A 71,684-nucleotide genomic window follows, 5' to 3' on the forward strand; every position below is an offset into this window, starting at 1 on the left:
ATATGGGAGTCCTTGGTAAGGCTTTTCTTTTTAATGGGTATATTTAAAAGACCTTTATGTTTTTCTCTTCATAAATCTTGTTTTTCTGGAAGAGTTTTTTTTCTGTCAACTGAATTACTTCTTTCACTGTTGCTTGCCACTCTTGGTGCATGCATGAAAGACCCTAGAATGACTTCTGGCGGCCTAGGACTCCTCGGGAAAACAGAAAAGTCACCACAAATCCCATTTTGGAAAAAATCTGGTTTCTTCATGAAACCCCTGGAATTAGAGGTGAATAAGTGCCTCTCAAAATCTGTCTTTGTCTTCCGGCTATGCTTGTCTGCTAGGCCCTGGAAATTGTATTCCTAGCCCTTTTCTTAAAGGGTCTCATCAGGAGGCCAATAATCTAACTGAGAAACTAGCAAACAAAAAATCTTATAAGAACTGGATCTTCTTCTGTTGGTCTGTGTGGTTATATATGTGTTACATGTGTAATGTCTATTTAAAAAGAGCTCTAATTAATTGGGCTAAGAACAATAAGTGCTTAAATCAAATATTTTTCAGGGAAAAGTAAAAGCTCTGGTAGCTTTCAGTTCACGTAACTTTAATCTTTAAAAATAAAAATAGTTTTAGAAATTATTGGTAAAATACAAAGGTCTTCAAGGTGTAAAAATGTGGTCTAAATTAGGCAGGTCAAACACTACAGGTTTGCTAAATGTTTTGAGGTTGTAAACTGCTTCCTTAGCCTTTAAAAACTGTCAACTTGCCTGCTTCACAATTGGTAAGGCCTGGGAACATATGGAAGCAAGCATGCCCCTAACTAGGTCATACTTTATCTACATCTAAAATAAGTCAAACTTTTTCTACATCTAGCACATAATTAAAACAACCTACCAGGTTTTACATTAAAGTTGAAAATTGCTAAGTTACCATTATGACATGTAATCGAAACTACCGAATATAAATCTACATGCAAGGTGTATAAAAACCAGTAAAAGGTGTTTTTATTTAAAGAGTATAAAAAGGCATGGAAATGTACATTTTGCCTAAAAGTAAAGGATTGTCTTAAATTAAATAAAATAAAGTGAAGGGTTTAAGGAAATTGTGAAAAGATGGTAAAAATTTATCTTGCAAAAGAAACTGTGGTGAACATATTAACTAAATTCAAAGGGGTATTATATGTTTTTTTCTGTAAATTAAACACTAAAATAAAAGCACAACAAGGTTGTTGTTGTTGTTGTTGTTGTTTCTTTCTTTCTTTGAGACGGAGTCTTGCTCTGTCACCCAGGCTGGAGTGCAATGGCGTGATGTCGGCTCACTGCAACCTACGCCTCCTGGGTTCAAGCGATTCTCCTGACTCAGCCTCCTTAGTAGCTGGGATTACAGGTGCACGCCACCACGCCCAGCTAATTTTTTGTATTTTTAGTAGAGACAGAATGTCTCCATGTTGGTTAGGCTGGCCTCGAACTCCTGACCTCCTGATCTGCCCACCTGGGCCTCCCAAAATGCTGGGATTATAGGCGTCAGCTGCCGCACCTGGCCCAAGGTTTTCTTAAGATGCCAATCTGCTCTTTAGCAAAACTTGCAGAGAGTTATAAAAGGTTTGTGAAAATCTCACTTTATAGTCAAACTGGTTAAGATTAAATAAGATTGTCTATAAGGTTTCATTAAAAATTAGGGTTAACATTAATAGCAAACTAATGCAAAGGTGAAATTTTTTTTTTTTTTTTTTTTTTTTTTTTGAGACGGAGTCTCGCTCTGTTGCCCAGGCTGGAGTGCAGTGGCGCAATCTCGGCTCACTGCAAGCTCTGCCTCCCAGGTTCACGCCATTCTCCTGCCTCAGCCTCTCTGAGTAGCTGGGACTATAGGCGCCCGCCACCACGCCCGGCTAATTTTTTTTTGTATTTTTTAGTAGAGACGGGGTTTCACCATGGTCTCGATCTCCTGACCTCGTGATTCGCCCGCCTCGGCCTCCCAAAGTGCTGGGATTACAAGCGTGAGCCACCGCGCTCGGCCACAAATTATGTTTTAAAACTTATTGGCCGGGCGCGGTGGCTCACGCCTGTAATCCCAGCACTTTGGGAGGCCGAGACGGGTGGATCACGAGGTCAGCAGATCGAGACCATCCTGGCTAACACAGTAAAACCTCGTCTCTACTAAAAATACAAAAAATTAGCCAGGCGTGGTGGCAGGTGCCTGTAGTCCCAGCTACTAGGGAGGCTGAGGCATGAGAATGGTGTGAACCTGGGAGGCGGAGATTGCAGTGAGCCAAGATCGCGCCACTGCACTCCAGCCTGGGGGACAGACAGAGACTCCATCTCAAAAAAAAAAAACCAACAAACAACAACAAAAAACTTATCATACATCTATCATTAACTTCTAGTCTCATTAGTCATTTATAAATTCTTGCCTACATTTTAAACTAACCATGCTTATTCTTGTAAGCCAACCACCAATCTTCAGCTGTGGCTCAAAGGAAACAGAAAGGGACCGGTAAAGTAAAAATCCAGAACAATGTTCTAGTTCTGGGCAATTATCCTATCCATCCTGCTGGGTAACCTATAAACCAAAGTTTCCTTTTTTTGCGGGGGCGGGGGGAGGAAGTACAACCAAGAAAGCTTAACAAAGACAAGCCCCATACACCCACTTACAACAAACAGCACAACCCATCTAAATGGCTCACAGGTAGAAAACTCTGTTGTCATGGTTATGGCCTATAGTGCCTCCACTAATAACGGTAGTCTTAATGCTCATATTTAAACCCTATATTCTAAACCTCCTTGTAAAGTTTGTCTCTTCTCACCTAGAAACCATCAAGCTTTAAATGGTGCTGCAAATGGGGCCAAAAATAAAACCGCTTTTCTACCAGGGACCCTTAAATAAACCCCAGGACGAGCCCTAGCTGCTCTTCCCATACCACTTTCCTCTCCAGCAGGAAGTAGTCGCCCAATTCACCCAAAGGCAGCTAGTGATTCCATTCCTGAGGGGGGAAATACTTATAGGAGACAGAAAGAAATTATTAGGTAGACAGGGTAAAGAGAGTCCCCGGCAGAAAACTTTCCTTCTAACAAAAAGCAGCTAAGAAATTTTCTAACCTCATGCAGTTCAAAGAAATCACTTTTCTTCTAACAAAGAACAGCCTGAAAGAGCAGGCTGTAAAAACACAGATAAACAGGTTGGGCACAAAAGAGTCGGAGAGTCTCCTGGGTAATCACCAAACTTCACACTCATACAATGGGCCCCAGGAAAAACAGTGGGCCTTAATAAGCACATTCCTTTCCCTTTAAGCACACTAAGATAGGGAAGCTAAAAGCGGACTCTGGGATGAGGTGGGGGCGATACCTGCAGCTGCAAGAAGATGTCTGGGAACAGACACAGAAACCCTCACTCCTAGATAAGCAAAACAAAGCAGCACAGACGAAGAGTTTGCCTATGGCCGCCGCGGTGGCTCACGCCTGTAATCGCAGCACTTTGGGAGGCTGAGGCAGGCGGATCACCTGAGGTCAGGAGTGCGAGATCAGCCTGGCCAACATGGTGAAACCCCGTCTCTACAAAAACACACACAAAAAAGCGGGCATGATGGCGAGCGCCTGTAATCTCAGCTACTCGGGAGGCTGAAGTGGGAGAATTGCTTGAACCCGGGAGGCAGAGGTTGCAGTGAGCGGAGATTGCACCATTGCACTCCAGCCTGGGCGACACAGCGAGACTCCGTCTCAAAAAAAAAAAAAAGAAAGAAAAAAAAAGAAAAGAGTCTGCCGACATAATCAAGGAATGGGGTGAATGGGGTGAGAGCTGATAGAAATCTCTGCTCTATGCAGACAGCACACCTGACCCAACTAAATCTTTGGGCCTTAGGAAGATAAGTTCCCCACCCCCCACTCCTCACTAGCCCATTTATAAAAACCCTAACATTTTTACCACGACTTGGCAACCCGCTTGGGACCCTTCTCTGTGACAGAAAGATGTTATTTCCTTTTGCCTATTGAACTCCTGCTCCAGTCTCCCTGTGTGTGTGAGTGTGTTTCTGCAACCTCAATTTCCTTGGCCGTGAGATCAAGAACCTTGGTATTTACCCTGACAACGAGTCTGCTTCACAATGACTGGTAGCATTGAGTGCATAAAAGAGGTGTTGAGCCTTATTTCCAGGAAAAGCAACTTGAGAACTCCATGGTCAAGTTTAGCATGCCTTTGTGGGAGTGGTACCCTCAGACAGAATGCAATTATTTGTAGAGCTTCAGTAAATAGAATGAAAACATTAATTTTATTAAAAGGGGACTGACTTTGGGTTCCTGTGGCGGAGCGGCACCTCGGAATTTCTGTTCACACATAAAATAAGGTAGGAAGAAAATGAATATGCTCTGATGTGCAACTTAAGAGACAAAAGCAGTCAGTATCTCAGAGCTGGGTTCCCTATTCTGCTACTTTGCCCCACAACCTCTCCGCCTTGGTGGTTCCTGTTACAATACTCCTTGAAGTGATATTTCCTTCCTTTATTCTCCAGCACTCAACAAACATTTGTGAAGCCTTAGGTAGAACTAAAATATTATTTTTCAAATGACCTAATTTAAAACAATCACCCAATTTGCAACATTTAAAAATATTTAAAATTATAACTTGCTGTGTCACAATGGCCAGAGGCTAAACAAGAGAGAAATAAGAGCATCCAGAGAGAAATTACTATACAAATAGACATTTCATGATTGAATAGAAGAGTTGGGCTGAGTTCTTCCATTTATAAAGTGGTTCATTAATGGTGCAGTGGCTGGTACATCATTGGTAGTAAATAAAATATTTGTTGAATGAATAAATGAAGGCAAGGATCTTGTTTGTTTGATTCACATTTGTATACCTACTCTTACACCAGTGTCTGGCACATGAAAGAAGTTTAAAATATTGGTGTATTGAACAAATAAATAACTAACTTTATTTATTTATTTATTTTGCAATTACTATACTGTGATTACATACAAAGCTGATGTGCGGGTTCAGTATTAAAATCTCAACTGCTACTCAAGAGGCTAGAGTTAGTTCCTAAACAGTGCCACATAACTTTTCCCACTAAAATGTAAGCTCCATGAGATGGAGCTTTGTCTGAGTTAGTTGTGCCTTAATGCTTTTAGTAAAAATACATTAAATGAATGACTGCTAACTTCTAGGAGTTTAACAGTGAAAGCGGACAACATGTGTCAATCTATTCTAAAAAATCAAAACCAAAACCAAAACCCACTGTTTAAGAAAAACCCAAGTTTTCTGCTGCAGTAGCAGTAACAAGTATCTTTTATGCCAACATCTTGAGACACCTTAGTTCAGAATTCCCAGCCTGTGAGAGGACGGTACCATACCTGACATTCATGCTACTGGGCCAGCACCCCTGATTAATTTTTAATGTATCTTTATGAGTTTCCTCAGTGTTAACCACAATCCAGGTGGGGTGTACAAGTTTAAAACAAAAAAAAGTCTTTCAGGAATGAAAAATAAATGTAAGCTGAAATCAATATTTATGAAGTTGTGATTAATTGACTGATGACCAAATGATTACAAAACGTCTGTCTGAAACATCTACTCAAATTTATTAGCTTTGACCAAAAAAATTAAAAAACAATCCAAACTGGGTCAATGAAAGAATAATGCATTCCTAATCAATTTTTAATAGCACTTAAGATTTTATATTTTTTTAAACTTGGTTTTAAATAATTTATCATCAAAATGAATCTGATTTAAACATGGGGTAAAAGGTGTTCCATGGCTATTTGATGGTTTTCTTAGCAAAGAAATTCAATTATGACTGACTTTTTATTACTGAGACACTTTATTAATAATAATACATCTTGCAGTTACACAAAGGCATTGGGCCAACATTCTCAGAGAGTCCAGCATGTGTGATCTAGGATTTAGCCCCAATTCTACTGTTATCTGGTGATTTACCTTATGTAGGCCTTGATTTCCTCATCTGTGAAAGGAAAGGCCTGCATAACAACCTTAAGAGCCATTTTAGCTCTAAATGTTTATAATTCTAAGGATGTAGGATAGCTTTAGCCCATTCCAGATGTCAAACGTAATAGAACTCGTCAGATCACAGGGCTGCTCATAAAGCTACCAAGATGTGGTGATCAAAATTAAGCAGCAGTGAACCACGTAATTTTTGTTTTCCTATTAGGGTAATGGTAGGATCATTTAGTGATTTGGGCCAAAAGACATCTATTTAGAACATGAATTGTCAAAAAATGGGAAATGTCCTTCACAGAGCAGAGAAGAGATAATTCCTGACCTTAAGCCACTTGCATTATTAAAAGCAAAGCCTGGGAACTAGCCTGGCATCCATCTGGACTGAGGAAGAGTCCTAATCAATCTATATTGCTAACAATATTATTTGGATATGTGTGTGCATGTGTGAGGGTATATGTGTATTGATCCATAAAACATTAAGTGAATAAAGCAGGTATGTTATGCCATGACCTTGTTTGTGCTTATGTATACAGTAATAGACGAATTAATATGTTTTAAGGATATGTTCTAGAATGTTAATAGTGATTTCTACACTGGATACAGAGGTGAGGAAGAAATATGGAGGAACTTTTACTTATTATTTTGTATACTTTTTAATGGCTTATTTTTCTTAAAATGAGCATGCGTTATTTTTATAATTCTCAAAAAGCAATAGAATCTTCCATTTTGAGATTAAAAACAAGTGAAGACATTGTTTAAAATAAAACAGCCCGGGTTTATTATAAAGGTAGGCTGTAGCAAATGAGAATATTACTATTTGTGGAACAGTAACCTATTACAGACATTAGATAAATTAGATGCAATCCCTGACCTCAAGAAACATAGCCTGTTGTGGGGATAAACACATCACCAACTATAATACAATGTCATCAGCACAGAAATAGCTGTATGGACTGTGCACTGAAACACTGAGAAGCTGTGACAATGGTATGAAATGTGGAAAGAGATGTTAGAAATAGTCCAGATTTTAATACTTTACTTAAAATGCAGGATATGATTTTTAAAATTATCTTTGTGACTACATATTGACACCCATCAACAAGATGATTTACAAGGAAATGAACTTGCCCCATTAAGTAATGGAAAATGTTTTGAAAAGAAATGTCTTTACAATAGAATACTATTGAGCCATAAAAAATAATAAAATCCTGTCATTTGCAACAACATGGATGAACCTGGAGGACGTTGTGTTGAGTGAAACAAGCTAGACACAGAAAGACAATTACCACATGATCTCACATGTATAATCTAACAAAGTTGATCTCACAGAAGTAGAGAGCAGAATACTGCTCACGGCTGTAATCCCAGCACTTTGGTAGGTCAAGGAGGGGGGATCCATTGAGCCCAGGAGCTCAAGACCAGCCTGGGCAACATGGGGAAACCACTCCCCGACCCTCGAGGCAGGCGGATCACTTGAGGTCAGGAGTTGGAGACCAGCCTAGCCAACAGGATGAAACTCCGTCTTTACTAAAAATACAAAAATTAGCCAGGCATGGTGGTGCACGCCTGTAATCCCAGCTACTCGGGAGGCTGGCTGAGGCAGGCGGATGGGATCGCTTGAGCCTGGGAGGTCGCTGTGTTGGCACCTAGTGGTGACAGAGCTAGACCCTGTCTCAAAAAACAAAACAAAAGTTGCCTGAAGCCATGGAGCTACCATTTAGGTAGGAAGTTGTTGGCGGCAGGGATTTCCGCTGAAGCAGCCCAGGTCCAGAACCCCTTTCTCTTAACCATGAGGCTGCTTCTTGAAGTCATACTGCGTCTTTTTCAGAAAGATTAGTAAAAGTTGTCCCAATGGTCTTGTTTTTAAAGCTCTCAACTCACAGATTTTACTTGTTAGCATAATTTATCACATCAGCTCTTCCTCGCTTCAAGTAAGTTGCAGATAAATTCCAAATCTGTTATACTGCATTTAAGATGAATTTAGGAACTTTTAGGTTTTTTTCTTTTTTGTTGGTAGGAAACGCAATTTATAACCTCACAAATTCTCCCTTGGGGTTCAGCAACACAGCGGTACACTTCATATGCAACCATGCACCTGAAATGAAGACGTTAAAACGTTAAATCTCCTTTTGATGGAAAACCCAGAGAAGGCCACAGTAAAAATGTATTTTCAGGGAAAGCTGCGATTAAGTGTATCCAGCTCGTCTCAGACACAGATAAGGAGACAATCACTGTTTTCTTAAGTGAATTATTGTGCCCTCTGGAAGCACATTATATTATTTGAGTGGAAAGAGAACTGGCAGAGGTGGAAAGCGTTTTGAAAAAATTGAAACGTGTAGATAACGTCTTTTCTCTTCATGTTTTGATTGCGCTGTGTTGGCGGATGTGTGGGGTTTAATAATTAGGCGAAAAACTCTCCATCCTTCACCCCATCCAATCCCCGAAAACAATTTGGGGATTTAAAAAATCGCCTTTCCGTATCTTCCTCTTCTCTCTCCACTATTACGCTTTCCTTTAGATTTTCCAAGATCCTCGATGCTTGTAGTAAACTACCTTCCTACACATTCGCAGGAATCTTGCACCTCCCTAATCAGTGAATTTTTTTTTTTTTTTTTTTTTTAATGAAAGGAAAATGCCTTGGAGATCCCGTTTCGAAAGCGCGTTTTCGTTTTCTCTTCCGGGTGGATTATGGCCCTACCGGGCCGCCGTAGCCGGCCCGCGCGTGCCCAGTCTTGGCAAGGAGTAGCGGTAGGTCGGCGGGACTTCCGTGTTGGCGGGATTCTGAACGCTGCCATGGCTCAGACCGTGCAGAATGTTACATTGTCGCTCACTCTGCCCATCACGTGCCACATTTGCTTGGGGAAGGTAATGGGTGATTGTCGGCACAGCTACAAAACGGGGTTGGATATGAAGTCGCTCGCCGGGGCCGAGGGCGGTCTCGTGCGGGGGCGGGGAAGGGGCGTGAGGCGCCGAGATGGGAGAAAACGCTAACTCGCGTGCTTGATGGGAGGCCGCGTCCTGGGAGACTGGGGTAGCGCACCGTGATTAATAGTTTCATCTGGGCGCCTTTCGGAGGAGGGTGACAGCGGCCCGTGGTCTGCCGGGAGGGCGGCGAGACGGCCCTGCCACCGCCCGCGGCCTCACACTGGCAAGACGCCGGCCTCGAAGGAGGCCCCATCAGAAACGCAAAGCAGGGATATTTAACTTCCCTGTGCAGCCTCGCGTGGCGTGTAGTGAAGCCTATTAAAACACATTTCCTGGGAGCCTCATCGGGCTTCTTAGTCCTTTGTAACTAGTGTTCATCTTCTGGGGCCTGCGGTGCTATGTATTGGGTCTTTTCCATTTCCAAGACCTTTTGCCTTTATCCTGGCCTTGAGGATGACCTTTGCTCTGAATTCCTAATTTGAAAAGTAAATAGTAAGTGCTCCTGCAGGGTATTAGAATAAGAGGTGTGGCCTTTAACTCCAAGAATGGGTCAGTCAGGAGATAGAATACTCTCTCTTTGTGATGCAAGAGGTGCCTAATGTGTTTGTGAAACAAGGTAGGGAAAGTGGTTCTGAATTAGAAACGGAGCTTTGAATATTCTAATGCATTCCTCTCCTCTTTCATTTCCATTTGTGCCTCACTTTCGGTGTTTTAAAGAGCATTTCTTTACCGAATAGATAAAGAAGGGGAAAGATACAACCACCAACTTTTTTCCACCCTGAATTATTTTTACGTCTGTGGTGTGTCAGGTTGTGTGTTTACCCCCCAGCGCAGACTGAAACTACAGCCGTAGACTTAGATTTGAGAAATACAAACTTCTAGAGCAAGCATTTGAGTGCCGGCCAATACGATCTGCCTGGGGTGTTTGAAGTTCTGTGTGAATTTACTGGGTTCAAAAAGTAGAAGAAAGTCAGCATTGGAAGCAACTGATAATTCTTGATAGCAGTCAGAATGAAATGCCAATGAAAGCAAATGTGCTGGGAGATCATGTATTGGAGATGGCTTGATCAATTTGGAGAGATCAAGGATGGCCTCATCGAGGGTGGTGTTTGAGCTGGCATTTGCTATTACTTACTGCCTGCACGCATGGCCAGGGGGAGGGAAGAAGCGATGTTTCTATTTGCCACAGTCTACATTTGGCTCCTGACATAAAGTTCCTGGAAATATGTGTTAAATTCTGAGTTAATTTCCTCCAACACTGGCTTTAAAGGCTGATACAAATATTCTTGGGAAGTAATTTTGTACACATTATACCTAGTTTCCATTAGTTATAGGCTGTCTTTTGCAATTGTGTTGACAGTGTTCTGTTTGATTTACCAAACCTATACTTTTTGTATTTAACGAGAGTGATACCTCATAGAATATAGTGATTTGCAGACTACTAAGTGCTTTTGTATGCATATATTATCTTGTTTACTCTTCATACCAATGCTTAAGATAGGGCTGGTTTTTCCATTTTAAAAATAGGAATTCTAAAGCTTAGAGTCTGTGGTTGAACCTCTATATATCATTTGTGTCTTCAGAATACTAAGGCTTTGAGTCTTCATAGTTGAACCTCTATTATTATTACCATTTGTCTTCAGATTACTTCGTAAAACACTCACCTAAGTTCATCCATGACAGCAGGCACTTTTAGTGGTTTTTTTTTTTTTTTTTCTGTATTGGTTAACTTTATTCTAAAATAAAAATCCGATAAAGATAAAAAGATTAAGACTTTTGTGTTAATCTTATGTGCCAGACTTTATGCTAAACTTTGCACATGCTTTGTTTAATCTTCTGAAAACTGAAAGGATGGGGAGTTGATGTTATTACCATATTTCTACTATTACAGATAAAGAAACAGGCTCAAAAGACTTAAGTAACTTAAGCCAGGCGCGGTGGCTCACACCTGTAATCCCAGCACTTTGGGAGGTGGAGGCGGGCAGATCCCCTGAGGTCAGGAGTTTGAGACCAGCATGGCCAACATGGTGAAACCCCATCGCTACTAAAAATACAAAATTTGCTGGGTGTGGTGGCAGGCGCCTGTAATCCCAGTTGAGGCAGGAGAATTGCTTGAACCTGGGAGGCGGAGGTTTCAGTGAGCTGAGATCCCACCATTGCACTCCAGCCTGGGCGACAAGAGTGAGAGTTTGTCTCAAAAAAAAAAAAAAAAAATTAAAAAATTTAAATAATTAATTAATTAATTAATTAAGGATTTTTAAACAGGCTTCCCCCCCACACCCTCCCCCGTCCAGGTACCATGGAAGCAGAAAGGTGATGTGACTGAGGGCCTGAGTTCTACATTCAGGCTAGCCGGGTTCTAATCTAATCTACCACTTACCAGTCATATAACCTTTTACAAGTTACTTAACTCTTTTTTCTTTTTCTTTTTCTTTTTTCTTTTCTTTTTTTTTTTTTTTTTTTTTTTTATCTGAGACGGAGTTTCGCTCTTATTGCCTGGGCTAGAGTTCAATGGCGCGATCTCGGCTCACCACAACCTCTGCCTCCCGGGTTCAAGCAATTCTCCTGCCTCAGCCTCCTGAGTAGCTGGGATTACAGGCATGTGCCACCATGCCCGGCAAATTTTGTATTTTTGGTAGAGACGGGGTTTCTCCATGTTGGTCAGGCTGGTCTTGAACTCCCGAACTCAGGCGATCTGCCCGCCTCGACCTCCCAAAGTGCTGGGATTACAGGCGTGAGCCACTGCGCCCAGCTTAAGTTACTTAATTCTTTTGAGCCTGTTTCCTTATCTGTAACAGTAGAAATATGGTAATAGCATCAACTCCCTATCCTTTCAGTTTTCAAAATATTAAACAAAGCATGTGCAAAGTTTAGCATAAAGTCTGGCACATAATATTTAATAACTGTTAGCTTTTACTGTAGGCATTGAGGCCAGCCCTCAAACTGAGGAACCAGCCTTTTCCAGTAATTGTTCTTCCCAGTTGCTCTGTGAGGCTGGAGCACTTCTAAATGAAGATTTGCATTCCCAACCAAATGAGACCTGTTTGTTCTGGAAATTGCCACAGTACATCCAGAATTTTCACTGGTTCCATGTCTCTTTTTTATAGTGAAAGCAAATTCAGTATGATTGTGCTGCTCACCCTTCTACACATATTATACTGTGAGATACTAAAAATGGCGTGTCCTCAGGTTCGCTTCTGCTTCACTGACATAGAGCATCTCTGGCCACTTCTAAGAATGGTCCTAAGGTCCTTCGTGCCTAGCTCTTTTTTAAAGATAATCGTTCTTGTGCCACTGTCACCATATGTCCCCACATCTCACAGTCAGCATCTTCTCTTCTGATTATTCAACAGAATTAGGGACCATTATTCCTGGAGGGTCACAAAGTGGATACCATGAAGGGGGAGAGATGAGGTCAGGGCATTAAATCTGAAGAGATAGATGCCAGTGGGGATGGAGAGGAAGGAGAGAGAGCCTAAGTATTCACCTGTTAATGCTTTGTCTTTGCACTTAAAATTGGAAAATTTAGACCTCTGTCTCTACTTCAGTCTTAAAGGTGAATTTTCTCTACCCAATAATGTTTTTAGTTACTTTGCCAATATTGTAAATAAGAGCTCTGTGTGGCCTGAAGAAGTTAGGTACCATCCCATGGGATGATTTACGTATAACATATTTTCTTGACTATTCTTCCCTGTTTTTTTTTTTTTTTTCTTTCTTAGACTAGTGGGCCAGCAAGCAGAAATGTAGTAATGATCTATCCCAGGGTATCTGTTAAGTGACATTTTGATAGTGCCACCAGGCTGTTACAAACCAGTTTACCTCTAGATAATTCCAGGGTTTATTTTTTTAATTGGGACTCAAGCTGTGAAATCAAATTATGGCATGTAATACTTTTTATTTGCCGTGTATGCATTTTGCCATGAGTGAAAGCCAAATGTGGCCCACAGTTGGTTTTATGAAAGGGTGGAGATTCTCAAGAGAAGTGCAAAGCAACTAATGCTTTTCAGCATTAATGTATCATATTCAGTTATTTCTCATTTGGCTATGAGTCCAGTTTTGGGTCCTACCCTTTAAGATAAACAGTAAACCAGAGTATTTTGAAAGCATTTGGGAGAGAATGAAATTGGGATTGGAATGTAGGTGGACTGGAATAGTGCTGGAATGAATGGATATGATAGAGAATCTTTAAATAAAATATTTTTCATTTGGAAGGGACTCAAGCCTTGTGTGGCTCCATAAAATTATGATTTCTGCTTAATATTAAGGGCAGGTGTTCTGGCTGAAATAACCAGAAATGAAATCAGCTTCCTTATAATGCAAGAGTTCCTGTGTCTTGGAGTATCCTCTAATAGACTGACTTTGCCATAAGGAATGCTATCAAAAGGATCCCTTCTTTCAGGGATGCCTCTCTGCTTCTCACCCATATTGTTTATTTAAATGATTGAAAAGATAGGGCTAGAGACAAAGCCTTATGCAACTTAGAGTCTTCACTCTAGGATGACAAAATTCATTAATCACTGTTCACTTGGAGCTGTTGATTGACCAGCAAGTCATCCACGTCAGTACATGGAGCCCATGTTTGAGTCCTGATTGCCTCTCAGTTCCCAAGAGTGGATTTAAGAACCAGCCTTGTACATAATTGTCATAAGTAATTTGCTATGGAAAAAAGCCATATGGACTGCAAGTTCTACATTTTTCTCTTTTTTCCAGTTTAAAATAAGTTTGAAGGATTCAGTCACTTTCAGAAAAGTATAACAACATTGCATTTTTACATAGTGCATAATAAATTAATTCAAAAATCGTAGATGTATCCTAGTAATTATCAGGGTTGGTATGTAATAGCTGACATACTTACTTGACAAATACAATTCCAGTTTATCCTAAAGCATTTCTGGTGGGGATGAAGGTAGAAGAGATGTATCATCTCTCCTTTTACCTGGACAGGAATGGGGAACCAGTCCTATAGGCATTAAGTGACTTATTTCACACAGGTTTTTTTTTTTTTTTTCCTTAAGTTATAGGACCTAAATTCTGGCCCAGAGCCAGGGATTTCTTAAAACGTAACCAAGAGCTATCCAGGAATTTTATTTTGGAAAGTTTGCAAATTCCCAATATTGAAGTAGTGGTGCCTTTACCATAGTCATTTTTACACTGAAGACTAATCCTTTTCATAGTCTTTCCAGGTCTTCACTAGAGAAACCGATAAAGTTTTGACAAGGTGCAAGAAAGAATAATATTCTTTATAGAAGCAGAGTTGGCTCTTGTCTCTAGTGAGGGGAGGATGCGAGAAGAGCAGGGGAGTTGGTTTTATAGTAGATATAATTGCAAGACCAGTTGGTAAAGTTCATCAATACCGTCTTCACTCCCATCACCTCCATCAGTGTCCAGGATCTCACTTCCTTCAGGCACATCGTCCTGTATTTATTTCTCCCAGATTATTGTTCACTAATCCTGCTCCAAGGAAGAAAGAACTGTTTCTTAGTTGAAAGAACACATGATTTTGCAGTTGAATCACACTGAGTACAAATGCTAGCTCTACCATTTATAACCCGTATCATTATTTCTTAGAGTCTCAATTTCCGCAACTGAAAATGGATCTGATACTAACAGCCCCACTAGCTTATTAGTAAGATTCCTTTGAATATCCCATACTAGTGGTTCTCAACTAGGTGGGGAGGTAGATTTTGTCCCCCAGGGACATGGGGCAGTGTGTGGAGACATTTCTCATTGTTTTCAAGGGGCTGCTACTGGCATCTAGTGGGTAGAGCCCAGGGATGCTACTAGCCAGACATCCTATAATATGCAGGGAACCGCCTAAAACAAAAATTCCTTCAGTCCAAAATGTTAGTAATGTCAAAGTTGAGAAACGCTGTTTGAAGCCAATGTATAACTCCTAGTGGGTGAGTCTAGGATGATATGGATATTAATGAACAACAGCCTTAGGCATGTCTCTGCCCAAGTATACTTGCTTTTTTAAGAAAGGGAATTTGGTGGTAGAGTGGACTCTCTTAAGACTGGAACATCTTTAAAAGAAATGACATATCAGAGTAACAGATTGTAAGGTTAATATATCTGCCCCAAGAACTGCCCCCCCTCAGGCCCATTCCAGTAAGAAGAGCCCATCCTTTACACCTGGGGGATATACCCTAGGGCAAGAGTCTCCAGTCTCGGTCTGGTACTGGTCAGTCAGTGGCCCGTCAGGAACCAGGACTGTGCAGCAGAAGGCGAGCAGGGAGTGAGATAGCATTACCACCTGAGCTCCATCTCCTGTCAGATCAGAGGCAGCATTAGATTCTCATAGGAGTTTGAACCCAAATGTGAACTGTGCATGCAAGGGATATAGATTGTGTGCTCCTTATGAGATTCTAATGCCTGATGTTCTGAGGTGGAACCCCCCAGTCTGTGGAAAAATTGTCTTCCACGAAACCAGTCCCTAGTGCCAAAAAGGTTGGGGACCGCTCCCTAGGATACCACTTTAATATGCTTACTCCAGATGAGTTTGGAATTGTATGTTACTTACCATTGCCATTTTTTTGTCTTGCATTTTTATTTCATGAGTACTGTTTTATTGCCACAGGTCTCATTTGAGAGTAAATTGGATAGAAAGTCTAATAATGTGACAAATGATGACCTTTTTTTTTTTATTGTCTTGGGAAGATCTTATTAAAGAAAATTATGTGTGTGTTTTGTTCTACCCAGAGCAGGATCTGGGTAGAAGAGGATGGGTGCTAGATTCTTTGTGTTTTGCTACCACAGATTACAGTCAAATATATAACAAGTAACTTGTTTTAATAGTTCTTTAGAAATTTCTGTTCTCCTAAGGTAAATTCATTGATTCCATTGTCTAGAAATCATCATCTGATAAATACTCATTCCAATATTCATTTCCAAAGAAATGAATTAGTCACCTGTTTCAGAAATCGTCCCAACACAAAGGTGGTGATAATACCAGGTATCCAACAGTGCAGAAAATTTTCCTGTGGGTGACATTGTTAATGACTCTTACCAGACAGAGCCAAGCAGTCAGCCTGTGGTGGTGGTTCCGTATCGTTTTGGCATATTAAATGGGGAGGTTAAACTTTTGCTTTTTTACAGTTTGATAGTGGCTGTTGACCTTTTGCTGCTTGAAGCACTTTTAGGATTGTTGTCTCAGCCTTTCATTATAGTACATCAAAATTCACTTTTATTAATCTTACAGTTGTTGTTAGAGATGAGAAGGACACTCACCCTATTGTCAGTGAGCCTGAAGTCTAATAAGGAAGACAGAATGTAAGCAGTTTCTAAGTACAGCACAATGCAGAAAGAGGTGAACATTAAATAAATGAACAGAGAGTGCCCTATCAAAGACTTGATTAATTCTGAAAAAGATTAGTGAAGGGCTTGCAGAGGAGGTAGCATTTTATTTACATCTTAAAAGGAGGGAAGGAATTTTTTTTATTATTATTACTGTCAGGAGGATGGAGAGACCAGGAGGATACATCAAGCTGAGAAATGGGAGATCCATAAATAGGGAGCCCCATAAACAGGGAGCCCCCAATGTTCATATTCTTATTGGTGAACATAAGTAGACCTATGAGGTTGAAGTGTGCATTGTGTCAAATATTGAAATGGTAGATCAAGGGAAATGGCTGTTTAAGAATTAGATTATGTTCTTTGAAGGCTATACCTCGAACTATGAGCAGGAAAAAAATCATTACTGTTTTGTAGGAGAGGAGTGAAGGCTGCTTATTCATATTTTAGGAAGGTAGCTCTGGCATCATTGTGAAAGGTGTACTGAAATGAACATTTGGCAGCTTGGGAGGTGGTCATTGCAGTAGATCAAAGATAAAAGAATGAGAACCTTAAATTCATTGGGGTGAAGATGCAAAGGAAAGGATAGATGAGAGGTGAAAGAATCTTTGGAGGTAGATTTGTCATGTTTTGACTATTTTGAGATGTACATGTTTTTTTTTTTTTTTTTTTTTTTCAAATTATAACATCTCTGGAATCTGGTTGTATCTTAACAATTGTAATTGACAGTTTTTCATTCTTAGTGATACATAAAATATTGGTGAATCTTCAAATCTGTGGCTTCTTAGACTTAATGTATAATACCAGCGTCTGGTGACAGTTTGGATGGTGAGGATAAGTAAAAAGAGTGATTCAGAGATAGCTCTGTTGTAGTTCAAGTGGAGAAGTAGTGATCTCATTAACTTAGATGGGAGGGTGTGCAGTAAGAGGAGCAAGTGTGTAGTGGAGGCCAAGTTTGATTTTGGACATGTTATGGTTGAGGCAGCTGCAGGATCCTTATATGTAGTTGGCTCCTAGGTGCTTGGATATAGTAATATTACCTTTTTTGTTTTTTTTCTTTTTAGGGATTGCTATGTAGAAGTGTCTGTGCTGACATCCATTATATTATCTTAAACCTGAATGAAAAGGTTGCTAGGTTAAGCCACAGTTTTCAGAGGCAGAAACTGATGCCCACGGTAGCTAAAGGGCTTACCCAAGGTCAGACTGCTCAATAAATGGCAGAACTGGAGTTGGCCCCAGGTTTGTCTGTCAGAGCCTAAGCTCTGCCACTTACTGAGGTCCAGTTACAGAGGGAGACTTGGGAGTTGTCAGCATAGAATAGATGTTAATGCCATGTGACACATGAGATTGAGAGAGAAAATAGAACACATCAGATAAGATGGCCCAAAACAAAACATTAGAGAAAGCAGTTATACCACCTTTAGTATCTTGACTATAAGCATCCCACTCTCTGATCCTGTTTCTATCATACTTATTCTGTACCATTATTCAACCTTACCAAGACATTTTTGTTGACCCTATCACTTTTTCACTGTCATCATTACCACTTATGTACTTGTTTCCCTTATTATTCGTGGTCATTTGTTATCATCAGTCCCTGTCTCTTCCTCCTTGGCAAAACCCCAACTCTGGGTAAACCAAACTACTCATCTACTTCCTGCCTGAGTCTCCACAGCTAAATATTGACAAGAAAAATACACACCTACGTTAATTAATCTTACTTTGCATTAGAAACGACAGACCTGGAAAAGGAACTTAACAGTGTATAGCAATCTGCTACATATCCCTAGTAAATTTGCTTTCTCACTTTTCAAAATTACTGCTTTGTTCTCCTGTTTTCTCAAATCTGTAACCCACTTCCCTTCCCGTTTTCAGCTGATAACTTCACCTCATATTCGATGACAAAAGATAAGCAGCTGAGATAGTTGGAACATGAATTTCCTCATTTTTCCATCCACAGATCTTCCAACCCCTTTGTATTTGTTCACTCACCCCCTATTTTCCCTTCTGTTGTAAAAGAAGACAAACCCTCACTCCTGTATAAGCCAAAATCTCCTTTTGTGCTTTGGATCCCTTTCCCCTCTTGACTTCTTAGGGACTTTGTTGCCTATTGCTGTAATATTCCCATCACTCTTCCTCCATCACTAATATCCTCTCTTTATCATTCCCATTGGCATTCCTAACCGTCGTCTCATTTTTATGCTCTCTCCCTTACAGCAAAACATGAAAGAATTGTCTGTATTTTCTGTCTTCACTTCTTCATCTTTCATTGTCTCTCAACCTCCAGTCAGGTTTCCATCCTCAACATTTGCTGAAACAGTGCTTGTCGGGAACTGATCACAGTGACTTCCAAGCAGTTAAATCCCATAGTCACATCTCACTGCACATCAAACTCAATCTCTCATCAATGTTTTACTTATCTGGCCGACGCCTCTCTCTTGAAAAACTTTCTTGCCTTGACTTCTGTGATATCATATTCTCCTTTCCTACATCACAGGACCCCTCCTTGTCAGTTTCCTCTGCTGGTTGCTCTTCCTCTTCCTTTGCTTGCTGGAATGCCTTCTTCTTTCCAGCTGTTTTGTCCATTCATGGGATCTCCTCCAGTCCTATGGCTTTATATGCTCATATGTTTTATGGCAGTGACTCAAAACCTGCCTTGCTGAACTTGTCCACTTAAAAATGGGCTTAGCATCACAAGTTTAGCATGGCTAAAACAGAATTCTTGATTTTTACCTTATGCGAAAGCTACTTTTCTTGTCTTTGCCACTTCAGTATAAGATAACACCAACTACAGAGTTGCTCAAAACCACTTCATAGGTTGGGGAGATAATACTTAACCTTTGTTGTGGGAGCAAATACATGAAAAATACTGATTCCTTTTTTTTTTTTTTTGAGATGGCGTTTTGCTCTTGTTGCCCAGGCTGGAGTGCAATGGCACGATCTCAGCTCACCGCAACCTCTGTCTCCTGGGTTCAAGTGATTCTCCTGTCTCAGCCTCCCAAGTAGCTGGGATTACAGGCACATGCCACCACGACCTGCTGATTTTGTATTTTTAGTAGAGATGGGGTTTCTCCATGTTGGCCAGGCTGGTCTCAAACTCCCGACCTCAGGTGATCAGCCCACCTCGGCCTCCCAAAGTGCTGGAATTACAGGAATGAGCACCGTGCCCGACCTACTGATTGCTTTTAAATGTGTTTTTTTTATGGAAAGATTGGCAGAGCATCTTGAATTGTCTCATATAATGTGCACATTTTTATGTCTTGAGCATTGGCTTTTATCCATTTTCAGATGAGTTCATAACTTATAAAAAATAACTTACTATAAAAGTAGATACCAGTAGATAAATTAGGAGCTTCCTAATTTGGGGGCATATAGTACTTCTAGGAATATTGCAGGGATATGATACGTACGTGTGTGTGTGTGTGTTTGTGTGTGTGTGTGTGTGTGTGTGTGTTCGGGGGAAGTTACAGGATAGATAAGGCAGTATCTTCTTGGTTTGGGATTTTTGTGCTCTTAAAATATTTCATGACATAAAGATGAAATTAAAACATATTTGAATATATTATGGTCTGGACTTGCAAATCACATGAATTTTTAAGAAAAATATAGAACCTGCAAAGAAGGTTCAGGTTTGTCTGCCATTTGAGACTATGACCAGGAATACTTTATAGATAAGCGTTCACTCCTGGCTGCTGGTAGGACCACTTTGGGAGAAGACTTTGAAACACTATGGTTCATGATTTTTTTTTTTTAATGAAATCTTGTCAAACCAGTTGAAATGAATGATTAGAATTAAGTTTCTCCAAGAAGTTTAAATCTATTCCAAATTATCTTTGTTTAGTTTTCTTGGGGTAGTGTTCATAATCAAGGGAGATCCAGAATGTTCAGAAAGCCAGACTGAGACCAGAGAGCTCTTTGTAATGAGACTCAAATGATTACCTGCCCATCATTGAAGTGGGCCAGCCCCTCCACACCTGTGGGTATTTCTCATCAGGTAGGACGAGAGACTGAGAAAAGAAATAAGACACAGAGACAAAGTATAGAGAAAGAACAGTGGGCCCAGGAGACCAGTGCTCAGCATACGGAGGACCTGCACCAGCACCGGTCTCTGAGTTCCCTCAGTATTTATTGATTACTGTTTTACTATCTCAGCAAGAGGAATGCAGTAGGAGAGCAGGGTGATAGTGGGGAGAAGGTCAGCAAGAAAACATGTAAGCAAAGGAATCTGTGTCGTAAATAAGTTCAAGGGAAGATACTATGCCCGGATGTGCACCTAGGCCGGATTTATGCTTCTCTGCACCCGAACATCTCAGTGGAGTAAAGAGTAACAGAGCAGCATTGCTGCCAACATGTCTCGCCTCCCGCCACAGGGCGGCTTTTCTCCTATTTCAGACCTGAACAAATGTACAGTCAGGTTTTATACCAAGACATTCCATTCCTAGGGGCAGGCAGGAGACAGAGGCCTTCCCCTTATCTCAACTGCAAGGGGCCTTCCTCTTTTACTAATCCTCCTCAGCACAGACCCTTCACGGGTGTCGGGCTGGGGGACGGTCAGATCTTTCCCATCTCATGAGGCCATATCTCAGGCTATCACATAGGGAGAAACCTTGGACAATACCCAGCTTTCCTGGGGAGAGGTCCCTGCGGCTTTCCGCAGTGCATTGTGCCCCTGGTTACTCGAGAATGGAGAATGGTGATGACTTTTATCAAGCATACTGCCTGTAAACATTTTATTAACAAGGCACATCCTGCACAGCCCTAGATCCCTTAAACCTTGATTCGATGCAACACACGTTTCTGTGAGCAAAGTTGGGGCAAAGTTACAGATTAACAGCATCTCAGGGCAAAGCAATTGTTCAGGGTACAGGTCAAAATGAAGTTTCTTATGTCTTCCTTTTCTGCATAGACACAGTAACAGTCTGATCTCTCTTTTCCCTACAGTCATGAATAGCCATGCATCTATTATTTCTTTGAGAGGTGGGGGCCCATTTTAAACTAATGAATACTCAGTAGTATCCTTTTAAGGCAGACACAGAGTAGCACAAGCATTTTCTCTGAGAAAAGTGGTTTGTGGTGGTTCTGCCTCTTCATTCTCCCTGTACTTACTCTGTTTTCCCTTGACCTAGTCTTCCAGTTCCTAGTGCAGAAGGGTTGTATACTGTAATTACTATTAGGGAAATATTGAATATGGCTATGAAATGTTTTGAGTCCCACCATGAAGATACCATGTAAATCAAGTGAAAGACTAAATTTTTCTGTGCCGTTTTTATTTGTATTGTTAAATTGTGCTATTTGAAAAAAAATATTAATCATTTCCTTCTGACAACTTTCCCAACTAGTTGAATGTTGATACAATCTTAATAGCAGTTAATCATTCAACAAACCTTTGTTGAGTACCTGCTAAGTACCAAGCTATCTTCTAGGCACTAAAGGTTTAGTTATGAATGAGAGTAAAGAAGTTCTTGCTCTCATAGAGTTTCCATTCTGATAAGGGAGATAGACAATAAATATGTAAACACACGTATAATATCAGGTAATGTAAATGCTGTGGAGAAAACCAAAGCAGCTTCTCTTTTCTTTCTTCCTCCTGATAAAACAACTACAAACAGTCAACACACCCAGTTAACCCTGAGCAAGCTACCTAATTTCTTCATGCCTTTGTTTTCTTATTTGTAAAGCATATTACCCTGTTTACCTCACCAAGTTGTGTTATTTTTAAAAAGAGAGATGGAAAAGGGTTGGGGCAGTGAAAGATGCACGTGAAAGCCTTTTGTAAAATATGACTACAGGCCAGGTGCGGTGGCTCACGCCTGTAATCCCAGCACTTTGGGAGGCCAAGGTGGGCGGATCACCTGAGGTCAAGAGTTTGAGACCAGCCTGACCAATTTGGTGAAACCCCATCTCTACTAAAAATAGAAAAATGAGCTGGCGTGGTGGCAGGTGCCTGTAGTCCCAGCTACTGGGGAGGCTGAGAGAGGAGAATTGCTTGAACCCAGGAGGCAGAGGTTGCAGTGAGCCTAGATGGTGCCACTGTACTCCAGCCTGGGTAACAGAGCGAGACTCCATCTCAAAAAAAAAAAAAAAAAAGGGCTATAAATGTAAGGTATTATTTGTGCTTGTTTAAATGGAGTCTGGAGTCAAAGATTTGTGTATTTGGTGTATCTCAGTAATTCTGTCTGCATTATTTGCTGTTTAGATTATAAACTACTTGAGAGAGAAGCTCATGCCTTTTGGGTTGTTTTAGCTTTCATTACTGTTTGGTTTTGGGGAATTTCTAGTAAAATATCAATACAATACTTAATAGTTGCTGTTACTCTATAACACAGTGGAATGAATTGAGAAAAGGATTCGGGCATCAGATGGATGATTGTGCTAAATGATATTTTCAAAAACCTAATCCTGCTGTTCTGTAATGCTAAAATAGAAGAGTTTGAGCAAAATTGTCCTAGCCTTAGTGGAACAAAAAGCATTTTCTTTTTGGCATGAATTCTGTGGTGTAGGTACAAAATAAAGCATTTTGTATGTCAAAAGCTTCAGTCTCCATGATCCAGTATCTCAGCTAGTATCTCTGTTAAACATGTGTAAAAAGAAAAGTGACCAACAGAAGCAGTGTTTTTAAAAGCCCTAGATATCTCTTCTTAAATACCTACTCTGCTATAATCTAGAGAAGCAGTTTGCTCTAAACTAAACCATTTGATCTTCTAATTATGACTGTTGTCCTGTACTAAAAGTGATGTTTTTTTTTTTCAAAGGTACGTCAGCCTGTCATATGCATCAACAACCATGTATTTTGTTCAATTTGTATTGATTTGTGGTTGAAGAATAATAGCCAGTGTCCAGCTTGCAGAGTCCCCATCACTCCTGAAAATCCTTGCAAAGAAATTATAGGTAAGGGCCTGTTTTATATATGCATAGGAATAGGTTGAAACAATCTCCAAATAATGTATATTTTGGGGAAGACTGAAATAGACTATTTTCAATGATGCTATTTGGCCAACATAATACTGAGTGGATGAGTAATTTGTGTAATGTATATGTGGAGCAACTGGGGCACAAGGCACTGAGAGGTGCTAAGAGGAATAACCCTGAGAGCCTCACGGAACTTACATTTTCATAGCAACTGAACCAAAAGAAAAGCAGCAAGTGCTAAGGGCCCCCCAAAAACCCCAGAGAGTTCAGGCAAGAAACTTCAGCTAAGAACACTGAGAAGGGCTTCATAAAGTAGGTGGCCTTTAAGCTGGACATTTAAATTTAAGGATGGATAACATTTCAGTGGTGAAAATTAAGGAGGGCATTTCCTGCAGGAAGAATAGCATGAACTAAAGTTTAGATACAGGAAAACACAGAGCATGTTTTTAGAAATGATCAGTAGTCTACTTTGGGTCCGACTACTGAAATAAGACAAAAGGTAAATTGAGACTTTAGTGCAGATAACCTTGAATGACAGCTAAATCAGGGACTTGCTCTAGGACTAAGAAGAAGGGTGAATTGGGCATGATGGTTTTGAGCAAGGGAGTGGTATGATCCAAAATGTGCTTTACGAATATTACTCGTGGTAATACATAGGTTGGACTATAGGAGTAGGCAGGATGTGAGTAGGTCTGGTAGGAGGCTTTTGCCTAGGTGATAGAAAATGTAAGTTTGGATTAAGGGTAAAAAACAAATTCCATGCCACATTAATATTGGTGGGGCGGGGGAGCAGTAAAACTTGAACTAGAGGATCCTTGAAAAGGAAAACTTCTAAAGAGCCTTTTTAGAGTTTGGTTTTTATTCTACTCATGTAAGTTATTTATTTTAGGTTGTAAAAATTAAAATGATTTCTACTTATTTTTGCTATAGGAAAACTTGAAAGTGAATCTATAATTAGCCAAGTATAGAAAACATTTTTCAGAAAACTTAAGAAGTCATTGTAATAGTCCCAAGTTAGGGAAAATGGACTTAAATAAGATTTTTTTTTTTTTGAGACAGAGTTTCGCTCTTGTTGCCCAGGCTGGAGTGCAGTGGCGCGTTCTCGGCTCACTGCAACCTCTGCCTCCTGAGTTCAAGCGATTCTCCTCCCTCAGCCTCCCGAGTAGCTGGGATTATAGGCATGCATCACCACGCTCAGCTAATTTTGTATTTTTAGTAGAGACGGGGTTTCTCCATGTTGGTCAGGCTGGTCTTGAACTCCCGACCTCAGGTAATCTGCCCGCCTCAGCCTCCCAAAGTGCTGGGAATTACAGGCGTGAGCCACCGTGCCCAGCCAAGATTTTTACAAAGGAAATAGAAAGGAATATATATGCTACAGAGCTAAAGAAGTACTAGTAGGACTTAGGAAATAAGAGATCTGAAGGAGCAATCAGAGTTGGCTCTTGGTACCTGGGTGAAGTCCGGTAGAGGACTAGTTCTCTGCTGTGTTGCATGCTACGGGGTTAACCTCTATCTGTTTTTTTTTATACCTGCTGAATTTCACCAAGGAGTCAAGTCTTTTCTTGCAGAATATGAGCTTTGATGATTTGAATATTTTCCCCCAGCTTTTCTTCTCATCCCATATCCTACCTTTATTCATTCATACCTAAGTGATATTTCATAATTCTCTCAAGGAAAATAGTTCATCCATTTTTGCCTTTTGATAGAACATCCTGAAAAAGAACATCTGTAAAATACCTTTGCTATTATTATAATGCTAAGAAGTACAAAGAAGGTAACCAGAGCATCAGTGAAGAGCTCTCAGGAAGAATTCGTTGTGAGTGCATTTGTAACAAGTCATGACATGCAGTTAATGCCATGACTTACAACTAGGCTGTTAGAATCTGTGAAAAGACACATTAATCTATATACATAGGTATATAGCAGTAATACTTTTTTTTTTTTTTTTTTTTGAGACAGTCTCGCTTTGTCGCCCAGGCTGGAGTGCAGTGGCGCAATCTCGGCTCACTGCAAACTCCGCCTCCCAGGTTCATGCCATTCTCCTGCCTCAGCCTCCTGAGTAGCTGGGACTACAGGCGCCAGCCACCACGCCCGGCTAATTTTGTTTGTTTGTATTTTTAGTAGAGAGGAGGTTTCACTGGCCTCGTGATCCGCCCGCCTTGGCCTCCTAAAGTGCTGGGATTACAGGCGTGAGCCACCGCACCCAGCCTGTAATACATTTTTATGTAATCTGTTGGTTAAATGTAAATGTAATAAGTGGTTTTATTATTTAAATATAGTCTAGTTTTCAGAATTTGAAGTAGTCCAAATGTGATAATATATAGCCCTTTCCTCCACTAAGTTTGCTGTGATAAGATATATAGATATGTAAACACGATGTGATGTATTACTGAAGGTATTTCTTATGGTGTTATTTGATATATTTGTTTTTTCCTCAAGATTAGGATAGAGAAAAGGCCTAAATGTTAGCCCCAAGTGTGTACATAAGGGGAAGGGTAGATATGAAGCTGGGAAGCTATATAAAAAATACGAAAAAGGATCATTTTCATTCTTGCCGAATCAGAATGAAAAATTAGGATTTTTTTTTTTTTTTTTTCCTACAGGAGGAACAAGTGAAAGTGAACCTATGCTAAGCCATACAGTCAGGAAGCATCTTCGGAAAACTAGACTTGAATTACTACACAAAGAATATGAGGTAAACAATAATCAAAGTTTAAAATTTTGTTAGCAGTGAATTCAAGGTAAAAACTGACCTACCTCAGTCCCCAGACTTCTTAGAGTAAATATCCAATGAAACTTTGTTTTAAAAGCCTATAAAAAGAAATTGTTTGATAAATTCTTTTTATTTTTTCCTTTCGTGTTATAAATTGAGGAAAGAGTTTTTTGTTTTATTTTTTTTCTTCAAATACCAAGGAAAGGGGGAATGGGATTCCAGAAAAAAGAAACAGATGGAAGCATTTCTTTCTTTTTTTTTTTTTTTAAGTTAAAATTTGTACCTCTACAGACATGTCATTTTGTATTTGCTTCCTCAAGAAGTTGGGAGAAAAAGGAAATCTCCCTGTGAAAGCCAGTCCGACCTCTGCAGTCATCAGTTGCTTCTGCCTATGAAGTTACTGATGATTATAAGCCTGATCAATTCTAGTAAAGTAAATACTATACCTTATGTCAACTGCCAGCACAGAGATTTTAGTGTGAAACATGCTATTTCCTAATTATTGTCTAGCGGTGAATGAACAGGATGATTGGACATGGTGATGCTATTTTTACAAATAAATTCATGCTAATAGAATACATACACTTTTGAATAGTACACATTAAGCCCAGTTGTCATTTTATGTTGACTGAAGAAGGAGATATTATCGATCCCCTCTTGACTCAAAATATCTTTCAGTTTAACTGTATACATGGAAGGTGCCTCAACTGCCTCAAAAATTTTTGGAATGCAGTGGGGCATAAATACATGATTGAATATATGTTTATTCATATATGTGTTCCTTACATATATGAATTTGCTTGTTTTATGAAAATGCTATTTAAGTTGAAATGTATTGCAATTTAAAATAGTAAGTAGTACTATCTGTGTGACATTTAATGCTAAAATGTATTTTTATATAATGAATATTTATCATACTCAGTAAACAAATTAATCCTTTGGGAGATCACTTGAGCTACTTGGGAGTTTATTTTCTAAGAGAATTTTTAACAACCTCAATTTAAGGTGACATATTTATTATAGATGAATAAATGGCATCATAGTAAGAAGTTCTAACCCAAATGTTTAGTGACTGGTTTTAAGATAATAAACAGTTCCAGAGTGGGAAAGCTAATACTTGCAATAGTCACAGTAGTAATTGAAGAACCAGAATCCAGAAAAGTTAAAAATTCAAAATTAACTACAGATATTATTCTGGAATGAAAAGTAGAAGGAAATGGTAGATGGTTTCACTCATACTTCAAATATAGAAGTGAAAATATAAATATCAAAACCCTAACGATCATCTTTTTCTTTTTTGAGACAAGGGTCTCATTCCGTCACCCAGGCTGGAGTGCAAATGGCACGATCTCGGCTCACTGCAACCTCTGCCTCCTGGGTTCAAGCAATTCTCCTGCCTCAGCCTCTCAAGTAGCTGGGACTACAGGTGCCTGCCACCACACTCAGCTAATTTTTTTTTTTTTTTTTTTTTTTTTTTTTTTGAGACAGAGTCTCGCTCTGTCGCCCGGGCTGGAGTGCAGTGGCGCAATCTCGGCTCACTGCAAGCTCCGCCTCCCGGGTTCACGCCATTCTCCTGCCTCAGCCTCCGAGTAGCTGGGACTACAGGCGCCCGCCACCGCGCCCGGCTAATTTTTTGTATTTTTTAATAGAGACGGGGTTTCACCGTGGTCTCGATCTCCTGACCTCATGATCCGCCCGCCTCGGCCTCCCAAAGTGCTGGGATTACAAGCGTGAGCCACCGCGCCCGGCCACTCAGCTAATTTTTTGTATTTTTAGTAGAGGCGAGGTTTCATCATGTTGGCCAGGCTGGTCTTGAACTCCTGACCTCAGCTGGCCCACCTGCCTCGGCCTCCCGAAGTGCTGGGGTTACAGGCATGATCATCTTGATAACTCTGTACAGTCAGCCCACCATATCCAAGGGTTCATCATCTGTGGATTCAAACAACCAAGATGGAAAATTAAAAAAATAAATATATATAAAAATAATGCAGTTTAACAACTATTTGTATGACATTTACTTTGTATTAGTTATTATAAATAATCTAGAGATGATTTAAAATGTATGGAAAGATATACATAGGTTATATGCAAATACAGCACTAGCGATTTTCCTTCAGGAACTTCAGCATCCACGGATTTTAGTATCCCTAAGGGTCCTAGAACCAATCCCCTGTAGATGTGGGGATGAGGTGGGGACAAACTGTCCTTTTTTTTTTTTTTTTTATCCGGCCCCCCTCAGTGTACTTTTAAATTCTCCTCAGTAAAGCAGTTTAATATGCCTCAAGTTTTTTTTTTGAAATGGAATCTACTTCCCTGTTGGAATTCATGTGACTTTTCTTATTTTCTGGGTGATATCTTAAATAGAATCAAAGATTTGGCATTTTTAAAAATCACAACTAACATTGAATTAAAATGAAGGCAACATAAATCCCAATTTTTATCAGTCAGGCCACATTTTGAGAATTTAAACTGTATGTGACTTTCTCCCTGCAAAACTCTTTTGATGTGTAAAGAATCTATGTATCTACAGAATTTTAAGTACAAAATTCAAACCACGTTGGCTTCAGCTTAGCATATGTGTGTATGTGTTTAGTGTCTATGCCTGCCTCATGACTATGCAATGCTTTTTCAGGACGAAATAGATTGTTTACAGAAAGAAGTAGAAGAGCTTAAGAGTAAAAATCTCAGCTTGGAGTCACAGATCAAAACTATTCTGGATCCTTTAACCTTGGTGCAGGGCAACCAAAATGAAGACAAACATCTAGTCACAGATAATCCAAGTAAAATTAACCCAGAAACTGTAGCAGAGTGGAAGAAAAAACTCAGAACAGCTAATGAAATCTATGAAAAAGTGAAAGATGATGTGGATAAGCTAAAGGAGGTAAGTTGTGGTTTTTAAAAATCTGTTATGGTTGTTTTCAAACTAAGTACCTTCAAAAGCATAAGTAGCCATATTATCTTGACTCATCATCAGATGATTTGTGAGGAAAGGACAGAATATCTGGATGAGCATTTATATGCAATAAGAAGACTTTTTCTCATTTAAATGTCATTAACTGCCAAGAATTATCAGGTGGTTCCATGTGTGACTATAATTAGAGACTGTTGTGCTTCTGTATAAGATTGCATCTTCTTCTAGAAGAGTAATACCAATTTAAAGGATGTGTTTCTGTTTCGTCCTCTTTGTGGTTTGCCATAGTTTTTTTAAGCTTATATCAGCGACTTCCCCTGTGTACCTAAAAACAAACACATACCCATTTTCGCACCAATGAAAGGAAAAGTTTTGACCTTATCTTTTCTATTGCTACCACTCTCTTATTTTTAAGATTGTAGATAGATAAATAAAGGCTTAGTGACTAATTCCAGGACAGCAATAAGCAGCTGCTTTAGACTACTTCATGCAAAAGAATGTTGTGATTTATGAAACTGGTTCTTTTTTTCAGTTATTCTTTGAACAAGATACAGCATGGTGAAAAAGGCAAACCTCTAGGATTTTTCAGCCTAGAAAGAGAGATAAGATCCATGCCATCAGCACTAGATGTTCCAGTCAACTCCTACAACACCATCTTGACCCAAGTGACCAGCCTTTAGCTTGAGTTCTAGTTTATCCACAGTGGAGTCCTCTTCTGCTGAAAGGAGATGGCTTTGTAGTACTCAGTTCTACAATCACATATGCAACTATTTGCATTTCCTTAAAATACTATTCCCGTGTGAAATTACTAAATCTTATCTCTCAAAATTATTAATGAGCGCCATATGGTATTTTAAAGAAGTTCCCCTGTATATTGGCTCTCAGGTCCTCAGGTTAAGTAGCAGAGAAATACTTGCAACTTAGATGTAAGCCATCTTCCACATATAAAATAAATGTTGTTTGGACTCAGTAAAGGCCAGGGTGAGGAGGAGAGAGAATCTAGTGCTTTTAGATAAAAAAGAAACTACAGACATAATTGTACTGAGTTTGTTATAAGTGTGTAGGTGGGGGAAGTGCATAGTTTCTTTGGGTATTGATGGCCAGTGTTAGTACCTTGATTTGTTAGAAGACAATAGGATACTAAAAGGAATGCCAACTGGGAAATTACAGTATTTATCAATTTGCCTTGTTCCCTTTAATTTCCCTGGTTCTTCTTGAGCCATTGGTAAGCACTATATGATCTCCTTTGTAGTTATTAAACTTCGTTTAAAGTTTTGGTGGTAAATATTTCTTAGAACATGAGGCTTATAAGGGTGATATGAGGGATGGATATTAAAGAAGAATACATAAAGCACAGTTAATTTTCCTTTGCTCTTTTAATGGTCAAATGTTAAATTCAATACTCAAAGCTACCCTGGGACTTCAGAATTCTTTGGGATATTGAATAAGCCCATTTTCTATGCCTAGTGATGCTAATAGGTAATAGGCTATAAACTGGGACATAAGTGAATGAAAAAACATGGACTGCAGAGACAAAAACTAAAGTGTGGAGTAATAACATACTCAACATAATCAAATACAGGAATACAAAAGATTCAGGATAAAGGACTACTTAGCATGAATGAAACGGACTTTTTTTCTGATGTTACCTGGAATGGGTGAGTTTTGAACCATCATGAGGCCAGTGTCATTACCCAATCAGTGTTGAGAATGCAGGAGAGTTAGCTGAAATATTCATTATTCTTTTAGGTGTAAAAGGTAGGCAGAACTCTGCCCTTCATAACTTTTACTCACCTAACCCTCTTGAACTTGAAAAGATCTCTGATAGTTGAGGAACTAGCCAGCCTGTAATGAGAAGTATTAGAGAGTCAAAGGACTGTTGAGAGACTTTGAAATATAGCCACACAGTAGTGGTGGGGGGCAGGGAAGGGGAAGGGAAATCAAATGAGTTTCTAATTTAAGCTTGTCATCATCATCAAAAAGCATTCACTAAGTGCCTCCCCTTATGGTGCTATGCTTGAGAGCTTAATTCATTGTCTGCATATATGAGGAAGTAAATGGCTTTCCTTATATCTTCAGAGAAGCAGTAATGGTGTTTATCAATCACTTAAAGAATTAACTCTCCACAGTCCTGGTTGGTGTGCATTCATAAAGATAAGCAGGTGTCTAGAGCCCAGAGGGAACCTGGATGGGTCTAAGTAAGGGAGTTAGACTTTAAGCCCCCAAATAATGTTCTATACCTTATTTCTCCTGTGATCCTTGCGCTGCAGCTTATGTGGGTAGATAAGTAATACAGTCAGAAGTTCTGGAAATTCATCAAAGTAATAGCCAAATTTTTGAAATGTGTTTTAAAGGCTTCTTGGTTTAAACCTTTTTTGGTGACAGTTATTCTTGTGACCCATTCACCGTAAATGTAAATGTTCTGGTCAAATAATTTTCCTTTCCCAGGTTAGTGAAGTTGGTTATTTTTCTTTGTAATACATAAAAGCAATGAGTAGGGAATTTAAAGGAAGTAGCTTCCAAGAAGACTCTAAAATTTAAGCACACTAGTTTTCAGTGTGTCCAGAGTTAGTGTTGAGCCTCTAGATTTTCTAGCAATTGGTGACCTGTTAGGTAATTTTTAGGTGTTATACAATTCAAGAAAGAAAATCATACCTGGAAGGTTTTTTTTTTAATCAAAGAACAATTCATAGAATTTATTAGAAAATACTTATCCAGGCCTGGCAAGTGGCTCATACCTGTAATCCTAACACTTTGTGAGGCTGGGGCAGGTGGATCACTTGAGGCCAAAAGTTCAAGACCAGCCTGGCCACTGTGGCAAAACCCCGTCTCTACTTAAAATACAAAAATTAGCTGGGCATGGTGGCACATGCCTGTAGTCTCAGCTCCTCGGGAGGCTGAGACAGGAGAATCACCTGAACCCTGGAGGTGGAGGTTGCAGTGAGCCAAGATCACACCACTACACTCCAGCCTGGGCAACTGAGCAAGACTCTTTCAAAAAATATAGATAGATAGATAGATAGATAGATAGATAGATAGATAGATAGATGATAGATAGATAGATAGATAGATCGATCCAATTTTGAGGGCCCTAGAAGTTGTGAGCCAGAACTTTGGAAAAGCCTTTTTGAAGAAAAAAAAATCAAGTGGTTAAATCATATTAGATTTGTTATCACTAGAAAAAAATATTTTTAAACAGCACCCCAGAAATCAATTTCAAAGCTCAAGAATTAACTCTTCAGCATTAGTTTGCTGATATTGCATGTGGTATAATGTTACCTTGCCTAGAGTATTCAGTTATGTGAAAAAGAAAAAAATCACACATATATTTGCCATTAGTATGGTCCCTTAATGACGCTAAGCTAACTAACATAGTTTCGTTTATTTCCCTGGATAGGAGATTTGCAAAGTGCTTGGGGAATATGGATTTAAAATGCTCGGTAGTATTCACAGTTTCTGAAGTCATTCCCAGTAGTGATTTTAAGTTTCTGAAGGCCATGTTCTACTATTCAGTTTTCTGATATTATCACTCTAAAAAATACAGATAGCTCATGCTGTAATTTTTACAAGGCACTTTTATTGTAGCTTTTGCTTACTTATTTTCAATTTGTTATTTTAGGCAAATAAAAAATTGAAATTGGAAAATGGTGGCCTGGTGAGGGAGAATTTACGACTGAAGGCTGAAGTTGATAACAGATCACCTCAAAAGTATGTATTTTGCTCACAGAGCAATGCTTCAGATTATGTCAATATTTTAGACTAGGCTGCTGTGAGGGTTTGTTTTTTGTTTGACTCTTCATTTAATGATGTAGATTTAGGTAGAATGTCTTGCCTTTAAAAGTCAAGTTTATACTTCGTGTTGTTGGTAAAATTTTAGTCTCGTTTAAAGCTAATTTTAAAGAAGGAATTTTATGCCTGTACTTTTTTCTTATCTGGTGAATAATGTGACCTAACACAAATGAGCATTGACTTGGTTTTACATATAACTTTAATAGTACTAACATAGTAGTGAGATTAAGGTAATGCCCTTTAGCTATTTTCTTAGTCTTAGTAATAGTTAATGTTCATATAGTTCTTTCTCTTTGCAAGATACAACAACCTGTAATGAAGAACTATTATTATTCTTTATTTCAGATGAGAAAATGGAGGCATAAAGAGATTAATTTACCTAAATCTTCACAAGTGGAAGTGTTAGAAATAGCATTTGACCGGGTTGGGGCGGGGCGGCACGCGATGGCTCATGCTTGTAATCCCAGCACTTTGGGAGGCAGAGTTGGGCAGATTGCCTGAGGTCAGGAGTTCGAGACCAGCCTGGGCAACATGGCAGAACCCCGTCTCTACTAAAAATACAAAAAAATTAGCTGTGCGTGGTGTCGGGCACCTGTAATCCCAGCTACTCGGGAGGCTGAGGCAGGAGAATCACTTGAGTCTGGAAGGCAGAGGTTGCATTGAGCCGAGATCACACCACTGCACTTCAGCCTGGATGACAGAGCGAGACTCTGTCTCAAAAACAACAAAAAGAAATAGCATTTGACCTTAGATAGACCAGCCCCAGAGTCTGTACTCTTAACCATTACACTAAAAAGCCTATCTGAAATAGAATTTAGGACATTGTTCATTGAATTTTTTGCTGATTTAAAACTATACAATTAAGTGATCTTATTTTTCTCTTATGGAGTAGTTTTTATTCCATTCCAGAAGATAAGAATTTGCGAGTATTGGACTGCTTAACAGTTTGTCTGTTCAATATTTTAAGAAAGAGTTGGGATTTAAGGGTTGCAAATGGAGAAAAGATCACAGACAGCACTTAAGGTTCTTCTTTTTCTAGAAAAAAAAGATGACAAATGAGAAGACAATATGGCCCCCAATGTCCAGCAACCTCTCTGAGGGATGGCACGTGAGAACGCCACACTTTCTTCCCATCCAATCACTGGACTTCATTTCTTTCTAATGGAAAAAGACAATGCAGGAATAAGCAAACGGTGGAAATCTATCCTACCAGAAATAGCTCTCTGCTTGTCATTTGAAAAGGAGGAAATGTTGCTCTTGGTAAAACCAGATGTGGTATCAGGAGATGGCAAAAGCTAACCATAATTACTGGAGGCAGAGATAACTAACCAATGAGAAAGAAGCATGGCGTTTACGTTTAAATAGTTTCTTCCCCTGTGCTCTCCAACCCTGTTTTTCTTTCACTTCAGATAATGTCCTACTTTGACAAATGAGTGAAATAAGCTTAGGAAGTGTTACTGTTATGCAGTGGTTTGAATCTCTACGCCTATCATTTATTGGCAGCTTGCCTTGCCAGTCACAGTAATGCTTGTCCATTAGCCATTTCCCACAGCATGCTGAATGGAACGAAAGCTATTTTGTTTGTAGCTCTTATTTCTTGAAAACTTGCCCACCAGGTTTCACATTTAATGCCAGCCACAAGGATGTGTGTTTTAAAATATCCATGGCTCAAACTGGATAAAGAACTGAAGAATCTCACCTGAGGAAACTTGGCCTCTGTCTACGCGCAGAAAAGGAGCTGCACATCTGAATCCAATATAACTTTAGGATTTTCCATCTTTAACTTCCATTGCTTCCCTTCAGGGGAAGGGAACAGTTCACTTGAAAAGCGATTTGAGCTGAAAACTGTATTCCAGATCAATTTGCAATACATTGAGGTATTAAATGCATTGCATTTGATTTATAGCTTTGTTTACTCTGCATTACCAAACCCTAGTGGGATTCAGAGAGACGCTGACCACAGCTGAAAATACCCAGATCTGGTTCACCTGAGGAGAGCTCCTATTTGTATGGAAAAGAGTAAGACATTTCAAGAGTTCACAAATAAATGCAAGCAAATAAAAATCACCCATTCTATTTTAATCCCTTGGTTTAGGAAATGCCTTGACTAACTATTTTTCTCTTTTCTACTTGGTTAGGTGTCAGGGTATGCTTTTTTATACACTTGGCCTTAGTCTCCAATGTATCCTACAAGTTGAGCAGAAGTATTCTACAAATCATACAGAAGAGAGAGCTTTAAAGTTTAGACACTAGAGGGGGAAAAATATTAGGAAGGTGTATTAGCTCAGATTGTCATAACAAAATGCTATAGGCGCGTGGCTTGAACAACAGATTTATTTTCCCACAGTTTTGGAGGCTAGAAGTTCTACATCAGAATTTGGCAGGGTCGGGTTGTGATATGGATTCTCTTCCTGGCTTGCAGATGGTTACCTTCTTGTTATGTCTTTATATGGTTGGGGGAGAGAGAGAAATCTGGTCTCTTTTCCTCTTAAAAGAACACCTAATGACCTCAGTTAGCCTTAATTGCTTCCTAAAGATCTTATTTCCAAATACAGACACATTAGGGGTCAGGGCTTCAACATACAAATTTGGAGGGGAGGGTGAGGACATGGCTCAGTCCATCACAGAACATATTTCTTTCTAAGATGCTCCAACAGATACCACGCTATTTTCCAAAAACTTGGCTAAAATCTGGTATGAACAAAGGAAATTTACATTGGTCTCAAGAACATGGTATTGTATAAAAATGAATATATTTTACATACAATCTTCTAAAAACAATACTATAATCTTTTAAAATGAAGGTGTTGGTTATCATTTATCTCCTCTGCGATAGTGTACCTGGACGTTTTTCCTTCCTCAATTTTAACTTAAAGCCCTCTCGAGCAATGTGGCAGATAGCCTACTAAGCATGTTCTTCTAGGTTTCAATAATACTCATCCTGTTCCTTGCCAAAAATTCATTATCCTAAGATCCAAACTCGTGGTGCAGAAAATGCAATCTTTTCCTTTGGCTTTATCTATTTAGCCACTTTCTGAATTCTTACTATGCTTCTAAATTTATTTCACCTGGAGGAAACCACCTGTTTGGCCCTTCAGTTTCCTCTAACTTGGACTCCTAAGAGATTCGGATTTGATCTTCAGAGCTCAAGGGGTGGTGATATGACCTTTAAGTTTACAAGAGTAATATGTGAAGATGACTTACTCCACTTGCCAACCCAGAAATAATGAATTTTTTCTTACTTAACATTATGCTAGATGCTTTGAACAAAATAAATACTCTCTGACCCCTAAAGAAGGTTGGGTTCCCTTGCTGCGATTTCTTATTACCTGTACTTTCCCTTAGCAAATGTCACAACTGCTAATAATTAACACTTTGTGTAATTGTTTTATGACTTTGTTCTGTTTGAGCCAGGGCTATAATATGTAGTCACTATTGCAGCCACTGCATTTTATAGGATTCTGGCTCTCATGCTGCTCCTACTATGTATCTATTGAGTAAATGAATGAAAAAAGCATAACTCCTATGACTGAGGAAACATACAGACAAATCGAGAATGTGGGATACTCAATAGGAAAAATGACTAGGTTTCTTCATTAAGTCATTGAAGGAGGGTGCTGCTTTACAATAAAAAAGAACTATGAAACATAATAACCAAATGCAATGTGGACTTGTTAGCATACTGATTAGTAACAAACTGTTGAAAGACATTTTAGAGGCAGCTGGGTAAATTTGAATATGAAGCAAGTATTAAATGAAATAATAGCAAGGAATCACTCTTAATTCTGTTTAGGTATCATGATTACTTAAGAAAACACCATTTATGTTAGTCCTTTTGGGCTGCTATAACAAAATACCGTAAACTGATTGGCTTATAAGCAACAGAAATTTATTTCTTACAGTTCTGGAGGCTTAGAAGTCCAAGATCAAGGTGCCAGCTGGTTTAGTGAGGCCCACTTCCTGCTTCATAGACAGCTGTGTCTTTTTGCTGTATCCTCGCATGGCAGAAAGGACAAAGGAGCTTTCTGGGACATCTTTTTAAGGGCATTAATTCCACTTATGAGGGCTTGAACCTTTTGACCTATAGGCCCCAGAAGCCCTTACCTTTAAATATTATACCATCACCTCCTAATGACCCTGCCTCCAAATACCGTCACATTAGGGACTAGGTTTCAACGTAAGAATTTATGGGGGACACAAACGTTTAGTCTATGGCACCATATTTTCTTTTGGAAATGCATCCTAAACATGAACTGTAGAATACTTTGGCAAAAGGCAAAGGATATACATACAAAGGAAATAAGACAAAAATCTTGATAATTGTTGAATATGTGTTATGAGTAAATGGGAGTTTATTATGTTCTCCCTACTTCTGTGAATGGTTAAAATTTTTTATATTAAGGAAAAAAACCCCAGCAAAACATGGTCCCTGCTTCCAGAAAAGTAGTTAATGAAAGGATGACATGAAAATATATGAAACAAATGCTAAACAGATACTAAGCCAAATAATAGAGACAGCAGTATGGGTTCAGAGAATGGTGGTTAGGTTGCAGGGATAAGGAAGATCTTTATCAAAAAGGACTTAAGCCCAGCTTTGAAGGATGGAGATTTCAGGGAGGAGAAAGGCATTCTGAGTGAGAGAAAACAGCACGTGCTGTTGGGAGTACCAAGCAGTCCCTTCAGCCCTAGTCCTTTTTCTCCAGTAGTAGTAGCCACATATCGTGGTACTACTCAGTAAGCACACTAGCTTTCGTCTCAAATTTATCAGAGCAAAGGTCCATGTAATTTTTACATGTCTCTTTTGTGACCATCATCACTCTATTTTTATAGCTTGGTAGCATGACTCCACTACATCCACCACTTTCTACTGTAAGCAGAAGGGCCTGTTCTCAGTCTGAATATTTAGTGGGGAATGTGAAGCATGTCACACCTCCACATGATAAGAAACATCAAGAAAGGGAAGAAGCTGAAGGGAACACTTAAGTACTGGATTCTCATATTCCTAAATTCCCTTGACTTTAATTACTACTCCTAAAGTGTGCCAAGCAATGTGGATATACTTATCCTTGGTAGAGTTAGAAGTTCCTTAGTGATTTTTTAACTTGAAGAGATGTGAAGAATTGACTTGTAAAGCATTTGAAAGTTCTGTGCCCTCTCTCCATGTTTCTGTTCAGTTGTGCCAGTTTTTTTTTTCCTTTAGCCACTTGAGGCAGGGATCGTGCTATGTCACCAACTATTATGAGGATTTAGTAGAGCAGGTATTTTTATCCTCAGCCACTAACTCACCTTAATAGTATGGGATATACTATTAGGTCATTTATATCAAACTTGGTTATAATTGAATTAATGGCTTTTCTTTCTATAAATATGTATGCAAGAATGTTATGTGTTCTGTCATTGTGTCTTTAGTGAGATCTATGGGTTTGATAATGTCTCCCTGAGTGCAATTCATTTTACTGTACAGCAACCCCAAGGCTTGTCATTATGGACAAGTCTTCACCAATGCCTCAGCTCCTTTTGGGGGAGGATAAAGGCTCTAGATACTCTGGGCATTAAGTAATATTTTCTGTTATTAATATATGAAAAGAAGTGTTCCGAAGAGAAAGGAATAGGCTTCATTGATTGTGACCTGGGCTTGCTTCCTTTTTTGCTCTATTTTTATTTCTTGAGCCATCAGAAATGAAATTTAAAATCAGTTAACTTAGGGCTTTAATAATTGTCTGCCTATATGTCAGAGATTACAAAACAAAATCAAAATCTTTGACCTCACATTCTCTCCTGAACTGCAGGTTCATGTTTTCATCTATCTTTTTTGTGCCTTTACCAGAGATTCTATACCTCAAATTAACCACAGAGCATGGTGGTTAAGAGCTTAACTCTGGAATCAGACTTCCTGGATTCAAATTTCCCTTCTTCCTTTTTGTCCCTCCTTTCCCTACCCAATTCATTTTCACCATATTCAAAAAATATTTCTTTTAATAAAGTACATATCAAATTATTTAAATCTCCTGCTTAAAACTATTCAGTGTTTTCCTAGAATAAAATCCAGACTCTTCACTGGCTAGTCTGCATCTGCCACCTCTTCTTCGTCTAATTCTTAACTCCTCCATCTCGTCCTACTCCAGTTCTACTAGACTTTGTTTCTAAAACATACTGTGTTTATTTCCTTTGCTTAGAATATTCTCCTTGCAGATCTTTACATGGCTGTCTCCTTCAATCCTCAGATGCAGGGAAGCCTTTTCTGATCATTCAATCTAAAGCAGCCCTTTCACTCAGCACCTTCTACTGCCTTAACAGAAGACCATAATAATAAAATCATGGTTGGGTAAAACAGTAGAGCATGGTTATTATGAACACAAACCTTGGAGCCAGACTCCATATGACCGAACACTAATCTTGTCTACTTACTAGCTCTGTGATTTAGACGAAGATACTTAACCTTTCTGTGTCTCAGATTTTGTCTTCTGTGCAATAGAGTTAATAGTACTACCTATCTTGTAAGTAATAGTAAGAGTTAAATGAAATGAAACTTAAAATACCCTTTTAACAGAGTCCATAGTTAGCAATTAATATTATAGTATTGTCTGAATATAGTATAGTATAAAGGAAATTATAGTATTGTCTGAATATAGTATAGTATAAGTGAAATAAATGAAATTATCTTGTTCATTTAATTGCGTGACTTGTCTGTCTCCTCCATTCTAAACTCTAAGCTCCATTTTAAATTCTAAGCTCCTTGCTGCCTATCCCCTTCACTTCCAAAGCCCCCAGTATCTGAAGATAGCTGATAGATATTTTTTTGAATAATTGAATGAATGAATAAATAAGTAAATAACATTGGATAAATTAACCTTGAAGTCTTTTTTTTTTTTAACATAAAATGAGGGTGCATTATTGTGAGGATTAAAGGAAATCTATTACCTTGACACGATGTGTCACATAAAGAATGGGAAGACAAAATAATATAAATCTTCTATGAAGATACATGCTTGCATATGTTTATTGCAGAACTATTTATAATAGCAAAGACATGGAACCAACCCAGATGACCATCAGTGATAGACTGGATAAAGATAATGTGGTACATATACAGCATAGAATGTTGTGCAGCCATAAAAAGGAATGAGATCATGTCCTTTGGAGGAACATGGGCGAAACTGGAAGCCGTCATCCTTAGCAAACTAGCACAGGAACAGAAAACTAAACATCACATGTTCTCACTTCTAAGTGGAAATTGAACATTGAGAGCACATGGACACAGAGAAGGGAACAGCACACACCAGGGCCTGTTAGGGGGTGGGGGCTGAGGGGAGAGAATTTAGAGGATGGGTCAGTAGGTGCAGCAAACCACCATGGCACACGTATACCTATGTAACAAACCTGAATGTTCTGCACATGTATCCCTTTTTTTTTTTTTTTTTTTTTTAGAATAAATAAAACAGGTTGGATAGGGGAATGCGTATGTCAAAAAATCATATTCATAATCCCCCATCCCATGCAAAAGATCCGCTTTGTTCCTGTCCTTCTTAATGACTTCAGTACTTTATAGTATGTTCTCTGTAGCCTTCCTTTTTAAAATGCCTCTGTAATCCATCTCATTTTCACTAGTTTAGATCCATATTATTTCTTGCCTAGCTTGTTGTAACAGTCTTTCTACTGCCTACCTTTCTTTCCTGTGCTGTCACCCAGGCTGGAGTGCAGTAGCACCATGTCAGCTCACTGCAAGCTCTGCCTCCTGGGTTCATGCTATTCTCCTGCCTCAGCCTCATGAGTAGCTGGGACTACAGGTGCCCGCCACCATGCCTGGCTAATTTTTTGTATTTTTAGTAGAGATGGGGTTTCACTGTGTTAGCCAGGATGGTCTCGATCTCCTGACCTCATGATCCGCCTGCCTCGGCCTCCCAAAGTCTGGGATTACAGGTGTGAGCCACCACACCTGGCTCCAATATTCTTAGTCTAGTATAAAATGGTCTTTACTGTATAACTTCAGTTTAATATCCTTGCCTCTTCTCTAGCCCCTCCCTTCTTGTGCTCTGCTCTGGCTATGCTGAATTTCTCATTGGGCCTACATTCATCATATTGTATTTTCCCTGGTTCTCCACATTAGCCTCTCTTGTTTTTATTCTTCCTGGTTAATCCCTGTCTGTCCTTTGAGATCTAGCCCAGTTGTTGCTTTATATGTGAGGCCCTCCATAATTTTCCCAGACAGAGGTAGCATTTTCCTCTTGTTCTTTTGATTACTCTTCTTCTACCCTGTTGTTTTAATGATCGTGTTGTATATTGATCATTTCCATGACTGTCGTACCCAGTTAATCTGGCAGCTCCTTGGCACCAAGACATATTTTTTAAATACACATTTGTGTATTTGTACAAAATATGTATATGTGTGTGTGTATCTTCCTTTTATGGAGTCTTACAGAAGGAAAGAGTCCTCATACTCTAATACTTGAAGCTTAAAGTATAAAGGATGTAAGAGAACAGGAAATCAGAGATTCCTGGAACTTTCTCCAAATTAGAGCAAAGGATTTCTAGAAGCTTTCCTCTTTAAGTTATGCCAGAGATTCAGAGTTAGAAAGAGAAACAGAGGAGGTGATAGTAGGGACTTGTCTGGCTACAGTCTTGAGTTTCTTGTCTGCATCTATTTACTTGAACCAGATTTTCCTTCCTTTACCTGTCTCCATGCTGACTCTGAGCTGTGCAGTTCCATTTCACAGGTCTGCTCTTTCTAAACTATGTCTCAAGATGCGCTAGTAATGCTCTAACCTTTGGTTCCTCATCAACACCGCTGGTCTGGCTGGCTCTTGCTGTTGTCCTTTCTTGACCTATTCTGGCCTTTTTTGTTTATCACGATTCTTCTCTGACAAATGTGATTCCTAGTATTTGACCCTAGCCTGATCCAATGACTGATTCTGCTATGCCCTTTGGTTTTCCCGGAAGGGGAACTTGTAGACTGTCAGGGGAGCCTGATGATACCCTGGGGCCAGACTGTGACAGCCAGTTGTGCTCAGGCCCCTTGGCTGCCTGAGGGACCCTTCTCTGGATATTCAGCTAATTGGGGATAGACAGGTACTGCAGTTTTCTGTCAGTTTGTCTTTACTGTATTGATAAGGTACTTGGGGAGGCAGCAGTGCATGCTAATGACTAAGCAGTAAGGTTGTCAGAGAGATTATGAACTGTTTGAGAAGAGGAATGATCACTTCTGCTTCCTTTGTTTTCCTTCTTCATAGCCCCTGAGCACACATTAGTCCTCAATAACTGTCATCTGAGTAATAATTACAGGGTATGTAGATCAGTTTTTTGTTTTGTTTCATTTTCTTTCAGATTTTGTTTCATGCTGAGAGAGAATAAGAGATAATTTTGTTAAGGTGGAAAATGTATAGACAAGTAGATACTAATCCAGAGATTTTTAAGTATATTGTTTATCACTCAACAGTAGTTGCACTCTTTTACAGTATTGAGATTTTGTTGTTAAGGTTATTTTATTTTGTGAAAAGATGTAAGTCCTTTATTTCTCTTAGAAATAAAAAGATATGAAGTAGCATGGCTTAATGTTCTCTCCTTTCCATGACAGATTAGGATCCCTGTTAATGTCCTGCAAATTTCAAGGCTGATCTTGGTTGGTTGAAGGGAACAGAGGGGAGAAAATGAGGGCATTTCTGCATGGAATCAAAATGAGATATATTTGTCAAATAGAATAGAATTTATTCCACAGTAAAAAGAGTAGTCTGTCCTCACAGGCAATGCAGAGAAAGTAGTACTTAGTTAGGGATCCTGTTTTGAGCTACTTTGCCCAGTGTGCTGCCCAGAGAGAAGGAAAGAAGCCTTGGAAATGGAGGCTAACTAGTTGCAGTTTCCAAACAGAAGGCCAGAGACCGTGTCCCAATTGCCATAGAAGCAAGTAGGGTGAAATTGGCCAGCATGGAACACAGTTTAGTTCTGTATTTCTCCTTATCCACCTGCTGACCCAGTACTATGTGGGTCAGCCCTTAGAGGCTTACCACAAAAGGGACCTGTCTGTTCCTCTTCAGTTCACATATGCTGCTCAACACTCAGGTCATTTTTATTAATTTCTAAGGCATCTCAGCTAGAATTTTCACCACAGTTTTTAACTACAGATGCATAGTTGGTTTAATAAGATAAGCACACAAAGAATTTCCTTTAAAATTTTGTTCTGCAGTGAGCCGTGATCATGCCACTGTACTCCAGTCCTCCAGTCTGGGTGACAGGATGAGATCCTGTCTCAAAAATAAATGAATAATATAGTGTTAATAATATGAGCTATTAACTATTAACCCTGCTCTTCATTTGAAAACTTGAAAAGCAAACTCTACTTTGATTTTTAAATGGTACTTTTAGAAGATGGAGGGATAAGGAATTACTGCAAGGGCATAATTCTTTTTCTTGTTCCCCTGTCTTTATTAACTTTGTCTTTAAGGGTGAAATTCTGGCATTTTTTATTCTTGCAAATATTGGAACACTTTCTGTTTTGTGATAAAACTAAGATGCAACATAACGTAGCTTGTATTTTTTTATTTCTCTTAATTATACCCTGAGAAATAACCCATGTGATGTTTAGGCCTTAAAATTTTGTATTTAGTTTTTCTCATTTCATATAAAAAACATCTTTTACTTGTAGTTGAAGATACCTGCTGATTGTACATGAACCAGGCAAGTTTTATCATACATACTTTCTATACATAGCACATTTAAGTATTATGCTTTCAGCTCTGTTTCAGACTTAGTCTTTATGTCTCTGGTTAAATATTTGGGTTGGCATTTGCCAGGGTAGTCTGTCAATGCTGTACTTTCATGCAAGGCCACTTTAATAAATGATCTTTTAAAATTTCAAAATATTACTGGATTTGTGCCTAAAATATGGTGGTGGTTTGATAAATGTTTACTGAATTTGTGCATATATACTGTATGTCTCCTACAATTTTTGTATTTCCTCTCTGTGTTTCTATTAGCAAATGTATGTATCAATAAACAGCACAAGAATCCTAGTTCATTGACTCTGTAATACACATTGTGCCTAGAAAAATCTAGTCTACATTTGATATGATATAGGTGCTGATATTATTTAAGAAGGGCCTTATGTTCAAGTATTAAATATGGTTTCAAAGATGGTGTATGGGTTCAGAAGGACTTGGATTCAAATCCTATTCCTGCCGCTAAGCCCGTTTTAAGCTTCTCATTTCTCATTTTTAAAATAAGAATAATGGATCTTGCTTCATAAAGTTGATATGAGGATTAAATGAGATAATATATATCAAGCATATAGCACTGTGCTTGATACCAAGTAAACACTTAATGAATTGTGGCAGCTGCTTTTCTTTTTGTCATCATTGTCAATAGTAGTCAGTTATACAGTGTTAAAGATGTATTTGTTACACTTACTTTTGGTAAATTCTAGCCAAAAGTTCACTTTCCTTTTTTTTTTTTTTAAAAAAAATGTTCTCTTTCAGTATATCTCACTTAATATTTTTGTGGAACCAACACGTGTGACTAGGATTGACCATAGATAGTACTTATATGATTAACAAATTTCTAGGAATGTAGCAGTTTTGTAACTGAGAGCTTAATTTTAAAAAGAGAAAACTCTCTTGAGGAAACATTGGCAAATTATACAGCTCAGCAACAGTATAAATTGTATGGGTTGCTTCCCAAAACTTCCCTAGTAGTTTAAAGACAGAATGTTTCCTCTCTACCCTCCCAACACATACACAAGGATGGGTAATGCACAAATAATCCATAGGAAGCAGGTGAGAGAAAAGAGATGCCAGAGGCTTTGAACCTTTTCCCCCACCACCTAACACAGTTTTGAGTTTCCTACAGCTCTGGTCCTCCCTGTCCGCTTTTCCTAAAATATGCACCACCCACCCTGCACACATGTACACAAGATAGATACCAGTACCAGGACCTTTTCATTTTTCTTCCCGCTTCTGTCAAAACTCAGATTTCTACAGAGCTCCTGTTAAGGCTACTCATTTATTAAGTGTAATCAAAAAGAGGAGTTAGGAAACTCAGAGAATCTGAAACTGGTAGATTGTGCGTTGGGAGATATAATTAAGAAAGGAAAGGGCAAATGGAAAGCTCTTCTCTCTGAAACCTTACCTCCCTGTGTTTAAAATAAAAAAGATACTTTACTAATATTTCTGAAATTCAGGAAATGAGAAGCTACTATGGCTATGTAGACAGGCAAGTCCACAATAAAATCCATTCTATGAATGGATCATTCTTTCTCAGATTAAGTGGCAGTTCTTTAAAGAAAAATATTTGAGACACTTAAATGTATTTGGTTTTGTCCCATATCAACCATTACTTTATGATGCCCACTTGCAGCCTTGATTTCCCAGGCTCAAGCGATCCTCCAGCTTCAGCCTCCTGAGTAGTTGGGACTACAGGCGCATGCTTCTGTGCCTGATATATATATATATATTTTTGTGTGTGTGGAGACATGATCTCATTATGTCGCCCAGGCTGGTCTTGAACTCCTGAGCTGAAGCCATCCTCCTGCCTCACCTCCCAAAGCAATGGGATTACAGGCATGAGCCATGGACCAAAGCAATCTTAGTAATTAATGGGAAAAATCACAATTGTTCGATGACCTTTAGCAACTTTGTCAAAACTTTTAACTCTTATTGTCAATTATATATGTATGTGGATAGGCAAAAACAGTAAAAGTAATATTTAGTACATTGATATTTATGCAGTACAATTTGAAACATGAGAAATATTGAGAATTAGTGGTTTTTTTGTGAAAAACTTCTGGAGAATTATTTGAATAGTGCTTCCCTTCTCATATAATTTATGATATGAAGCTAGCATCATTTCTGATACCTTGATGAATTTTCACAGACCTAAGTTTGCATCAATTTCCAACATTTTATCCTTTGCTCTCAATATCGTGAAAGAGCTCCACATTGCTTTAGTGTGAAATGTTTCGTCAGCCTGTCGTTTTCTCTGGACATCTTCATCCTTTGCACCACCACTTTTCTCATCCATGTCAATAAGTTTGCCTCTACAAAGTGCTTCTGGCATATCTAGAATTTCTTGAATGGACTGACATTGTTGTAATATTCCCACAGTCAGTGATTTCTTCCATAACTACATTTACATTTGATTTCAGTTTCACTTCCAGTGTTATCATTGTTTATTTCTTTGTTACACCTTCATCTTTGTTGACCAGTTCTGTCTCTTTGTTTACTGTTTTTGTTAAATGTCATGTGGGTTTTTTACTGGGAGACAAGGAGCATCCCTGCTGCACGCTCTGCTATCTGTATGTTAACTGAAAAACAGGTAGATGCACAGTGACTAATCACTGACTGACCTTGAAAGAAGTGACTTGATGGGTCACTGATCATGAAGCACGTCTGTTGTTTATGTGGTGTTTTTTGAACTGAAAAGCTAGAAGTGAAGGTTTTACTTCATGCAGTTACTCATTAATAATGGTGTGGTAACTGAAATTTGAACCATGTTGCTGGGTGTCTGGTAAATTAAACCATGGTAACTGAAATTTGTGCATACTGGAACCATATTAAGCAAGGATATCAACACTGAAAACCTGTCAGATAGGCCAGACCACAAAAGCTGGTCCAGGTCCAAAGACAGCTTTCACTTTGTTTCATCACCTCAGCTAACAAGTGAGGAAAACATATAAAGTCAAAGTTTGATGAGGCAAGTGGACTGACTTCCCCAGTGTCCCCCTTGTTCCTCCTCAAGAAGGCATTTCTGAATTTTGGCAGTCTTGGCCACCCACTGGGCTTGCTGCATTTACCCATTTTGTTGGAATTGCCATTGAGAACCAGAAAGGCAAAGTGAATTGCTCGAGGATAGTAGCGTAGCACTAGAGCTTATTAGTTTTTTGGTACTCAGGTGTGATATTCTTTTACCACATTTGTTTTCTTCAAACACATCCTGTTTTTCTGTGTGATAGACTATGAGAAAATACGGTCTTAGGAACTTTCTGTTGTTAGAGATGCTCTTTAGTTTAGTTATACCACCTCAAAAGGTCATACCAATACGACTTCCATTTCTCTTTCACTAGGGACAGAAATGATCTTGTATCTCTTAGAGCTGTTTGGACAAGGGGAACTCGCATCCTTTTCTCTCATCCAGAATGTATGTATCAGTTAATATTGCAAGCTGAAAAATCCTTTAAGCTTCTGTTAGATTCTGGCAGAATACACTTCCCATACCAGTTGTAGCTCCCAAACTGCTCTACAGTGTTTTTTCTGGCACAATGAAGCCTTTGGCCATCACTGCTACTTTGAAAATCAAAGCCTTTTGGTCTCTAATGGAATGTTTATAAAAATACTCCGTTTTGAAATTTGCTCAAGAAAAGGAGGAAGTATGGTAAATGATATTAGAAATCCCTCCGGCTTGCCTTGGCATAGCTTCATTTAGTGTTATGTACTTGAAATATCTAGAATTAGTGTGAATACAAAAGTATTAAAACCCAAAGATAAATAAGCTCATATCCTCCTTCTATGGAAGTATAGCATCAGATACTTATCCCTAATTGTTATTTCTCTATAATAAGATAAATTGCCCTTTGCCAAATTTAATATAGTTATCTTGGATAAGCTGAAAGTCTCCTGACACATGTCAAAAGTCTCATCTATTTGCAGTCTTAGTAAGGTGAAGTTTTTTGGGGTGGAGCAGTATAGAATGCCAAGCCTGTACCAAAAAAGGCTGTACTGTATATATGTCAGTCTGTTGCTTTCCTGGGTGTCACTGAAATAAAGTAAACAGTCAAATGTAGTAAACTAAACATGTTTAGTTCAGTAATACAGTGACTGTCATAATATTTAACATGTAAAAGAAGGCCAAGGACCTTTAGTTTATCCTGTGGTGTCAACCCTGTCTCAATGTAAGGCACTAGTGTATCTTAAAGTGAGAGGATGACTTTTATTCAAGAAATACACAACAGGCAAGTGCCATATACCAGGAATTGTTCTAGGAATCTGGCAGTGAATATAAGACAGACTACCTGCTCTCCTTGAGTTTCTGTTCTAATGTGGGAGAAAGCAAGCAAATAAATTACATGAATTGATTAATTGATCAGTTGCATGGCTTTTAGTATACATTTCTGTCAGTCTGCCCACCAGCACAGGTCCCTTATTAGCATGGGCGAAGAGCCTGATCACTGAAAGTATTATAGATTTATACAGTATTGAAATGAAACTTAAGAAAATTGGGGGCAGTGGCCTTTTAGAAAACAGCCTAACGGCATCAGTGACTTCTGCTTGCTTGTCTCTCTCATATGTGATCTGCTGGCCTTTGTTACTTGTCTCTGAAATAACACAAAAATTATGTTTAGGGCTCTCATTGACTTCAACTCCAAACCATATGTTACTTCTTTTAAAAACATAATTTCTAAAAAAAAAAATATATATATATATATATATATATATATATAGAGGCAAATACAGTATCTTAAGATGATTCTATATTTGAAATTCCAAGCTAAAACCCTGGAACAAGAAGCTGGTAATATTTTGGGAGGCATTCTTTATTTTTGAGTAGTCTTTCTGTGTGTAGGCCTCTGAGTTCCCAAAGATATCCTTTGGTAGCAGCTGACTTAGTATTTAGTAGCATTATTTGATTTTAAGTCATTTGATTTTTTTATCTGAGGAGATACCTTTATTATAAAACATTTTACTTGAAAAAATGTATCTTGGTAAGCAAATGTAAGGCTGTCACTTTTGCTTATTTGTATTAAATAAACATACTACACAGTTTTTCCATTTAAAAACGTGGGTTATTTGATTATGCCAGAGTAGTTACAATCAAGAACTCACAAACATTTGTACTTAATGTACTGAAAGGTCTTTGCCCACTTTTTAAAAGTTCTCTTACAGAACTACAACTCTGTGAAGTACTACATTTATAAGCCAAAACATTTTTAACAAAGAGGAAAAATCCCAGGTCATTTAACCAAATACAGTAGTAAACTTTTGTCTTTAAAATGGGGAGGCTTGTTATTATAGTTGCTTTTGTTTTTGTTATACCTGTGGTTTTTGCTGTGTTTTTTTAGAAGTTGAAGGGAGCATGCTCTCTCTGGGGGTTCAGTTAATTGCAGTGAGTAGATCAATATTCAGCAATCATGTCTTTTAAAGCCCTTTCTAATCTTGAGATTTTATGATTCTATATTTACCTTTGCCTCTGCTTTTTCCTTCAGTGATAAGAGTGCAGGGATTATGTAGGGGTTGAGATAGGGAATGAATTGGGCTAGTAGTTTAGGAGGTGATAGGCATTAAGTGGGAGTTGAAAACATGTGGTTGATTCTGAGAGGGGCAATTGCTATTGGCTTCTACTTTTTTTGTAGTTTTTTTTTTTCAATACTAAATACATGTTCTTAATCGTAATTATTTTTCAAATTAGGGGAAAAAAGGAAGAAAATGATAAACCCAAAGATAAAAATAATTTTCGAAAGTCACCTTCTCATAGCTTCCTCCAAACAGACAATCCCATAATTCTTAGAAATAGGCCAATATATAAATCATCAAAAAGATGATTAAGAACAGGCTTTGAAAAGAATTTTGGAGGAGATAAGGTATTTTTCATGGGATTAGAACGTAAGGCTTATGTTATTTATTGGCTCATAAGAAGTTTCCTGAAAGATAGAATTTATTTTTGGTGATAAGATTAAATTTAAGGTAGATATTTTATCTAGACAGTTTTTTTTATCTTTGTGTTCCCAGCCCCAAATATACCACCTAGCCTATACTAGGTACTCAAAAATTGTTTCCTGAGCTTAACACAGTACTCATTCTTGATGGAAATAAGAGTAAGATAATCCCGGTGTAAAAGGAGTAGATTTTTTATGAACAAAGGAATTCTTTTTCAGTTACTCTCCAAAATGTTCTCTTTCAGAAAGTATACAAATTTTTTTTTTTTTTTTGCCTAGTATATTAGAATCACAAGCACTGACTTCGTATTTCAAAGTTGAAAGAAATGAGATTGATGTCCCACACAGCTGTAAAATGCCAAAAATAGTAGTGCTGACATGAATTAAAGGCCAGTGCTCTGAAAAGCCACAGAAAAGCTTCAGATCAAGGGTGGCTATAATTGAAAGGGCCCAAATAAGTATTTAAAACCACCCCTCCTGGGACTGCTAAGATTTCTGAATTTCAAATTGGCATTTTATGTTTGACAAGGTGACATTGTATAAGAAATGTATTGTAAAACTGCTGTATGATAGGAAAATGATGGAATGTAAATATTTCAAGATGTAGACCACTGTTCAAATGTTATCATAAATCTTTGCCATTGTTTTAGGGGATAACTCTTCATGCATATATGAGCTGAATTGATAGAGCCAGCTCTTCGAGGGGAAATCATCAGCACATTTCTGCCTCTCTGCTACCATTGGTCTGATTCAACCACAAAAATATCCTATTAGGTTTTGCTATTATTATCATATGTTTATTATTATGTAAGTGGGGAAACCTTTTTTTGAAAATATACATCTAGCATTTTCGCTACTCATTGAGTGGTCTGAAATGTCACTGTTAGGTGAAATTAGAATAGCCTGGGACAGTTTGCACTCTCAAACCTTGAAAAGAAAAAAGCTTGAGTTATAAGATTAACTATCTTTCCATTCTTTGTAGGTTTGGAAGGTTTGCAGTTGCTGCTCTTCAGTCCAAAGTAGAACAGTATGAGCGTGAAACCAATCGCCTCAAGAAAGCCCTGGAACGAAGTGATAAGTATATAGAGGAACTAGAATCTCAAGTTGCACAGCTAAAAAATTCAAGTGAGGAGAAGGAAGCTGTGAATTCCATTTGCCAGACAGCACTTTCTGCAGATGGCAAAGGGAGCAAAGGCAGTGAGGAGGATGTGGCATCAAAGAATCAAGGCGATAGTGCCAGAAAGCAGCCTGGCTCATCCACCTCCAGTTCTTCTCACCTAGCAAAGCCTTCCAGCAGCAGACTGTGTGACACCAGTTCTGCGAGGCAGGAAAGTACCAGCAAAGCAGAACTTAACTGTTCTAAGAACAAAGACCTATATCAAGAACAGGTAGAAGTAATGTTAGATGTGACAGATACAAGTATGGATACTTATTTGGAAAGAGAATGGGGGAATAAACCAAGTGATTGTGTACCCTACAAAGATGAAGAACTCTATGATCTTCCAGCTCCTTGTACTCCTTTGTCCCTTAGTTGCCTTCAGCTCAGTACTCCAGAAAATAGAGAGAGCTCTGTGGTCCAAGCAGGAGGTTCCAAAAAGCACTCAAACCATCTGAGAAAGTTGGTGTTTGATGATTTTTGTGATTCTTCAAATGTTTCTAATAAAGATTCTTCAGAAGATGATACAAGTAGAAGTGAAAATGAAAAGAAATCAGAATGTTTTTCTTCCCCAAAGACAGGATTTTGGGACTGTTGTTCCACAAGCTATGCCCAAAACTTAGATTTTGAAAGTTCAGAGGGGAACACGATAGCAAATTCTGTTGGAGAAATATCTTCAAAATTGAGTGAGAAATCAGGCTCATGTGTATCCAAAAGGTTGAATTCTATTCGCTCTTTTGAAATGAACCGGACAAGAACATCTAGTGAAGCATCGATGGATGCTGCTTACCTTGACAAAATCTCTGAGTTGGATTCAATGATGTCAGAGTCAGACAACAGCAAGAGCCCTTGTAATAACGGTTTTAAGTCACTGGATTTGGATGGGTTATCAAAGTCATCTCAAGGCAGTGAATTTCTTGAGGAACCTGATAAGTTGGAAGAAAAAACTGAGCTAAACCTTTCCAAAGGTTCGCTAACTAATGATCAGTTAGAAAATGGAAGTGAATGGAAACCCACTTCTTTTTTTCTCCTCTCTCCATCTGACCAAGAAATGAATGAAGATTTTTCACTCCATTCAAGTTCTTGTCCAGTAACTAATGAAATCAAACCCCCAAGCTGCTTATTTCAGACAGAGTTTTCCCAGGGCATTTTGTTAAGCAGTTCACATCGACTATTTGAAGATCAAAGGTTTGGGTCATCTTTGTTTAAGATGTCCTCAGAGATGCACAGTCTTCATAACCACCTTCAGTCTCCTTGGTCTACTTCCTTTGTGCCTGAAAAGAGGAATAAAAATGTGAATCAATCAACAAAAAGAAAAATCCAGAGCAGCCTTTCCAATGCCAGCCCATCAAAAGCAACTAAAAGTTGACTCATTAGAAAGGTGTCATTTGTGGTTTTGTCCTGAGAGAAATAGAAAAGTTGTTAAAGTTACCTTTTTTCCTCATAAAAGTTCTATACAAATTGGAATTGATAATCTTTAGTCAAGTATCAAATCAGGATGGTGGATTAACCTGTACCCAGAATGCTTTTTGTTCATTTTGAAAAAGACTTTGTTCTTTTCATTTTTATTTGGGAGTCTTTGTGACCAGAGAAGTTAGGGAGGAGGTTATTTTTGTGTTTTGGGATTGGTTGGTTGGTTTTGTTTTTGGGTTTTTTTTTTTTTTTTTTTTACTGAATTTGGTATGTATCTCGGTTGGATGTACATTGTTTTTTAAAAAATGTTATTTAACTGTTAGATACAGTGGCCTGTTGATAAGCCCCACTTGTCTTCAGAACTTGGATTTCTTAAATAAAACTTTTAGTGTTGTCTATACACTGCTCAATAAGACACTTGAGTTTAAGCTTTTCCTAGGGTGGAAATTATTTTACCTGTCCCTTTTTATTTATGTTTAGTGATGGCCTAATTTTTCTGCAGGACCATGATGGAGAAATAGCACTCTAGCCTTAGTCCAATATTGATTTACTTTTTTTTTTTTTTAGGTTTTATATATATGTTTGCATTTTTTAGCATTGTGTTTTGTCCAATTTTGTGAAAATGTTCTGCTAGTATGAAAGAATACATTTTCTATATGAAGACATTTGTTTTATGTTAGGTAGCTTATATTTTCTCCTCTGTGTGTGTGTGTGTGTGTGTGTGTATGTGTGTAAAATCAGAAGTTTAGCATACTATGGAAAGAAGGCATGGAGCACTTGGGTTTACAGGAACCTAAAACATAGCTTCATTGTTCCAGATGTACAGGTTTGAAAGAGCTCATCGCCAAGTTCTTGATCCACTTGCATTCCAGGGGAGTTTTCTTTTGAATAGTATGTTTCTTGTTTGCATGTTACTGTTCTTTGTGGAAACTATGCATGGTAGCATTTTTGCTTGCTGTGTTTTCCATACTTAAGAAAAAGAGGTTTCAGTTGGCTGATAGAATATCTTTTATGTAGGACAAAAGTTTTCTGTGAAGAGTGTTGAAGGGGGTGAAGATAGGTAAGAGGTAAGCACAATTTTTAATTTAGGCTCTGAAAAAGTGTATTGTTCTAAACGTATTTGGTATGCCTATATAGGCCTTTAAAAATGGGTTTGTATGCTGTTTAATGTTCACTGAACATTTTACATTAATATTGTACTGTTTTACATTAATACTGCATGCTTTTCTATGTGAATTGAATAAAGAATGTCATAAGCACTGTATTCCTTGATGTTGATGATGATTCTTTGTCTCGTATATTGAATTAGCCTATAAAGACCAGGAGAAACTACCTTTTTTTTTTTTTTTTGAGACGGAGTCTCACTCTTGTCACCTAGGTTGGAGTGCAGTGGCACGATCTCTGCTCACTGCACCCTCCACCTCTCAGGTTCAAGCAATTCTCCTGCCTCAGTCTCCTGAGTAGCTGGGATTACAGGCACCTGCCACCACACCCAGATAGTTTTTGTTTTTATTAATAGAGACAGGGTTTCTTCATGTTGGCCAGGCTGGTCTCGAACTCCTGACCTCAGGTGATTCTCCTTCCTCAGTCTCCCAAAGTGCTGGGATTACAAAAAACTACCATTTCTTAATTGATTTTATAATACATTGACAAACTGTGGTCCATGGACCAAATCTGGCCTGCGGCTATTTCCCAGGCTGGAGTGCAGTGGTACAGTTATGGCCCATTGCAGCCTCGGGTGGGCTGGGTTCAAGCCATCCTCCCCACTCACTCTCCCACAGATCTGGGACTACAGACACGCACCACGTCAGGCTGATTTTTTAGTTTTTGCAGAGACAGCGTCTCACTATGTTGCCCAGGCTGGTTCTGAATTCCCAGGCCCAAGTGATCTTCCTGCCTCAGCCTCCAAAAGTGCTGAGCCACCACACCTGGCCAATCATAAAATTCAATTTTATGCATTTTAATCTTTTTTAAAAATCTCCCTTGAAAGGCCTGTGAGCAAAAAATGGAATTTACAGTTTTAGATGGTTTTTAAAAATCCATAGATTATTGCATAACAGGAAAATTATATTAAAGTCACATTTCATTGTTTCTAAATAAAGTTACTTGAACAGTTACACTCATTTGTTTACATATTACCTACAACATCTAAAATATTTACTATCTGGTCTTTTACAAAAAAATTTGCCAACCCTGACTGAGGATTCAATGAAACCATAAAAGTGACAATTCACATTTGTAATTTGAAGAATCATGTCCTCCACTTATAGAAGTAATAGCCAGAGGCCGGCGTGGTGGCTCATGCCTATAATCCAAGCACTTTGGGAGGCCGAGGCGGGCGGATCACCTGAGGTTGGAAGTTCCAGACCAGCCTGACCAACATGGAGAAACCCCGTATCTACTAAAAATACAAAATTAGCCAGGCGTGGTGGCACATGACTGTAATCCTAGTTACTTGGGAGACTGAGGCAGGAGAATCGCTTGAACCCAGGAGGCGGAGGTTGCAGTGAGCCGAGATAATGCCATTGCACTCCAGTGTGGGCAACAGGAGCGAAACTCCGTCTCAAAAAAAAAGCCAGAAAGAGCTAATTTAAAGCAGAATTTTGTTTTATGTTACATATTTTCCAATCATTTTTCTGATATGTTAAAGCTAACGGATACATTCAGAGCTATTGGCACTTTAAATGTCTTCGATAATATGACTACGTGTTAGAAACTCAAATATAGAAATTAAAATTTTTCTGTCACAGGTTAAATTTAGGGGTGGTATGATCTAAATCTATGTTCCTCCAAATTCACATGTTGTAACACCCAAGGTAATAGTACTAAGAGGTGGGGCCTTTGTTAGGTGATTAGGTCATGAGGGCTTTGCTTTCTCTGAATGGGATTAGTGCCCTTATAAAACAGGCCTGGGTGCCAGGCACAGTGACTCAACGCCCGCAATCCCAGCATTTTGGGAGGCCGTGGCAGGCGGATCACGAGGTCAGGAGATCGAGACCGTCCTGGCTAACAGTGAAATGCCATCTCTACTAAAAACACAAAAAATTAGCTGGGCATGGTGGCGGGTGCCTGTAGTCTCAGCTAATTGGGAGGCTGAGGCAGGAGAATCGCTCGAACCCGGGAGGCGGAGGTTGCGGTGAGCCGAGATCGCGCCGCTGCACTCCAGCCTGGGTGACAGAGCGAGGTTGCAAAAAAAAAAAAAAAAAAAAAGCCTGGGGTAGTTTCTCTGCTTCTTCCGCCATGTGAGGAGGACACAGCTAGAAGGTACCATCTTTGAAGCAGATAGTGAGACCTCACCAGAATCTGCTGGTGCCTTGATCTTGGACCTCCCAGAACAATGAGAAATAAAATTGTATTGTTTAAAAATTAGTCCAAAGCATTTCGTCATAGCAGTATGGACGGACGAAGACAAGGGGTAAGCCTCATTGTAGTTCTATCTGTAATCAAGGATGTGTCTTTTTAGTCCAAATACACACTGACACTGTGACATGGATATCTGGAGTGTGTAACCTGATTTACTAATGACTAACCTAGGTGAAAGCATCTATGTTGGACTAAGGTATTTTCCCACTGCTTATATTCAAAAACATCCCTCCATTCTCCCTAAAACAGGATTCCACGTATTAAATCTGTGCCATTTATTTAAAGGGTCTAATCTGTGTAGGATTTGATTTTAATCACACATTCTCATTTGTACTCGACCATAATGTGATGTCATGGTAAATATGGTGGTTTCATAGATTTTTACATATATTATGTATACACACTACAGGCAAAAACAAACAAAAAACAACCCTATCTTTAAGTATCTTGCTAAGCTAACCTCTATTTCATCTAATTCCTTATTTCATCTAATCCCTTCTTAAAACTTTGTGAACCAAGTACTATCGTCCCCAGTTTACAGAAAAACAAATTGAGAAAGAGTAATAACACAGCTGGAATAGATATGAACCATATCTTGGAGCTGGGTCTCTGGCTCTAGAGCTTCTGCTCTTCTTGTGTAATAAAGAATTCACATTTATAGACTAAAGGACAAAGGGATTTGAAATTTTCCAAGAATTATTTTTAAAGTATTTTGGAAGTATTAGCATGTTCATTTTTTATTTTTACATTTGAGACAGGGTCTCTCGCTCTTAGGCTGGAGTGTAGTGGTGCGAACACAGCTCACTTCAGCCATGCCCTCTTGGGCTTAGCATGTTTTTTTTACAGTAGCATTTAGTTCCTGAGTCTGACTACTAAACAGAAGCTCAATGGTGGGAGTTGTGTGTGTGCCACTTAAGAGATTCACACTGACTCTGACACTTAGATTAAGTTAACCTTCCTGTCTTGGTTAATTTCACTAAGGCTATGATAGAAAAAGATGTACTCATGATAAGGAAGCAGACAGTTCATGTTTTTAGAAAAATATCTTTTGACTGCTTAAAATGCTTTGGCTATGGGAATGTGACAGGATGCTAGCAGTTTTGTTTGTTTTTTGGTCATGACTTAGCATTCATCTTTTATTTTTAAAATCATTCCATCCAAAAATGACAAGTCTTTTTCCTGTTTTATGGAGTTAGCTGACACAAAAAAAGAACATGGTACAGTAAGATTTACAGTCCCTTAATTTCAAGTCTGCTTTGTTTCCCAATCATCTCTTGGCCATCTACATTGGTTTGAAAAAACTACTGAAAAAGACAACTTGGTCTTGAATCTATAATGTTTCAGGAACTTCTTGTTTCTACTTGAATGGTTTTCAATGATTCAAAGTGAAATACATACCCTAGATTTTTCCCCCTTTTGTACCTTTGGATGATATTTGTAGAGAGAATCAAACTAAGATTAACTTTATGGGATGTACTTTATGAGATTGGAAGGGTTTCCCAGAGCCTCATAAGAAGGTCTTTCATTCCCATTTGTGGGAGTCCTACAACACAGCTTTTGCCTATCACGATGTAACCTGATCCTTTTAATAATACTTGGCAGAGAAAACCTTTTAAGCAATGATCTATGAGTGCACAGTGAACATTTATTGCCTAATTCTCGGAACCCCACTCAGCTAGGAAGCATCTGTGAAGATGCAGATTTCTTTACAGAACCCACCTGGAGCGCAAGTTAGGGCGATCTTCAGTTTTATACGACTGAGGCAGTCTAGAATGCCTTGAGTTACAGCTCCACTTCAGAAAGAAGGCGGATTCTTAGGCCTGCTGTGTCTTTTTCTTTTCATTATCCTAGATTCTAAGTGTTATGTCTTAATAAGGAGCAGACCCTCTCTAATAAATGTTAGTTTATTGGTGTGTAGAAGTGTGGGCCTTATGTGACATTTGTAATTTGGGGATATAAAGATCCTTTTCCCAAGAGATTTGGCTTGGCCCTTTACTGAGACTTACTGGGAGGTGGGAGGATGCAATTCTAATGCATTTTGATATTTACATTATTTGTGAGTAGAAAAATGCCCCTGTTGGGGATAGCGTGGAGCAGTGAGAAAGTCTGGTGTCTTCACAGACTTGTTATTCGTACTGGGTCTTGAAGGGTGAGTAAGAGTTCTGCGCGGAAGAGGACTTCTGCGTGTCGGGCTGTGCTGGAGGGTACGCCTATTTAGCCTCTGTCTCAAAAGAGGTGCTGAAGAAACCATTCCTTAACGTCAGGGCTCATATTTGAAAAAAGTTTTCCCGGATTGCTCCAGCCTGGGTTTACACGTTTGGCTTTGCTCCGCCTCCTCTCGGAGTCCCCAGAGGCTCTTGGGCTTGCCCCAACCTCCTGAGCCGGCGGCCTGATGGAGAAACAGTGGCTCCCTGGGCGCTGGAAGGCTTAGGAGGTGGCGAGCTGGCCCATCATCTGTCCATTAAGATGAGACTTGACCTTTGAGGGCAGGAAGGGGCGACCTCGCCTAACCCACCGGGTCATCTTTGTGTTCGGGTTGGGGAGATGGGGTCCGGCCCGCCAGCGTGGGCTCTGAGCCCTCTTCTCTCCCTGGGATTCCAGCGAACTCGGCCTTCTCGGATTCCCGCCGCCGGTGCCCGCTCTTCCCTTCCCCTCTAGCCCCCACCGGACCCCCACTCCCCAGTTTCGGGAAGACAGACGCTCCCTAGCCCTTCCAGCCTGATTTTCCCACTTTCTCGGGGGCACTCCCGGCTGGTCCCGCCCAAGCCCCACCCGAACGGCCCGCCCTGAGGTTTCCTTTCGTTTTATTACTACTCGTGAAACCTGGCGATTAAGACGCGAAACCAACAAAGAGTTTTCTTTCCACCTTAACCTTGCACACAATCCTTTAACAAATTAATTAATCCTAATGAATTAACACTTCATTTATTTAAACGCGCTACAGTCCATGAATTAAATTTTCATGCAGTGATTAAAGGCTGTTAAAATATGCATGATTTCGTTAAAATTTTATAATAAATCAGGGCAATGTGTTACACGACAAGGCAACTATTTCCCAGTCCCTCGCAAGGGGCTTTGATTTGTGCGGGCGGCGGGAAGGAGGGGCGGCTGGCGGCGGCACCGGCGAGCGTTGGAGCCGGGCGACAGGACCCAGCTCTGCACTCTCGGGTTTGGACTCGCGTCCTTGCGGTTTTCTCCACGGCTTCCAGACCCTTTTGGGGATCTTGCTTCTGGAGGCAGAGTGGAGCCTGCGGAGAGCGACAGGCACCCGCTTCCAGGTCCTCGGAGCCGCGTTTGTGGGGGCTGGGGGTCCCCTCCTGCCCATTGACTACCGCAGAGCTCCCTCCACCCGGAGCGTCCGTGCGTTCTGGTGGCAGCAGCCGGCAGGCAGCTATCCGCGGAGCAGGAAGGCGACAGAACTTCCCGTGTCCTTGCGTGGGGTCATGGGCAGGCGTGTCTGTTGTGGAGTTTCGTTTGTTTGTTGTTGTTCTAACCCAGGACCTGGAAGCCCCTTCTCTGATCAGCGCCTTCTTCCAGCTTTGAATGCGGCAGGGCCCAGGCGGGGCGGGGACGCTTCTGCTCCTCCTGGGACCTAAATCTCAGGGGTCCGTGGCCATGTTCAGCCGTAAGACATTGTTCACTTGGGCTGCGAAACTTCTGGCAACTATTAGCAGGGGAGGCCCAGCCCCTGTTGGGACAGAGACGTAGTAGTCATGTGTCACCCGTAGGGCTTTCACAAGGTAGGTGGGTTTCATGTCCACGGAGAGATTAGGGTGGAGATATATACATAGGTCTATATCTATAGATATGACGCCAAGAGTGACAATAGTCAGCATTGAACTTTCCTGGGACACATCATCTGGGTCGCTAAGTCATCAACGACATCTCAAGGTGGGCTGGTTAACGTCCAGGAAAATGTCCCCAAAGGAAGTTGCATTTAAATTAAACGACCAGACTAAAGAAAACAGTATATTTCCCACCGGTTTCCTTGAGAACCTCCTCTGCCGGTCCCAGCTGGAGCCCAGTCTGAATGCCTTAGAAGCAGAGATGACCACGGGCCCCAGTACCGCCAACCACTCCGGGCCTTAGGGACCAGAGGAGGAGAGAGGCCGCGGGAGCTCCGCAGTGCCAAGCAGAAAAGGAGGACGACGGTCTCCGGGAAACCTCCGAGCCTAAGCGACCCGGAGCGCGGCCCGGGGAACTCCAACCTCAGCTCTGGGCTGGGTCCCGCGGGCCTCAGAGGGCAGGGCCACTGCCCGGGATGGCCCCCAGTGAGGCCAGCGAAGTGCCCAGTAGCCATCGCCCGGGAGGTAGCGGACCAAGATGCGAGACACTGGGATCAAAGCAGCTGAGGCATGACTCTGGGAAGGCGGCCCAGAGGAGAAGCGAAAGTTCCACCGTCCTTTCTCCATTCCTTCCTCCATTCCACCTTTCAGTGTCAGAGCCCAGGGCGCCGGGACAGCCCAAGGGCAGCCCCTGTTCCGAGACCCGAAGCTCTTACCCATATCCTGCTCCCCTGCTGTCTGCCCTTTCACACGTGCTTAAAACAACCTAAGTGGCCTCTAAAGCCAGCCGACCCTGGGCCCTGGGGGCTTCTCCTGCATGCAGGGAGCTGGCTGCGTGGTGAAATGTGCCTCCTTTCAAACTAAACAATTGCCTACGCACAATGTGGCTCCCCGAGTCTGCGAGGAACACAGCTCCGGCTTCGGCCACCAGAACCCGAGGTGGCTGGGCCTGCAGGTGGGGCCAGAACTCCAGTTTCCAGAAGGAGCGAGGGGCCCGGCCCCCTACCTTGTATACTCACTACCTCCACGCACTTATGTCGACGTCCCTCAGACCCGATCCTGAGTCCCTAAACCCCGACAGACTACTCGGGTTCAACACCCCGGAGGTGAGAAGGTGGGGCGAGTAGTGGCTGCGGAGTCAAATACTAACTTTCTCCGCACCCCGTTGGAAGGAAGAAGTCAGTGCCCAGGTGGGCAGCAGCTATCAGGCGCGCTCACCAGAAGTGGAGGATGGGAAAGTGGCGGTTCAGGTCAAAGGTGAGGAGCTTTCACCCCAGACAGTGCGGATCCTCGCACAAAACCTCTCCCCCCAGTCCTCACTCCAGTCAAGGAAGGTCTGCTCCCTTAGGTCGGGAAAAGGGCGCTGCCAAAGGAAACGGGAAGTGAGGCTTGCCAAAGGAGGAGGAGAAAATTAATTAATGAGGGAAAGAAATGTGTCTCTGATCCAGATGATAGACTCCCTGTCCCTGGGGGCGGAAATTCCTTGGAAATCAATAGCTGTGCATTCATTATCCTTCTCTTGATAAAATGCAAAGCTATGAGATGAGGAGGAGGAGGAGATCTGTGTTGGTCATTAAATAAGAAGGAAAAAAAATTGCCCAGGAATCTATGCCAAGGCTCAGACCCCATGTGGGTATCATTAGCACAGGCACGGGCCAACGAGTTACAGCAGTTGCCAAACCAGGAAAACAAAACAGTGACATATGGGTGAGCTGAGCCCAAGCCCACCACCCTTTCCTTTTATGCATCAGGAGGAAAGTAGGGAGAGGCTTGATGTGGTCCAGGGAACTGCCTGCAGATGTGCCAGCATGCCCTATTCTTTAGCCTGGGACTGAGAACCAACAAGGATGAGGCATGATAACTGTCCAGGCATCACCCGCCCCATATTTCTATACACATCCCTCTCATCACACCGGTTATACCTGGGTCATAGATGCCTTTTATCCGTGGCTGCCCCATGCACATACAGTGTCACCTCCTGCAGGGCAGGTATACTCATATTGTATACCTCATTTTATCTCCAGTGTCTTGTACTGGGCCGGACTACTGCTCAGCAAGCATTTGAGGAAGGAAGATAAGGTAGCAAGTTAATGAGGGAGGAGTGAAATAATTGGCTCCTGAAAAAGAAGAGGCTGGAATCAAAATTTACAGCTCTGCCTGGGGAAAACACACCCCTCCTTTTTAAGGAGAATGTAGACACCTCCCCCACCCACCCAGGGCTCTTCCTGCAATCTCCAACCAGCCCTGGATTGTCGAACAGCCCCTAGGCCACCACCTCTCCCCCAGGCTACCCGAAACTGGCCTCTCTTCCTTCCTACACACATGTGTTGTTTGGTGGGGTACTTTTCCTGTTACAAACCCTGCCCTAAGTGCTATAGTGAAGACGGATGTATCCTAGATGGGCTTCCTTTCCATGGTGGGAGGGGAGGGAAGATTGTACCCATAGCCCTCATGTTTCTGGTCCCATCAAAACACCCAATACCCCAGCAAAGATCTGGCCTCACCCCAAGGTGGGGTATTCCTATTGTCGAAAGAGAGGTAAACAGGGAAGGAAATCTTGGTGGGACTAACTCCTAACTTCAGGCTAAGGTGGCATCTCTCCTCTGGGTTTAATGGAAGGCTCCCAGGGTTGGAGGGTGAACCGACGTGCCCGTTGGGTACTCAGGAGCTCACCTGGCTCTCAGAGGCCCCACCCGGCCACAAACCTATACTGTTTGCCTTTCTGTCGCCCCTGTACCCTTCAGGGTCCCTAAAGACCAGCGCTTCCTTGAGAGGGGAGGGGCAGGCTCCAGGCCCTCACCCTCTGTGGAGGCCTTTTCTTTCCCCTCAAGAGACAGCGCAGGGAACGGCCACCAGGGGTGTCAGGAAGGATTAGGTTAAGCCCGGACTCCCGGTGTGATGACTACCGTAGGACTCACTCTTTCCCTCTAGCGACGTCCTGCTCATCGTCCACTCCCCGTTGAGATAAAGTTGCATTTAGCGCTCCCAGGGGACTGCATAATGGATGGAACCAGCTCCTTCTCTCACCAGCAAGTGAACATCCTTCTCACTTCCCTCTGGAGCTAGAAGGAAGGGAGGGGGTGGGGGGGAACATGAAAAGAAAGAAAAAGCCATGGTGACGCCTGTGGGCTCTTCTTGGAATCTGAGTAGGTGAGTGGGTATGCTAAATACACATGCGTTTGTGCAGAGGAAAGATAAAATCCACGGGAACGCAAATTTAGGTTTATAGAAATGAGATCTGCTCTTTGGTGGAAATACAGACCTCCTTGGTGTGGGAGAGAACAGAAAGATTATTTATCTGATCTCTGCTTTCCATAAGCAGCCCCTTGCTGCTCTCCAGCTCTCTTACCGCAGATGTGATAACATCTGGGCTGTTAGGTTATTATCACCGCGAGCAAGTGCTCCTTCCCTGGGGACTTTGGCACCTGAGCTGTGGCTCCCCTGGGAGTCTCTTGATCTGCTGCCACATAAGGGCCATATAACAGGTTGGCTAATTGATTTATTCTTTTTAGGTCTTAATTTCACAATAATTTTTTAAAAATTTAAAAACTGGACCAGAGCTTGCACCCGTTCTTTCAAATTGGCTTGATTTAATATTTTTGAATCAAGCTTTCCTATAAGTTAGTTTGATCTGTCTCCTATTGAAAAAAATATATATAAGCAAGCAGAGATATGAGGCAAAAAGCCAAAACGATGGAAGGGAAAAGAAAGTTCTCTTTTCAATATCTTATTCCCTTTTCTCTGAAGCAGTTTTCCTGAAGTTCCCAGCATAAACTGTGTGTATGTGTGTGTGTGTGTGTGTGTGTGTACGCTGAGGGGAGGAAGGATCCCAACTACACCCTGTTAACTGTTTTTTCCTTTTGATTACTAGAAGCCTTAGATCACCCGGAGCTCGTTTGAAACGTGGGTTTGTACACGGTTGAAGGAGACAAACAATAAGAGAAATGCACAATTTCATTTTAACAGCTTTTCCCGAGTAGAAAGCACACGCTCCTTGTGGCTCCTAAGTGGCTGTCACTGGCGGTGCCTGACACAGTTATATTCACAACAACAACAAAAAAGTATGCGGAGGAAATTAAATTATATGGAAATCAATAGCGTCTGACTGCTTCAAACAAATGTCTGTCACCGCGATTATTCTCCAGGAACCTATTTATGAACCTTTAAAGAAACAGGTTCTTGCAGCAAAAGACAGCACCTTCTGCATTTCTGTGTTGTTATTTATACTGTATACAGAGGAATGAGCGGGCATAATTTAACATACAAATGTCCAGCTGTATACATTATATAACAGCTTGTTAGGCATCCCGAAGAGGAGGAATGCCTAAGCAATGCGCATATATTCAAGGCTTGCGATCGGGGGAAGAAACACACAGACACATACACACACACACACACACACACAGACACACACACACACACATAGAGGGGCGTGCGCATCTCGTCTTTTTTCTTCTAAAAGGTGCCCACCCTTAGACAATAGCTGGACCTTCTGATCTTTCCAGACCACGGTGGGAAAGGTGAGGCGGGCAGTGCGCATGCCCGGGTAGCTACAGGTGCATCACCTGCGCTGTCCTTGCAGGTGGTCACTATAAGAGCGGCTCCCACGCGCTGGTCGCGGCCGGACGAGCGCGCGCGCGCGCAGACGCACGGGGCCGCCGAGAAGGAGAGCGCGCTCCAGACAGACGGAGACAGCTGATGCCTGTCAGCGCGGTGGGGCCGCGAGCTCTCGCGAGAGCTCCCCGGGACGGCCGCGAGAAGTGGGGCTCAGGTGTAAGAGGAGTGCATCCCGTCGGCGCGCGGGGCTAGAGCTCTCGGAGAAGCGGGACCGCGAGGCCGGCGCGCGGCGCTCAGCGCGGTCAGAGGGAGCGCCTGGCAGCAGCAGGAGCAGCAGCAGCAGCCCGCGGGGCGGCCGCCGCCAGCCGCCGCGACCGCCGCGGCTGCAGCCTCCGAAGGGAGGCCGAGTGAGCCGGCGTACGCACTTTCCCGCGGACTTTCGGAGTGTTTGTGGATATACATGCCAAGCCGCCACGATGATGTCCATGAACAGCAAGCAGCCACACTTTGCCATGCATCCCACCCTCCCTGAGCACAAGTACCCGTCGCTGCACTCCAGCTCCGAGGCCATCCGGCGGGCCTGCCTGCCCACGCCGCCGGTAAGCGCCCCACGCCCGCGGCCCCGGCCCGCGCGCCCGCCCCTCCCCGTCTCCGAAACGCTGCATGTCGGGGGCTGGTGTGTGCAGGTCCTGGTGCGGGGAACTGCGGGCAGGGGGTGTAGAGCAATCCTGCTGCGAGGCACGTTTTGTCCGGCGGCGCTTAATGTCGTGTTCCTGTCTGCCTCTGCCTCCGCGTCAGGCGCCTGCGATCGGAGTGGGAAGCGCTGGGGCCAGGATTCTCGACTTCCCTCTACTTTCTCTGTTAATTTCACGCCTCAGAAAGGCGGTCTCTGTGCGTGCTCGGGTGTGTGACACGGGTCCCCAGCTGCGAGTTACATTTCCATTTCTTCTTCTTTTCCCCCTTCTTTTTCGTCTCCCACGCCCGTTCCCGGAATGTGTTCCTGTGTCCCCCTTTCTCCCTACTTCTGTCCCCCTCTCCACGCTCCCATCCCTTCTCGTCTGCCCCCTGCCTGGTCGCCAATATGCCCCCTCTCCGTCTTTCCCGCTCTCCACTGCCCCCAAACCCGTTGTTATTTTGGTTGCTTTGTGTTTGCCCTTCGCATGCTGTGCTTTCCGGCTTGTGTGTGTGTTTCTGTTGTTTTGTTTTGCTCTTTTGGTTTTGTGGTTTTTTTGGTTTGGTTTGTGTCGCCTGCAGCTGCAGAGCAACCTCTTCGCCAGCCTGGACGAGACGCTGCTGGCGCGGGCCGAGGCGCTGGCGGCCGTGGACATCGCCGTGTCCCAGGGCAAGAGCCATCCTTTCAAGCCGGACGCCACGTACCACACGATGAACAGCGTGCCGTGCACGTCCACTTCCACGGTGCCGCTGGCGCACCACCACCACCACCACCACCACCACCAGGCGCTCGAACCCGGCGATCTGCTGGACCACATCTCCTCGCCGTCGCTCGCGCTCATGGCCGGCGCGGGCGGCGCGGGCGCGGCGGGCGGCGGCGGCGGCGCCCACGACGGCCCGGGGGGCGGTGGCGGCCCGGGCGGCGGCGGCGGCCCGGGCGGCGGCGGCCCCGGGGGCGGCGGCGGCGGTGGCGGCCCGGGGGGCGGCGGCGGCGGCCCGGGCGGCGGGCTCCTGGGCGGCTCCGCTCACCCTCACACGCATATGCACAGCCTGGGCCACCTGTCGCACCCCGCGGCGGCGGCCGCCATGAACATGCCGTCCGGGCTGCCGCATCCCGGGCTGGTGGCGGCGGCGGCGCACCACGGCGCGGCAGCGGCGGCGGCTGCGGCGGCGGCCGGGCAGGTGGCAGCGGCGTCGGCGGCGGCGGCCGTGGTGGGCGCGGCGGGCCTGGCGTCCATCTGCGACTCGGACACGGACCCGCGCGAGCTCGAGGCGTTCGCCGAGCGCTTCAAGCAGCGGCGCATCAAGCTGGGCGTGACGCAGGCCGACGTGGGCTCGGCGCTGGCCAACCTCAAGATCCCGGGCGTGGGCTCACTCAGCCAGAGCACCATCTGCAGGTTCGAGTCGCTCACGCTCTCGCACAACAACATGATCGCGCTCAAGCCCATCCTGCAGGCGTGGCTCGAGGAGGCCGAGGGCGCCCAGCGCGAGAAAATGAACAAGCCCGAGCTCTTCAACGGCGGCGAGAAGAAGCGCAAGCGGACTTCCATCGCCGCGCCCGAGAAGCGCTCCCTCGAGGCCTACTTCGCCGTGCAGCCCCGGCCCTCGTCCGAGAAGATCGCCGCCATCGCCGAGAAACTGGACCTCAAAAAGAACGTGGTGCGGGTGTGGTTTTGCAACCAGAGACAGAAGCAGAAGCGGATGAAATTCTCTGCCACTTATTGAGGGGGCTGGGAGGTGTCGGGGGGTGGGTGACAGAGTGGGGAGCTGAGGAGGCATTTTTGGGGGGACTTTCCTCTGCTTGCCTCCCCTCGGATTTGGAGTGTCCGTTATCCTGCCTGCGTTTGGGGAGTCCCTCCTCTCTCTCTTTCCTCCACTCTCTCTCTGATTTTCCTGCCTTTGCTGTCCCCCAGCCTTGAGGACTGGGGTGCTGGGTGTGGGGATTGGAGTATAGGGTAGGGGAGAAGGGGGGGAGCATTCGGGGGAGTGGGGAGTCGGGGGAAGGAAAGCGGAGACCCGAGCAGGGGTTTTAAGGAGCAGGATGGTTCTGGGGTTTGGGTGGGGGGAGACGCGGGAAGGGTAGGAAAATGGACTGTTTCTGACCAGAGACACTTACCTAAATATCCTGGGGACCAAGGAACTATGTACAAAAACAAACCTACCAACCACCAAAAACTAGACAAATAAAGACAAACTAAAACAAAACAGAACAAAAGCAAAGGAAAATGCGTTAGAAATTTTAACTCCGGGGAGCCATAATCTGCAGCTTCATTTTCCCCCATGGAAGAGAAAAAAGCACCACCATTATTACCACCTCCCCAACCCTAGACACACGAACTGAGTCGAAAAACGAAAACCAAACGAGCTAGAAGTTGAAGTTCTGGGTATCAAAGCTAGTTGTTCTGTCTGCATGTTTAATTTTTCCCTCTAATTCTCACCTCCACCCCATCCGTATTCTCTTTATTTCCTCCGTTCCAATGAGACGCCAATGGCTGCTCTCCAATCCCGGGAAGTGAGTGGGAGCACACCTGAAAAGAGAGGGTCAGGGGAAGCCTGGCTACTTGCTTAGGTGGAATCCAAGTTTTCCCGTGGCCCTGCCTATACTCTGGTGGCCTGGTCCTGGTGGGGTGGGGGTCTTTGGAGAGAGGGGCATATTCTTTGAGCTAACTAAAAAGCAGAATTCTGGAGCTTCGAGATATCATTCTAGGAAAGTGGAACAATTTTAACAACAGTTTTTTTTTCCTCTTATGTTGAAGATCTAGTTTTAGACAATTTCAAAATAAGCTTTTCCCACTCATAGAACTTTAACTTGCCCTTTCAGTTTATTTTTTATTTTTATTTTTTAGAGAGGTTTAAACTACTGATTTTTCCTGTTGATTCAAATAGACTGATGGGGTGAAAGTTATTAGGAGATATACTCTCTCCTGTTTTCTCCACTGAACGAGACTCATCTTGCTCTTCGAGGTCCTCTTTCTTCCTCTCTTGGAGAACACGAAATTATAGAAATGTTGAGAAGTTCCTGCTTTCTTTTGCGGTAGGACTTGGCTGTGAGAAAATCACCTAAATCCCAGAAAAGAGGAAGACAGATTTAAAGTGCCCCCACCCCCATTTGTTTCAAAGAGGTCTGCATGTTGGGGGAAAACAGAACAACTGTGTTTCCTTTTACTTGTTCTTATTATTCAAGAGTCATTTATTACTGGGGATAAATGTTGGGTAGCAAGAACTTTAATTTGCACTACCAGTCTCCCAAATATAAAATCATGTATAGTATTTCATAGTAATAATCAGGTACCTTACAAGCTGCTGGTGGATTTTAAAAAATTAAGATAGTTGAAGGTGGTTAGGTAAAATGCCTGCTTTGTGTACAAGATACTCTTTGGATCTCTCGTAGAGATGGTTTGTTACCATCCTTTAATGATAACTAAAACATTGAAAACAGAACAAATGAGAAAAAAAAAAAACCTGCCGACTAGCAAGACTGAAATCATGCATGATCTGAAAGGTGTGGAAAGAAACACAATTAGGTCTCACTCTGGTTAGGCATTATTTATTTAATTATGTTGTATATCATTGTTTGCAGGGCAAACATTCTATGCATTTGAAACTGAGCACTAAACTGGGCTAGCTTTCTGGTAGACCGTTTTGTGGATAGTGCGATTTCACAGTCTATTGCCTGTTTCCACTGAAAACACAACATTTTTGTCATATTCTTGTATTCAAAGGAAAAGGAAAAAAGATTATTGTAAATATTTTATTTAATGCACACATTCACACAGTGGTAACAGACTGCCAGTGTTCATCCCGAAATGTCTCACGGATTGATCTACCTGTCCATGTATGTCTGCTGAGCTTTCTCTTTGGTTATGTCTTTTCTCTTTTACCTTTCCCCTCCCCTACTTCTATCAGAACCAATTCTGTGCGTCAAAATATAACAGGGCGATGTGTCCCAGTACACTTACAAATAAAACATAACTGAAAGAAGAGCAGTTTTATGATTTGGGTGCATTTTTGTGTTTATACTGGGCCAGGTCCTGGTAGAACCTTTCAACAAATGAGACAATATAGCCCAAAAAACCCCCAACCAACCAAACAAAAAGAAAACACAAAGAAATGGGGGGAGAGGAGGGTGTTGAAGGGGGATGAAAAGGGGAGAGATTGAGAATGATGTATTTTTTTGCTGAATCAGAATTCACTTTCAGATAACTCGTGAAAAGTGGTGCTCTAAATAAAATGAATTCTATATTAGTTGCCTGTGTTTATAAAAGTTATTATTTTTTAACTGCAGAAACTCTTAAACCACAGCACTTGATCCAGAGTGGTGAAAACCAATAAATAACCAGGCACCAAAAAACATTTAAATTTAGGGTCAGGGACAGAGGAATTTGGAGGTTTAGATGTGATATTCTAGCCTAAAAACACCTAGTAACTGAATGGCTTTTCTTTGGAGGGTAATACATTTTAAAACATTTAGTGTGCCACCTACTGCTCCAGAGTGACTAGAGAGCCTCTATTTCTTGGTGACTTGGGACTAGATCAGATGCCAAATGTACAAAGTTTCTTAAGAGCTGAGATTATATCATCTGAAGTCATCTTGTAGCCAAATCTTTTTAATTTCACCGGCAAATCTGTGAAGCGAAACACTTGATGTTCAAAAAGAATAGTACATTTTAAAAGCTGTGATTTTAAACAGTTATTAATGTTAAAAAAAAAAGCACTAGAGGTATTTTTAAACATAGAGCTCTTCCATAAAAAGGTGATTTGTTTTTGTTGTTATTGACTTGAAACATCATCAGTTTTAAATAAAATGCATTTGTAAAAAACCCGTTATTTTATAGAAAAGTATGACTGGATTTCATTGTTGGAAAAACAGGACTGAACAAATGAAAAGATTTACAAAGGGTGTTTTGTTTGTTTAAAGTCTGCCTCAAGCAGAAATGTTGCAGGCAAATACATGTGTATTATATAATAATGATCAATGTAGGTATTAAGAATTTAAGGATTTGCTTTAAATAAAACCTTTACCAAGTAAAAATAAGAGTATTATGTTAATAAAACATCATGAAAATGAATTTCCTATTTTATGTAGTAGGAAACTGCAAAACAAAAAAAAAATGCTTTGCTTTCTGGTAAATGAATCTATATATGGCTTGAAGGAGTAGTAAGACTATTCTAAGACGCCTTTAACTATCAATCCATGAAAAAACAAACAAAAAGGGACCTCCTGAAGAGGCCAAACTATCATTGAACTGGGTGTCAATCAGTGATAGTTTGGCCTTTCAAAGTTTTCTAGTTCTGAAGAGAAGTTCACTCTAAGCGGATTCCTCCACCAGTTCTGGGGTGAATATGATAAAATATGTGTCTCGGATTCTTTTAAAGAATAATCTCAAAATAAGTTTGAGAGAGTGGGATAATTGGGCTCCGTTTGCATTTCAGCTTCTCAGGAAATCCAGGCGGCGGCGGGGGTGGAATACGAAAAGCAAATGACAAATAAGCATTAAAGTATCTGCCACATTTATGCCATCCATTTGTCTTAAATTTCCTCTTTTCCCCAGTTCTAGCTCCAGGTCCTGTTCCTTCTGTAGGTCTAAAAAAATTATGTCCTCAAGACCCATCAACTAATTTCTGAATAATTTTTGTTTAATGCGTGTTCTGAAATTGCTCTCGACTTCGATTACACTTTCATAAATAAACTGTAGGCACCCACTGCCGTGATTGTATCGATTTTTGTTTTCTTGTGATACTGAGACTACTTCTGTCCGGTTCCTCCTACACGTGGCAGCGCACGTGAGAGAACAGGGCACCCCAAGCCCGCAGGACTCATTCAGTGAGCCCTGCCCTCTGCCTCTGCCCCGCCGCCCCGGCCTCTCCTGATCGATCGCACCTGGCACCTGCGTGAAGTATCCCTACTCATCTTTCACGTTGATAGGCTTTCGCAGTTTTTCGTCGGTGAAGTTGGAACTGGGGCTTCTGATCCTGGCTAAAACTAGCGTTTCCCACCCCATTCGAACGGCCTTGGTGGCCAGCGGGATGATTAAGGTGATGACAATTAATGCTAGTACAGTTCTGCCATCGGTGTTATTGCCATCTCAGTCTTAGCGCCACGATGACAGCCACGCAGTGCTTTCGAGCTGTTTCAAAAAAGGCCGCAAGCTTAATTGATTTTTTAAAATAGCAGCCGAATTCTAATTCTCACGAGGTCCTCTTTTCCACTTGCGAGATAAGCCTTGTCGCAAACATTACGTTATTTAATATTTGATCAAACCTTCCTGCCACCGCGGCTTCTGGCGCGGGGCTGGCTCACGGGGTATCGGGTGAGCTGAGCGGCCAGAGCCAGCCCGGCGCGTGTGGGGAAGGCGCGCGGCCGCCCCACTTGGGTTGGCTTACTCTTTGAATAATTTATGGTCGGAAAGTTCTGGAAATAAAATGAATTATAACAAGGAGCTAATTGAAAACTTTCGTAATTGTTGTCAAGTCAGCTTTACGGGAGGACGGGCAGCTCCCCGATTCCCTCCCCGAAATCCGGTGGATCTGCAGGGCGGGGCGCGGATCCGGAGGCTGCAAACTTCAGCAGCCCAGCGCTGTTCCGACTCCGGGAGTTATTCTGGAAGCCGCCTCGTGGGGCAGCTCCCTCTCCAGCTGCACTCCGCAGCTCGCAGTTCTCCTGGGCGTAACTTTCAGACTTCGGGGCGGGTGGGTCGGCGTGTGCAGTTTCAAACCATCCGCCGAGCTGATTGGGTTGAATTTGAAGCCAGGAGGGGACCCGCCCTCCCCTCACTCACGCAGGGTTCTCGTTCACCCACCCACCCAACCCAGGCATCCCAGCGCCTTCAAGGGCACCAGCCGCGGTTCTCCGGGTGGCGGCGAAGGGACAGCCGCTCATCCCGCCTGCATCCCTCCGCCGCCTGCCTGGAGAAGCAGCAGCCTACAGGCTTCCAGCTGTCCGAGGTCGCAGCTCCGCTCGGACTGCAGAACAGCCACCGGCCTGCGGGCCCTGGCGTGGATTCGGCCGTGCCCGGGAGAACCCGAGGTTAACTGCCCTAGGCCGGGGCATCCGGCGCGCGTGCGCAGAGTGGCCAGCGGGTGCGCACCGCGGGGAGCCGGGAAGGAAGAGGCGCACACGTAGCGCGCGGAGAGCGCGCAGAGCCCGCACATGCGTATTGGCGCGCGCCTGGTCCCGTCGGAGAGGTGGGCCGAAGTTCCGCGGCTCAAAATTAGGCGCTCCGGGAGGTCCCCTCCAACTCTTACGTGCCCTTGAGGACGTTCTGAGAGAAAAGGTACGGACCAATATCCCAAAGCGGTTGAAAAAACCCTCTCTCCAGTTGCATAAGTCAACAGTCTCCTTAAGCACCACAAAACTTTCACAACTGCCGTACACGTTTTAAAAAGAACTGGAAGGCATACGAGGTTGGCTTTTGTTTTGTTGCTAAGGTGCATATTACCAAAACCCTGCTACAGATTTGAATTTATCCGGCAGGGATTTATGCCCGGGGCGAAATGCAGCCTGGCCGCTAGGCTTTCGTCCTGGGGAATGCAAGTGGAATCCTGAATCGCAAAGCTGAAGTTGAAAATCTCGGTTCGGTGAGAAGCTGACATGGCCCTAGTGTTGAGACCAGCATCCTGCTCCCGCGAACCAAGGGCTGGGG

At 41.5% G+C, this 71,684-nt stretch overlaps 2 protein-coding genes across 3 annotated transcripts; both read left to right on the plus strand.

Annotated features, from left to right (window-relative positions):
• Nucleotides 1-8,644: 8,644 nt before the first annotated feature.
• On the plus strand, nt 8,645-52,928 carry OBI1 (ORC ubiquitin ligase 1). 2 transcript variants are annotated; one of them, XM_055244371.2, is made up of 6 exons: nt 8,645-8,790; nt 22,893-23,028; nt 25,653-25,744; nt 28,395-28,643; nt 32,293-32,381; nt 50,078-52,928. In XM_055244371.2, exons 1-6 carry the CDS (start codon nt 8,719-8,721, stop codon nt 51,618-51,620), a joined length of 2,181 nt encoding a protein of 726 aa, XP_055100346.1. In that variant the 5' UTR covers nt 8,645-8,718; the 3' UTR covers nt 51,621-52,928. The 2 variants fall into 2 exon arrangements, with proteins under 2 accessions (XP_055100346.1, XP_055100347.1); XM_055244372.2 differs by lacking the exon at nt 22,893-23,028 and having other exon boundaries at nt 8,661-8,790.
• A 10,681-nt stretch (nt 52,929-63,609) lies between these two features.
• Nucleotides 63,610-65,766, plus strand: POU4F1 (POU class 4 homeobox 1). Its single transcript, XM_055244369.2, has 2 exons — nt 63,610-63,968; nt 64,624-65,766. The coding sequence occupies exons 1-2, from the start codon at nt 63,846-63,848 to the stop codon at nt 65,764-65,766; spliced, it is 1,266 nt and encodes a 421-aa protein (XP_055100344.1). The 5' UTR covers nt 63,610-63,845.
• The last annotated feature ends 5,918 nt before the right edge of the window (nt 65,767-71,684 follow it).

The sequence above is a fragment of the Symphalangus syndactylus genome, chromosome 15, assembly GCF_028878055.3.
Source record: "Symphalangus syndactylus isolate Jambi chromosome 15, NHGRI_mSymSyn1-v2.1_pri, whole genome shotgun sequence".
Taxonomy (NCBI): domain Eukaryota; kingdom Metazoa; phylum Chordata; class Mammalia; order Primates; family Hylobatidae; genus Symphalangus; species Symphalangus syndactylus.

What these genes read in the sequence shown, in the direction of transcription:
- POU4F1 (XM_055244369.2), top strand. Translation starts at nt 63,846, where the DNA reads ATGATGTCCATGAACAGCAAGCAGCCACACTTTGCCATGCATCCCACC. An exon ending in CCTGCCTGCCCACGCCGCCG is followed by an intron (nt 63,969 to 64,623) that starts GTAAGCGCCCCA and finishes TGTCGCCTGCAG; the next exon opens with CTGCAGAGCAACCTCTTCGC.
- OBI1 (XM_055244371.2), top strand. Translation starts at nt 8,719, where the DNA reads ATGGCTCAGACCGTGCAGAATGTTACATTGTCGCTCACTCTGCCCATC. An exon ending in GCCACATTTGCTTGGGGAAG is followed by an intron (nt 8,791 to 22,892) that starts GTAATGGGTGAT and finishes TTTTTTTCAAAG; the next exon opens with GTACGTCAGCCTGTCATATG. An exon ending in TACTACACAAAGAATATGAG is followed by an intron (nt 25,745 to 28,394) that starts GTAAACAATAAT and finishes ATGCTTTTTCAG; the next exon opens with GACGAAATAGATTGTTTACA.